This window comes from Cibotium barometz, chromosome 28, assembly GCF_041138505.1.
Source record: "Cibotium barometz isolate CiBa-2024 chromosome 28, ASM4113850v1, whole genome shotgun sequence".
NCBI classification, from domain to species: Eukaryota; Viridiplantae; Streptophyta; class Polypodiopsida; order Cyatheales; family Cibotiaceae; genus Cibotium; species Cibotium barometz.
In genome coordinates, this window is record NC_141073.1 from 15790947 (window position 1) to 15860367 (window position 69421).

Below are 69421 nucleotides of genomic sequence, written 5' to 3' on the forward strand. Positions count from 1 at the left end.
TATCTATGGTGGCAAGTACATGCCACCATGAGTGTCCTTTAACTAAAGTCCGGAGGTGGAAGTGATGCGTACATCTTGTTCTCTTCCTCTTTCCATGAGTGTCCTTTAACTAGTTGGCAGACTTGTAAGGATGTGGTTCGTTCAGTTGACTGAATCATTCCCAAAAAACTACCCTTCCATGGGGTGTGCCTTCCATGTGTGGAGATTGATCTTCAGAATTTGCGAATCCTTTTGAATGTACACTTGGTCTATTGCCCAATCATGCACCACCTTGGCTTCCCTCATGAAGGGTATGCCCGAGATAATGTCATATGAATTTGGCTAGCGCAGAAAGTCCATTATAACAAATGTATAATGGTAACGGAACGAAAAGACCTTAAGCCTAACATTTTTCAATAGCCCCATTGGTCTTGAGGATGTTCCATCTGCCATCTTGACAATTAGGTCTGCTCTTTCTAACTCCGATTTTCCCCAGTTTTCCCAACATCGTTTGGTGATAATGCTCACACCCACATCTCCATCTAGGATAGCAAGTCCTTAGTACGCGTTATGGTGGATTGGAATTGCAGTGTTTGTATCATCACTCTCATAATACCTTCCCGATTGGTTGACAGGTATTTGGATGAATCTGGGTGCTTTCCCTTTCTCAAGCACTAGGTTTTTCTTTGCCAAAGGTGACTGGCACTCCTCTGTAGTGGACATTGGGTTCATCTTCCTTCTACCCAGTCCTTGACATCTGCCCACAATGTCGGCGTGTTGCGTAGCAATGGTCCCAATGACATTTTGATAGTTGTAGATAGTATTGTTGAGAGACTGCCTATGTCTCTAGGCTCTCTAGCAAGTGAGGGCTCCTTTCACATGTTTGTCTCATATTTAATCCTAGGAAATGAATGGATTGAAAAATCTTGATCTACCTCCTCAAACATTCTTGTCATCAGATCACTATGAGTTCCTTCCTCAGACCCTTCTAGATTCGGAGTGGGCACATCCAACTTCCTTTCTTTTAACAACTCATTTCATGGGTACCTTGTATCCGTGGCCTTGTTAGCCCTCAATTTGGCTTCATGGTTGCGTTGACACTTCTTAACAAGGGCCTTAGCTTCTTTATTTCCTCTTCAGCATTTGGATATTCTCCAACACCCTTGGGGGTTGCTAGTCTCTCTTTTGCCCGCTCATCCGGTTTCGGCACTTGGTTGTCTCCTTCCTTTGATTGTGGGTGGATCCAATGTCAATAGTATCTTCCTCAGATCCATCTTGAGAATGATGACCACGATATCACCCTTGCCCACCTTTTTTACTCTTCTCCTTCTCCCAGTCTTAGAGGTTGTAATACCTCCTGGGTTCTTCCCTTTATCCACTTGTTTTGCTTGTGCACGTGTTAGGACATTCAGTGGTGCAATATTTCTAGGCTGCACACTTATAGTCCTGATGGTGGCATGGTTAGAAGTAGAAGCAAAACCATTGGTACGGTATGGGCAGTCCTTGACTAGATGATCAACACCACACTTAACACATGAAAGAGTTGGCATGGCATTAGTATATGCGCTGCTATCAAGGCTAAGTTTGGCCACTAGTCACATTTTTCAGAGAACACTCCGCTACTCGTCGATGAGGTCCATGTTGGAATTAGGGTTGCAGGAAAGCACACAAAGCTTGGAGAAGAAGAAGCAAGAATGCACACAACACACAGTGTATTAGATTGTGTCAATGTACAAAGATAAGTTAGCCCTAGAATAATGGGTGTATATACAAAGATAAGTTAGCCCTAGAATAATGGGTGTATATACAAGCCGGGGAAAAAAACCTCCTAAAGAGGGAAAAAGTGCCTCGGCGGTCCTAAGTGTGTTCACACACATCACTCCTTATATATATGGCAACAAATCCCCCCCTGGGAGTGATGGTGTGAACGAGAGCTAGCACTCATGTATAGGGAAGTGCCATGCCCGAAGTAGATCAGTCCACAAAGGGGAGCAAGCCCAAAGCTTTGTGGAAAGCTTCGCCTTTGTGAAAAGATCGGCAAGGTTGTCATGTGTTGGCACATAGGCCAAGCTGATCTCTCCTATTGAGAGTCTCTCCTTGACATAGTGATAATGCACCTCAATGTGCTTTGTGCAAGCATGAAAAATTGGGTTTCTCGCAACTGCCAATGCGCTCTGACTGTCACTGTAGATAGAGGTGGCAGACTCCTGTCCAACACCTAAGTCAGCCACCATAAGCCGTCTGAGCCACACACACTCAACCGTAGCTGTGAAAGCTGCCCTGTACTCAGCTTCACAACTAGAAGTGGCCACAGTAGGTTGCTTCTTGCTCAACCAAGATATGCATGAGCTACCGAGCATGAAACAAAAACCACTTGAGGACACTCTTGTGTCATAGCAACCAGCCCAATCTGAGTCCGCAAAAGCATGTAAATCTGGCGGCAACGATCCCCCCTTGGGATAAAACAACCCAAGATGTATGGTTCCACTCAAGTAGCGAAAGATGCGTTTAACTGCCTTCCAATGTTGAGACCCTGGGCTATGCATAAACCTGCTCACCTGTGAGACTGCAAACTGAATGTTCGGCCTCGTAATGCATACATAAATGAGGCAACCAATAGCTGTCTGATAGAGTGTGACATCAAAGTGATCTCCAGCATCATGAAGACTCAACTTCAAACCTATCTCCATTGGAGTAGCAATAGGCTTGCAGTCTTCAAGGCCAAATCTCCGCAACAATGTCTCAATATACTTTGTCTGACACAAAGCAATACCTCCATCACACTGCTTAAATTGTATCCCCAAATAATGATGCAAATGTCCCAAATCTGATATCTCAAAAGAGGCATTCAAACCAGCCTTAAAATCAACAATATGGCTCTCATTTGGTCCTATGAGCAGCATGTCATCGACATAGAGAGCAATGATTAGATGTACATCATCCACACGTTTAATATACAAAGTGCTTTCTGTTGGACTATTCTGAAAACCATGTGCAGTCAAATATGCATGTATCTTTTCATACCAAGCTCGTGGAGCTTGCTTTAAACCATATAAAGCCTTTTTCAACCTGCACACTTTGTTTTCTTGCCCTCTTTGAACAAAACCACGAGGCTGCGATACATACACCTCCTCATGCAAATCTCCATTCAAGAACGCAGTTTTTATGTCCAACTGATGTACATTCCAACTATTATGAGCTGCCAATGCACAAATGCTACGAATGGTAGTCATACGACAAGTGGGATCAAAGGTCTCATCAAAATCAATGCCCTTTTCTTGAGCATAACCCTTTGCAACAAGTCTAGCCTTATAGCGATCAACACTGCCATCTGGCTATCGTTTCAACTTAAAAACCCACTTACATCCAATGACCTTTTTACCAATAGGCAAATCACACAAAGACCATGTACCATTCTTCATTATAGCATCATATTCACTTTGCATTGCAGCCAACCAATCTATTGATTTTTGTGCCTCATCGAATGAAAGAGGTTCTTCCTCTTCACACATACTAGACACAGCCAAAGCATAACAATCTGATGCATAAGAGGCATGCTGAAAACCTGAACGAGTACGACTAGACATAGGTACATCAATTTTACTATCATGCAAGGTTTGCACCAGCCATTTAGGCATACCTCTAGCCTGCTCATTTTCAGCCCTATCTTCATAAATTACATCCTGTAAATCTGCATCAGAAATAGGCTGATTTATGATGTCGTTTGAAATCTGCATAGGCTGAATATTTACCTCATTAGGACTTACATTTGAATTTCCACCTGTAAAATCAGAGGCAACAACGTATCAAATATTAAGAGACTAAGGTTATGTAGAAGGGTGAGAGAAGGGTGTGAGTGTGAATGGACTTGAGGTCCACTTGTTCACCTATTTAAAGGTGAGGCCATGAGGCATTTTGTAGTGAGCAAAGCCTAGTTCTATTCATAAACAACTTAATAAGTAAGAGTTTGTTCTTGTACTTTTTGAGTCTCCTCTCTCCACACACTTGATCTAGCATGAGCACCACATTTTCTCAACATGGTATCTAGAGCTTAGGTGATTTAAACCACTTGTGGTGTAGAATAGGTCAAAAATATCCATTTTTTCTTATCTTTTCATGTGTGGAGCTCAACCCTCTTCCATTGGAGATCTCTCTGAGATTCCAACTAGGGAAGTGTAGAGGGCTCGTGGGCGTATCAATTCGTATGACCAATTGCTTGGATTGGTGCTTCTCCGCGACGCCATTGTCTCTACAGCAGCCCCGGGCTTGTTTCTGCTTCCTGCACTGGTCGTACAGCAATACTACGCGTGTGGGCCACAATAAGACAAGCCACCTTAGGGCTTTGATAGCCCATTGAGTGGACTACACACAGCTCTGATTTGAGCTCCAACCACATAGCAATGCGCCGGCAATCAGCAAAAGACCAGGCGCCCCTCCTTCTCCACTTTCAAGCTCTCCATTAAAGCTTCATTTTGGGGGTTTTTCTTGCTCAAATCATTCCCCATTTGCTCTAATCACTCATGAGAGTTTGTGAATTCTTGTAGCTGATCTTTCTCTTGATTTGAAGAGCTCCCATCCACATGAGGTAGCCATAAGCCTCATGCTCAACAAGCTTCAACATCAACATCAACTTTTAAGCTCTCAAAGTGATTCAAAGTGTGCTTTTAAGCACTAATTGTGTTGTTTAACACTGATTACTCTATTAATCCAGCAAAGGAAAAGTGTTCTTAAACAGGCTTATGAGCGAAAAGTTCGAAATTCCTGGCTCACACTTAATGGTCAACTGGAGCGTTTGACACATTCTGATTGATCTGGAACGTGTGCTTGTCCCACTTGACATTAGGAAGAAACTTGTGAAACCACTGAATGCCCAAAATTATGTCTGCTCCTACAAGAGGGGCAACCATAAAATCACGCACAAATTCGATGCCCTGAATAACTAACTTAGCACCTAGAGCTTCATACTTGACGCTCGTTGTCATGCATGTGCTAAAACCCTCAACTTGTTTGTCCACCGAAGTCAGGTCAAAACGGGCATGCCTAGCGGCCTGTTCCGTGACCACATCCTCCGTGCTACCGTTGTCAAACAAGACAACGAATCTCTGGCCACCTATGTAGCCAAGGGACTTGAGCAATTCGTTTCGCTCATACTCGTGTTCAGGGACGCCCTTGTTGAAATTAGAGCAATGTGATGAGCTATGGTGGATCAAATACTAGAATCAACATCATTAACAAAGTGATTAGCAAATAATTAAGATGTGATTAGTGAGTAATTAACAAATAGCTTAATGTAGGCATGGATAATCAAAAACCAGTAAATTCTCATTAGGCCAATGCCTCAATTTATAGAGTTTACATCCAAGCATCTAATCCCACTGATTTCTCCTTGATTCACTCCACCTCTTTTGCTTGATTCTCTCCACCTCTTCACTTTTCCCAGAATATCTCCACACTTCTTAAATCTTCTCATGCTACCCTTTATTCTCTCCCAGTAGATTCTTCTCACCTTTTCACAGGTTCTCTCACATTTACAGATTCGCTTTTACAACCTCTTGCCAAGGGCTTGTTCTCGCACACACCCTATTCACTTGTATATTTCAACACCTCCCCTCAAGTGAATACTCCTAGCACACCTGGACCCTATACCAAGTTTCCCTCTTACTTGATAGTCCGCGACCAGTGTCTAGCACACCTCCCCTCAAGTTATCTTAGCACACCTGGACCCCGTACCAAGTTTCTCTCTTACTTGATAGCCCGCGAGACCAGTGCCTCAAGTCCCTAAACTCATAGTCCTTGACACACTCTCTCTCTCTCTCTATGTGTCCAAGGCTACTACAAGTGCCCCGCGACCTTGACTAAAGTGCTCACACATACATCTATCTACCACGTGGCCTACATCATCGGTGGCTCAGAGGTGGTTTTACTTTGTTGGGGCAGGTTACATTGGGTTGTGGGGTCTCTCTCTCTCTCTCTCTCTCTCTCTCTCTCTCTCTCCCTCTCTCTCTCTCTCTCTCTCTCTCTCTCTCTCTCTCTCTCAGATTTTCACATGGCTTCTCACTCTTTGGAGCCTCACATCTTCTCTTGTCTTCAGTCTTCTTGTCGTGGCAGCTTCTCTTCACGTGTCCATGTCTTCCTTTTCTTTCAGTCTTCTTGTGGCAGCTTCTCTTCTCGTGTCCATGTCTTCCGTCAATGCTTCCTCTAGATCTTCTTCTCGATGTGGATCCTCTTCTTGGAAAGAGATGTTCTTCTTCTTTCATGGCTGGGGCCATGAGCTTGTCCGTCAGTTCTTCTTGCTCCATGTGAGCAACATGTTTAAATGTTTTGTTGACAGTTTTTTTGGGCTTTTGATGTTTATCTTCTGTCTTTATGCAATGCAAACCCAAATCTATGCGGGAGGTCTTACCTCTTGCCTTATTCTGGACAAGGGCAGTGTCTAATCCCATTTTTACACTGATGTAATGTGCCCAATACATAATGCATATAGCATTCATTCTTATGCACATTCCCAAATGCAACTCTGGCTGTGAATAATCTTGAATTTGAGTGTGATTTGCAGGTATTAACCAAGGGTTGAATACAAAATGATGATTACCATAAATTTATCAGCATAATTTTACATTAAATCAAGGGTAACCAATTTGTACAGAATGGTTGGAGTATCAAACCAACTCCAAATTGCAATCTGAAGTTATAAGGATCTGTATCCGATACCTAATGGATAATTTGAACCCTCAATTGCACCAAAATACAGTGATTAGTACTGATTAATCACTGATTAGCAAATTAATCCTCTATTTTGTGTGCAAAAAACAGAGTATGCGGGGAGCCCAGATCTGGGACCTTAGACTTTAAATGAGCTCAAATGCTTTCAAGGCCATCAATAGCAATTAGTCTAGCAGAGGATTAAGCCAAGAAACACAAGATTTGACCAAATATTGAATGCTTAATCTTTGTTTTACCAAAGTCACCTGCAGATTTGATGAAGAGCTTGGATCTCACTGTAGACTTGATCAAATTGAATTCTGACTTCACCAGCTTGTAGAGCATGCTTGAAAACCCCTGGAGCTATGAGGAATTAGACCAATTTGATTTGGAGCAGCTGGAATGTCAAATTTTCTCAGAAAAAAATGCGCCTGCAAATCGCTGCCGCCGCCGACGTTCTGCGCTAAATTGGCTCAAATCCCTTGGGCTGTGTGTAGCCCCTTGAGTCTACTATGAGTATCTAAAAGGGCTTGGGCAATGGTTGAGTGTGCAAGGAGATAGAGCTCCTCCACCAGCTGGGGGTACAGAGGCTAGTTGAAAAATAACTAAAAATTTGATTATTTTCTAATTATCTACTAATCCTAATTAACTAGATAATGGGCTCATAAACTTGATGGATTCTAGGCATGGCTCTGATACCATGTTGAAATTAGAGCAATGTGATAAGCTATGGTGGATCAAATACTAGAATCAACATCATTAACAAAGTGATTAGTAAATAATTAAGACGTGATTAGTGAGTAAATAACGAATAGATTAATTTAGGCATGCATAATCAAAAACCAGCAAATTCTCATTAGACCAATGCCTCAATTTATAGAGTTTACATCCAAGCATCAAATCCCACTGATTTCTCCTTGATTCACTCCACCTCTTTTGCTTGATTCTCTCCACCTCTTCACTTTTCCCAGAATATCTCCACACTTCCTAAATCTTCTCATGCTACCCTTTATTCTCTCCCAGTAGATTCTTCTCACCTTTTTACAGGTTCTCTCACATTTACAGATTCTTTTTTATAGCCTCTTGCCAAGGGCTTGTTCCCGCACACACCCTATTCACTTGTATATTTCAACAGCCCTTCTGCTTATCTTCGAGCTCCAGGCTAATAATTGCTCCAACTGAAGCTCCAGGGTTTAAAGAACTAGGGGTAGCCGCTGGGGTATGTGTGGGAGAGCTCACCACGGAAGCTGTGGAGGCAGCGACGGCGGGTTTTGGAGGCTTCTTATAGGACAATCCCGAGAAGTATATCCTTTTGTATGCCAAAAAAACATCTACCCTCCTTCTTTTACTGAGAAAGCTCCTCATCACTTAACTTGCCACCTGTCTTGCCTGCCTCCGCTTTCTGGTCTCTAGAGTAAGCTTAGACGCATTGTTCGAGTTCTTGGAGCCAGAGGCTCTTGGGCTCTGTCGTCCTGGGGAAGACCCCGTCTAGTTCTGGCCTTTTTCCCTCGAGGCGGTAGCACTGGGAGAAGCCGGCTGGGAAGTCTTGGGCTTGCCACCATTATGTTTCATTTCTGCACTCTGCGCAAGCGAGAGTGCGTCTTCAAAGGTGGCTGGCCTAAACATACGCACCTCCCATTGGATTTACGTGTCAACGCCATACAAAAACTGCCCTTTCTTGTCTGAATCAGATAAGCCTAATTGCAGACATAAAATCGAAATTCTATTGGCAAACTGAAGGACTGGTTGTGCGTTTTGACGCGCTCCCCTGAACTCGTCTTCGAGTCGCTCAAGGGAGTGGGGCGGTAGAAACCGCTGCTTAAGGTCGCGGACAAACTCGTCCCACACATAAGCTGCCATACCTAATCTGGTGTGGGCATGAGCCCACCGAGTCCACCAAGGAATGGCCTCACCTTCCAAGTACCAACTGGCTAAGATCACTCTGTCAATATCTGTTTTTCTAACTACGGCAAAGTAAGCTTCAAATTGATGCAACTATGAATAGAGAGTTGTGGGATCGAGTTTACCATTATACTTACTGAAATTCATTTTCTCACGAAAATGATTTGAGGGCGCCGCCAGTGTCAATCTGGCGTCCAACGCTGCTAGGTAACGCTCGTAATCCACGCGTCGCATGGCTTCGTCTCTTCACGTTGTCGGATCTCCAATGCACGCATCTGCAACTCGAGCAAAGAGCTCGGCTGCGTCTGTGACCCCGCAAAAGGGTCCCTGTGTCGAGGATCTGGAATCTGGGATACAGAAGGAGAGGGAGGAGGAGACGAAAAACGCAACGCTGGAGAACGGGTACGCTCTTCCAGAGCCAAGATCTGCGCCTTCTGCTCGTCCAACTTGGTTGTCTGGTCTGCGATTGCTCGCATCATCTGCTGGAACATATCTGTAACACTCAAGCCTGGTGCCCTAGCTTGGCTGCCTGGTGCACTTTGGTCCCATGGTTCTTGGTCTCTCTCGTCGTCGAAGCTCGCCATAACAGACAAATGCACTTCCTTTCCGGAACGCAATCTGACCATCCACTATCTGTGTGGGAGACGTCCGGAGGCTGAAAACCAAACGTCCTTCGAGGGACAGGAGTCACTCCAAAAAAGGTAGTCCACCGACGTCTGAAAACCAACCACACGAGCAAGAAAAAATTATGGTTTCTTTGTTGAATCCTTGCACTTGAAGTAGGCTCTCATACCACTGTAACATGCGAAAGCTTCGAAGAAGATCGGTAACTTCAAAGCTCAGAAATCAGCACTCTTTTCATGACGGAATTAACGCACAAACTGAATGAAGATGTGCAAAAGAGAGAGAGAGAGAGAGAGAGAGAGAGAGAGAGAGAAAGATATATTAACGTCTACGAGAGGCCAAAGTCAGCCTATGAGACAAAAAATAATACAACTGTGTTCTTCCGGTCATCGGAAGAAAAGAAACAAAAGAAAAAGTGTGCATGTGTCTGGATACAACTGTGAATCATCATGGATCGGTGGAGGCATATACAAACAATATAAGGGGGGTGGGGATGTGGATGGAGTGCTAAGGCAAGATGCATCTCTATATGCTGAAGGGGTAGTACAAGCATGCTATGCAGATCTATGTCTAACTCCATCCAGTGCCATAAGAGAGATATAAGATATCATACATCGCCGATGCTGAGGCTGTGAATGGCATGAACATGTACCCTGAGTCTGAATGAAAGCGAGCTAGCCTCTCCTGTGTCTCCATCTGGTGTCTCATTCGGATAGCTGCTATCTCTCGGTGACGGAGTCGGGGTGCTCTATGTCCAGTCTGTCTAGGTCTCCTCCTGGCTCTCAATTCCTCTGCTCTGTGCGGTCACCCCACGTGGTACATCAGTTGACACTGGCATAGCTCTCTGGAAGAAATCTGTGAGCTGGGAATGTCTCCCACCCCTAGTGGGAGTGGGTGTCTGGAGGAGTCTCTCTCGAGAACTATGAAGCTCTAGTAGTAGTCTGCCAAGCTGTCGCTGGTCCGAGGCCTCGATCAACTGATGTAGAGATGGAGAGGACACAATATTGGGTCCCAAATACCCTCTGTAGGGCCCCCACCACGGATGGTGTATTTGCTTTATTAGAATGATGTGAATCTAAAAGAAAACACAGAAATCCTTGACCTTTCTTGGCTGAGAAAATCCCTGTCCTTGACCTACAGTCCTTCACCCCTTTGCTTAGCACCTTCTTGGCTTGTCTAGCCCTTTTATGCTTGAGCTCTTGGTGAGAAATGAGATGAACTAATGGGATTGTGGGCTCACCCTTTTATACTACTCCAGTAATAGCAGTCGACCAGTTCTAAACCAGACGGCCAGCCACAAAATGTCCCACGACTGTAAATGCAACATTAAATGCTGAAAAAAATCCCATAAAATGCTACGCATCATTCCCTAGATGGTTGGGCATCATGCGCCTGATTCAAGATGGGCTGGATACTGTTTTGCAAACAGTGTAGGGGCTGGGCAGCCTGTATGGGCTGCCCCATACCTACCCTATAGCCATACAAAGACTGTATCTCCCGAGTGTTTGCCCTTAGCCTTCCCCTAGGGCTGTCCTACAGCCCCTCCATGGCTGGTGGGTTCAGCCAAGGCCTTCCTGGCCCTCATGGGGGTGGTTTCACACTATCCCCATGCCCACACAAAGACCCAGGGTAGCCCTATGGACTGGCCCCTTGTTCTAAAAGCAAACCCTAACTAACTACTCAATGATCTGGCATCTGGTACCATACCAGATACAGAGAATCACTGACATCATTCCAGAGGGAGAGACACAACGCGGACTGGCACTGTTTCATGTGCAGGACAGTGCACACCTGACCTTGGACTCATGTGTAGGACAATGCACACCTGACCTCGGACGACTGAGATGGATCCCTGGCTGACTCGTCCCGGACTGGGCTCACATGGGACCAGTTCACCATCCCAAGTCCTGCACCTTCTGTACAGATATGTCTACGTGGCATCCAAGTGCGGGATGCACGTGAGAAATGTGATCAACCCAACCAGCTGTGTGGTGTTCTCATCCCAATAATAGTGCCATCCTCCTCCATGATAGAACGCATAGTTGTGATGAAGTCCACCTCCTATGGTCCATATCTCCAATGTATGTCATCGATTCGCAACTCTCTCAGGTGGAGGGTTTAGATCTCTAGGGGCTGGGGTGTTTGGCTCTCACAACGAATTGGGATCTCTCTCAAGTGACTCCGAGGGTGCATGAGACCATAGAATCCCAAGCTCCTATTGTCGAGGGCCTACGTAACCCCCCTGTCCATGTGGGACATGAGTGGCACATGTGAGCCACCCATTTTCATTTATGGGACAAGGTGAGTCTCCATCAATCAAGTAGGAATTGAACTGGTTTCATATTAGCCTTGTAAACCTTTGGTGCTATAGCACTATGAAAGTAATTAAAGTACAAACGTATAGTAACTTCTTTTGGCTTGCCATGTGAAAAAAAAAGGTAAAATTATAGATTTATTAGAAATATACTCTTCTCGAAATCGATAGGCTTATTAGAAATTTTAGATTTATAGAAATTCATGCACATTAGAAGGCATTTGACATGTTTACCCATGCCCAACAACTGATATTTTTCATCTATACTAGAACTTCAGATGTCAAGCCTTAACAAAGTAGCATTCAATATTTCAATAATGCTGGTTCTTCAAAATTATTCTCTTTTTAACTATGGCGGCCAAAGATTCCTATCAAAGATAGACTTCAGCATGGCTCAGATTGCCCTTTATCTCCAAGAATTAACAGAAGAATAGCACAGTTGGTTGTGTATAAAATGTGAGTATGAATGTAATTATTTCTATGATCATGTCTAGGAAAGTAGATCTCTCCTCCAAAAAGCATGCACTTACTCTTGGGTGCTGTATAAATGATATGGCATGTGGTCTTCAGTCACAGTATAGCTTTTTGAGCAGATTCTCATGAAGTCGAGATTGTACTCCCTCCATGTCCTATTGCTAATACCTCAGTATGGTAAACTCACAACAGCAAGGACAAAAGGTAAAGGTCCTTAGATTGTGACAAGATGCAATGTGCAATCAATTATACGTGTAAGCCGCTTTAAAAAAACTAAGTGGTGATCGGCATTGAAAAATAGCTGAAAACTCCACCAAAAACAAGTCGATTTTCAAATAATGTGAAATTAAAAGAGCTACTACAAGGGGGGCTGGCCAGATTGAGATAAACCTTCAAAAATTTCAGGAAGAGACCTTGAGCCTCTAGAGAGGTTGATTGACTGCATTCAGCTTCATTGTACGTTGGCGGCAGGCTCCTGCCCATGTGGTTATCTCACCTAATTCACTATGACTTCAGACCCCATAACCTTTTTTGAGAGGGGGGGGATATTCATGTATACTACAAATGAGCTGCGATGCCTACTCTGGTTCGCGTTTCGGTCGTTTGCCCATCAAAATTGATACATCTTCCTTGCAAATAAACTGTGATGGTGCAGACAGGTGATGACGTTATGCCCTCTGCAGGCACCTGAGTTGCATGCATGATGCTCCTACCTAGCAAGGCATATGTATGGAGGGGGATGACTCTTGATACATCTTCCTTGCAAATAACAGTGATGATGCTAATGCCCTCTGCAAGCACCTGAGTTGCATGCATGATGCTTCTACCTAGCAAGGCATTATGAAGGGAGATGACTCTTGATACTCCACATACTGAAATACTTCACTTAAGCTTCAGCACAACATAGTTGTTCTATTCGTGCTTGGGATGATGGATTCTGATTGGAGCCCTTGCTCTCACCACCACCTGCTAATAGCAATCAAACATTAAAGGTATACGAGTCCACGAGATCAAATAACTGAAATCCCTATTGACAGGTAAGGACATTGGGGCACACGCCCACACATGCACAATACATGCCCATGCAGCACACGCCCGTGCACATACACTCTCATGCCCCCACACACACAACAGAAAAGCATTGTAGTAGCGTGATAAATTACCTGTGTCTTTTTGTTTTCCTGTGCTCAAATTCAATATTGCATATCCAAGATTCAAGAAGTTCATATACTCTGTGATTGCAGGAGCTTCAGAGTTGTCATGGACATACGATTGAAGACACTTCACATCAACATGCAGTTGACGACAGATTTGAGCAAATACAGATCCAGTCATAAATGCATCATAGCCAGCCTCGTGTAGTAATCTACTGTCAGTGTCTTGATACCTGCAATGTACCACCTTACCCTTAGCTACAAAAGATTAACCACTCCTGAGATTGTGAACACAGGAGACCTGTCATTAGAGAAAGGAAGCCGACCAACCTCTTGAACCCAGCCATGATGTCTATATGAGCTTTATGAGAAAGCTGATTGGCACTTCGGGCAAATCTTGCAGCCCCGACCTTAACATCCTTTGGTTTGCATATATGAGAGTAAACAGCATTCAACGAAGTATGCCTCCGTGTCCATGATGCTCGGAGGCTTGGCTCACACTTCATCAGATATTTGGTATCTACAATGGATGGGAAGTGAGCTAAAAGAGATGCTGAAAATTCTTCGGTAGAGGAAGGCAGTGGTGAGATAAACTTGCTATGTATGTGGGCTAAATCTGCACCCATTTGAAACCAAAATTAGATGAGAAGTCTTGAGACACCCTATTTACAGAAAAAACCAAAGGATAACGAGTATAAGGAGCATTACCAAGCGCACAATTATGCCCAACAAGAGGCTTTCGTGATGACACGATTGCATCCACGACATGGCGGAAACCAATCGCCTCATTGATCTTAGCCCATTCACATCCCTGTTCCAATTCGTTCTGCATAGACAGTGCAAAGCTCTTGAAGAAGAACCAGAAGAAAGCTTTAATCATAGCTATATGTAATGCCCCGCTACTTCTAGGGCTCCAAAACCACACACCTATAACAAAGCTCATCACAAAAACCTCTCATTACGCCTGAAAAAATACTAGCCACCACTGTTAGAAGTACTCGAGTCTCATGCATCACACCCTGTAGTAGAGGTGACGTTCATGCACTGACCTTTAATATATCCAAGTCATCTTTTGACTTCGTGAAGATGATCCTGATCTCGTGACTTTCACCAGACGCACAATCACTCCTTACAATGGGAACAAGGTCCTTGAAATGTGTGTCAACCACCTGCATAAGATTGTTCACTTAAGCAGTTACGCAACAGCACAAAATCAGGCTATCTTATTTGTGTTGTAAAAGCAGGCAGCCGTTACATGTCCTGTATTTTACAGGATTCAAGGGCTTGAGGCGAGCAATGTGAAGAGGAAATGCCTTGGGCATCCCCCTTAGCATTTCCTCTTCAAAGTTTCGCATCGCCCGCCTCAAGCACCCTTTAGGTTCCCTAATTACGCAGTGGCACTTAAAAGACTCCCATAAATAGTGGACATGTAACAGAAGAAATAAGCCAAGCCCATTAAACATGTAATTCAAGAACTAACCAACCTGTTTTTGTGAAAGTAAACACCAAGTTTGCGAGCATGTGCCAGGGTGACTTGAGGACATGTAGAGGGTAGACATAGGCATGCGCTAGGGTGACTTGAGGACATGTACAGGATAGACATAGGCAGAGAAGGGTAGAAAGACCATGAGACCATAGTGAGCCCTCAATTCTGGGGACAGGGTCACTAAGTGTTCGTAGGTTAGGTTAGGGTTAGCATGGGATAGACTAAGGGCACGCCAATAACAGGTCAAGAGGCACCCGCCTATGAGAATGAACATGCTGAGAATGACTGGCATCAGGCACTGACAAGGTCAAGCAGACTGTAGCACCCAGGTATGTGCACTTGGGGCTGGCAGGAACAACCCCTAATTCAGCTGTAAAGACAGCCTTTCAATCCAGCCCTGTGGGCTAAGGTCCCTTAAAATCAGACAATAAAGGTTGCAAATAAGCCAAGGACACCAGACGGCCTTTCATTCCACCCTGTGGGCTAAGGTCCCTTAAAATCAGACAATAAAGGTTGCAAATAAGCCAAGGAGGCTATATAAGAATATGTTCTAGCTGCAAATAAGCCAAGGAGGCTATATAAGAGTATGTTCTAAAGAATTAAAGTGATTGCTTGTGGATAGAAAATCACCCCTTGTGCAAGACAGACTTGAGGTTATATTAAAGTATGCTTTAAAGAATTGAATTGATTGCTTGTGGATAGGAAATCACCCCTTGTGCAAGACAAACTTGATGGTGATTCTCCAACTGAAGGGTGAAAGATGGACGTTTGCTGAATACACCACTACGTGGGACCATGAAATCTTTGATTTGACATCCTTTCACTGACTTATATGCCGAAATATCTGCCACTATATTTATCGAATCAAGGTTTTCATTGCCAAGAGAGCTCCAATCCACAATGCAGCTTTTTATCTTGTTATGCCACTTCTCCAAGTCAACACGCAGACGCTGAGAAAACACAACATCTGACGTGCTGGTTAAACTTCTACTACATCCACAGCTCTTCACTTTGAAAGGAGTGTGTTCATTGACCAGCCGTAGCCTTGCTTCAGCTTCCTGTGTCTTTGATAAATACGATAAACCTGCAAAGCATGGAAGAATTTTCAATGGTGTGCAAAAAGGGATGGAACGAATGAACACAATTTCTAAAAATAGACTATAATGAGTGATTAAAACACAAGAGAAGCCAAAATATAGCATAAAGCTTACCATCCTGTATGCACAAGTTGAAATCAAATCCATGAGATGCCAAGAACTCCAAAGCAGATGCCTCGCAAGAGAAAGTTGCAGTGGGTAGATCAAGAGAGAGTTCGTTTCGAGGGAACACATAGAAGTTGTACCTTTTGACACCCCAAAAAAAAAACTTTTCAGGAGAATATACATTTTTTTATATTTGCTAATGAGAGAGAGAGAGAGAGAGAGAGAGAGAGAGAGAGAGATTAACTTAAACAAAAAAAAGAAAACAGAAAAATCCAAGATTACGGTAAGAGATTGAAGAAACACTCCACATTTTGGAGCCTTAAACAAAAGAATCCACCTACTTGCTTGGCCTTCCAGTAAAGAAGAGAATGAAAGAGTGCACAGAGCGGAAGCAGAGTGGCACTAGAATGTGCTGAACAGAGAGTGCAAGAGAGAGAGAGATATGGAGCAAACTATGCTGAATATACTGAACCAAAACAGTCCCAAGCAAGAGACAGTGATAGTCTCATAAGTGAGGGAGCAAATAACTACAAGACTCTATGAAAAATGAGAGGCCAGCACCCACTATTTATAGTGGGGAAGAGCTGGCCGACTGGAGCATGGAAACAGGCCGACTGGAGCTGTTGGACATGGCTCCCTAGAAAAATGCCAGAAAGGCTGGGAAAAATCCCAGAAAAATACTAAAAAAGGGGTGGCCAGCCCACAAACAAGGGCCATGCAAAAGGGGACCAAATGGGCACCATACAGAGCAGAAACTGGGGATGAAAGTGCTAACACCCCCTCTCAGCACCAGATGCTGAACAAACTCCGAGAATCCGAAGATGAGGAGCCAAGGAAGCCTGAGAAACCGGCTTGGTGAACAAATCTGCAGCATTCTCCGCGGAAGGACAATACTCCAAACGCAAATCTCCAGCAAGAACCCGTTCACGAACATAGTGATACTGAATCTCAATGTGTTTCGTACGAGCATGAAACACAGGGTTCTTGGCGATGGCGATGCAACTCTGATTGTCACACCAAAGAAGAGTAGATCCGGTAGGAGGACAGCCAAGCTCCTCCAATAATCTCCGCAACCATATCGCCTCACATGCAGCATAGCAAACTGCACGGTACTCCGCCTCGGTAGAAGAAAGCGCCACAGTAGGCTGCTTTTTACTGCTCCAAGAAATGGCTCCAGACCCAAGTGAAAAAACACAACCAGTGGTCGAACGCCGTGTATCTGGATCTCCAGCCCAGTCTGAGTCAGACCATCCAACAAGAGTGCGTCCTTGGCCATAAAAGATGCCAAAATCCAGAGTGCCACGTAAGTACCGAAGAACTCTGAGAGCACACCGCCAATGCTGCTGACGGGGTTTGGATGAGAAGGAACTCAATAAACTGACTGCGAAGCATATGTCCAATCGGGAGTAGGTCAACCATACCAAACAACCGACGAGAACCCGATACTGTCCCTGATCAGTCCCTGGAGAAGCATCAAGTGAAGAAAGCTTCTCACCAATATCCAAAGGAGAAGATACTGGTTTGCACCCAGTCATCTGAAATCTGTCGAGAATCTCCCGAGTGTACTTCTGCTGAGAGAAGAAAATGCCCTTCGAGGTCTGCCAAATCTCAAAGCCAAGAAAATAGTGCAAGAGGCCCAGATCCGTCATCTCAAACTCTGTCTCCAAAGCATCCATAACAGAACGGATCCGCACAGAATAAGAACCTGTAAAGATGAGGTCATCAACATAGACCACAATGATAACAATCAACCCCCTCTCAAGGAGGATATAAAGGTTCGAATCTGCATGAGAGCGGCGCAGGCCGAGCTTCTGAAAGAACTCATCAATCCGCTGGTACCAAGCCCGCGGAGCCTGCTTTAGACCATATAAAGCCTTCTTCAGCCGGTACACATGATCCTGTTTGCCCGGAACAACAAATCCTGGCGGCTGATCAACATAAACCTCCTGTGTAAGCTCTCCATTCAAGAAAGCCGACTTGACGTCCATCTGGAAAACGGGCCATCTATGATGTCCTGCAAGTGCAAGAACGGTGCGAATGGTAGTCATTCGGGCCGTTGGAGCGAAAGTCTCATCGAAGTCGACACCGGGGCGCTGAGCATAACCCTTGGCAACCAACCTCGCCTTGTGCTTGTCCAAGCTGCCATCAGCTCGGAACTTTGATTTGAAAATCCAACGCACACCAATCACCTTACGCTGCAGAGGCCGAGGCACCAAAATCCAAGTGCCATTCCGTTCGATAGCATCCAGCTCTGTCTGCATAGCATGACGCCAAGACTCATGTGAAAGAGCCTCGTCTACAGAAGTGGGATCAGAAGGACCATTAATGATTGTAGACATAAGAGCATAATTAACAAACATGTTGCCCTCATGAATTTGTTTCCCTGTAACTCTGGAAGAACGCCGAAGAGAACCAGGCGGAGGAGCAGAAGGAAGCTCACGTAACCCAGAGTCACGAACTGTCTGATAATACCAACCAGGTACAGATCTGCTCGAACTCGCCGGAGGAGGAGCAGGGTCATCATCATCTGACTGAGAATCCTCAGCTGGAGGTGTGACAGTAACAGCGGGAGCAGGAGGATGAGTAGGAGGAGGAGAAGGAGGTGCAGGAAGAAGAAGCTCACCAAGCTCACCACCCCCCTCTGAAGATGTAGGAGTCTCGTCGAACACCACATCACGGCTCACAATAACTTTACCGGCTTGAGGATCATAAAGACGATATGCCTTGGACACAGTGCTGTATCCGAGAAAAGTCATGCGCTGAGACTTCGAGTCCAACTTGGAGCGGTGCTCCTTAGGCACATGAACATACGCGGTACATCCAAATATCCGGAAATGAACAACAGAGGGCTTCTCACCATGGAAAGCCTCATATGGAGTTTTGTCGGGAAGAGCAGCAGTAGGAGACCTATTCTGAATGTAGACAGCAGTGGAAGCCGCCTCAGCCCAGAAACGTCGAGGTAATGAAGAATGCTCAAGCATAGCACGGGCCATCTCCATAATGGTCCTATTCTTCCTCTCGGCAACTCCATTCTGAGATGGAGTATATGCTGTAGTAAGCTGTCTCCGAATGCCATGTGTCTTGCAATATTGCTTAAACTCCTGGGATGTAAACTCACCCCCTCCATCGGTCCTGAGAGCCTTGACCGAGTGACCGGTCTCTTTTTCCACCTCGGCTTTCCAATCACAGAAGTGATGAAAAGTCTCATCCTTGGTCTTCAGAAAGAAAACCCAAGTATATCTGGTAAAATCATCCACCATCACGAGCATGTACAACGCCTTACTCAAAGACGCGGTACTCATAGGACCACACAAGTCTGCATGAATGAGAGCAAGTGATGTCGAAGATCTGTGTGTCGCCTCCTTCGGAAAGGTGGCTCGGTGCTGCTTCCCCTGCAAACAAGAGGAACAAGGAGAAGACGGAGCCTTGATGGTTGGTAATCCATCAACCAACCCATCCTTCGAAGCTCGCTGCAGAAGCTGATAGCTCAAATGGCCAAACCGAGCATGCCAAAGAGCAGAAGAAGCACCAGAAGAAAGCAGAGCGGTCAGTTTGTAGAGACCACTATCTTGGACTCCCTGAGCCAAGATGCTACCAGTCGCTTTATCACGAATGGTAATCTCATAACGAGAAAAGATCACCTCCGCACCCTGAGCTGTAAGAGCACTCACTGACAAAAGGTTAAAAGCCAAATCTGGAATATACAGAACGTCAGAGAAGTACCTCTTGTCCTCTTCAGAACGGAAGATGGGGATAGTGCCATGACCATGCACTGGCACAGAAGAAGAATCACCCAGAGTGATCTCGCCTGATCTGGCAGTGAAGTCCTCGAACCAATCTCGATGGGGTGTCATATGAGCAGTAGCACCGCTATCAACAATCCAAGACCGTGACTGAGAAGTCACAAGAGCAAGTATACGCCGAGTACCTGCTAAGAGAAGTATTCCATCATCCTTCTTGGGTTGAGACACCGCCGTTGAGGAAGAGTTCTTTGCTGCTTCATCACGCTTCTTCTTGTGACATTGGGGTGACTTGTGGCCCTTCTTGCCGCAATAGTGACATTCAATGTCTTTATTCTTTGAAGATTTGTTGTCTTTATCCTTATCGGAATCCTTGGAGTTCTTGTCAGAACCCCCTTTACCTTTCTTTTGTTGAGACTTCCCTTTATCTCGTGCTGCCAAAGCTCCATCAGGGCCACCGGAGGTGCCAGTCCGCTCCTCAAAGCGAGACTCTATCTGCATAATGGAGGGGAGAACATCCTCCCAAGTAACTGGAACAGGACGAGGAGAAGAAACCAGAGACTGAAAGTATGCATCAAACCTCTCTGGAAGTTTGGAGAGCAGCCGAATAGCCATATCCTCTGTGGAGATGTCCTTGCCACAAACAGCAAGCTCGTCCCGGAGATCTTTCATCTTCGAGATGAAAGCAGATAAAGATGGAAACGCAGAAACTGATAAGTTCATAAGTTGCTTTTCCAATGCCAAAATCCGACCCGGAGACTTAATCTCATAGAGATCTGCAAAAGCCTTCCAAACTTCATGTGCAGCATCAGCTGTACGCACATGAGAGAGAACAGCATCCTGACAGTTCAACATCAGAAAGGAAAAAAACACGTCGATCATTCGACTGCCAAATATCAATATGTGCCTGAGTCACACCACCGGAAGCAAGGGTGGGAGGGGTGGCATTGGCTGGTGTAACAAGCCAATCCCAGAGATCCACGCCACGCAAGGCCGATTTCACCTTCACCTTCCATAGGGTGTAGTTGGAACCATCCAACTTGGCAGACTCTGCAAACATATGAAGAGAAGTGGGAGCAGCCATCACAAGAGCTTGGGCTCAATCTCAAGAAATGCACAATCTCTGAAAAAAAGTGTCCTCCACAGGTACCAAGTGTGCCACCAAAGCCTGCAACACCACAAGCCCCCTCTGCAAAGGGAAAGAACCACTGGAGAGGAAAAACGCAGCAATGAAGAAGTGCTGTCCTGTAGAAAACAGGCCGCCTGCAGTCCAATCTCCAAGTGGGCAATGAAACACTGATCTCCAAGAGCCAGACGGCTGAATCGGTGAAGCCAATCTGAAGAGGAACCGACCAGCAGAGTGCTGTCCAGAAAACGCAGCAGCAAAAAGCTATGGATCTGGAAGAAAACGCAGAGGAGAAGTGCTGAAAACAGGGCTGAACTGGGGCAGCAGAAAGGTTGCTAACCTAGAGCGATGATACCATGAAAGAGTGCACAGAGCGGAAGCAGAGTGGCACTAGAATGTGCTGAACAGAGAGTGCAAGAGAGAGAGAGATATGGAGCAAACTATGCTGAATATACTGAACCAAAACAGTCCCAAGCAAGAGACAGTGATAGTCTCATAAGTGAGGGAGCAAATAACTACAAGACTCTATGAAAAATGAGAGGCCAGCACCCACTATTTATAGTGGGGAAGAGCTGGCCGACTGGAGCATGGAAACAGGCCGACTGGAGCTGTTGGACATGGCTCCCTAGAAAAATGCCAGAAAGGCTGGGAAAAATCCCAGAAAAATACTAAAAAAGGGGTGGCCAGCCCACAAACAAGGGCCATGCAAAAGGGGACCAAATGGGCACCATACAGAGCAGAAACTGGGGATGAAAGTGCTAACAGAGAATACAAACGGATGGATGTGGCTTTCTACTACACTAGTGCACCCAAAGTTTATGTGAACTTGTTAAGTCCCTAGATCTCCTAAACACTAGACAAATATGACTACTTCCAAGTTAGGGGTCATGCAGGCTCGCTCACCACCCAAATGTAGGTCTACATCAACAAACCCCCGAGCACAAGGGCTAAGGCTCAAAGTGGACTGTGTCCCACGCCTAGGCACAAGCCTCTGTCATCCTACGGCAATCAATAGGCTCACCCCATTTATATAGGCACTATTGACCTATAAATAGCTATAGCTTATGGGTAACTTTAATTTACACCCTAGCCCAAGCAATCAGCCTGCTACGCTAATCTTCACAGTCCCCCAACCCAAGATTAGGTTGACTAACCTTGCGGTTAGCATCAGGTATGTAACATACTCCCCCCCTCAAACATTTCGATTCTTGGAAATGAATGGGGGAAAGTCTAATTGGACAACTCACTCCAATGTCACATTTACACGTCTAACACAACTATCTCTGTTGAACAAAAGACAAAATCACAACCAATCAAGGTCATGAGGAACACAAGCAACTCCTCAATCCAATTCGTAGGAATCGGACAACCTGAAATCCCGAGGACAATTGTCGTGGTTAGTCACATCAATCAGCATCAGGATTGGACAATTCATCGTACTACCTTGGGGATTCAGAAAATACTTCTAGTGTCAAACAATCGTAGAACTAAGCACTCTTATCATGGATAACCTCGGATAATGCACATCTCAAAACCAAGTTCAAACGAGAACACCATGTTGGAATATATATCATCTACAGAGGGTCTACATACACCTTTTCATGCTTGTACTGGTCATTTTATGAGACCCTGCATTTGCATATTTTAGTAGATATTATTTGGGACTTTTCTACCATTTTTAGGCATTTTATAGCATTTTTATGCTACAGGACAACTGGCCGACCAGCTCTCACGAGGGATATATAAGGGTGCTTACCCTTCCCCTCAGTTTTTATCTCATTCTTGCATATCTGCTAGAGGTCATTGGCTGTAGCAACAGTCTTGTAACATGCGGAAGCTTCGGGGGAGATCGGTAACTTCAATGCTCAGAAATCAGCACACTTTTCGCGAAAATTAATGCACAAAACTGAATGAAGATGTGCAGAAAATAGAGAGAGAGAGAGAGAGAGGGAGAGAGGAGAGGACACAGTATTGGGTCCCGAATACCCTCTGTAGGGCCCCCACCACGAATGGTGTATTTGCTTTATTAGAATGATGTAAATCTGAAAAGAAAATACAGGAAAACTTGACCTTTCTTGGCTGAGATAACTCTGCCCTTGACCTACAGTCCTTCACCCCTTTGCGTTAGCAAGTCCTTGGCTGTCCTGGCCCTTGATTGCCTTAGCTCTTGGTGAATTATGAGATAACACAAATGGTTTATAGCTCTCCTATTTATACTACTTCTAATAAGCAATCGGCCAGCATTATATCTAGGCAGCCAGCTATATTTTGTCCCACGACTGGATATTCAGCATTAAATGCTGAATTAATTCAAGTAAAATCTGCGCTTTTCTTCCCTTGAGGGCTGGACACTAGGCGCCTGAAAACAGAGGACTGGGCACTGTTTCGCATGCAATTTGGGGGCTGGGCAGCCTGTATGGGCTGCCCCATACTTGCCCTACAGCCATCAGAATACTTGACGTGCAGTCGGCTGCCCCTGGCATGCCTCTAGAGCTGTCCAACAGCCCCTCCATGGCTGGTGGGTTGAGCCAGGGCCTTCTTGGCCCTCATGGGGGTGGTTTCACACTATCCCCATGCCCACACAAAGATCGGGGTAGACCTATGGGCTGACCCCTTTTTCTAAAAGTAAACCCTAACTATCTACACAATGATCTGGCATCCAGTACCATACCAGATACACAGAATCACTGTCATCATTCCAGAGGGAGACTCACAGCGCGGACTGGCACTATTTCATGTGCAGGACAGTGCACACATGACCTTGGACTCCTGTGCAGGACAATGCACACCTGACCTCGGACGACTGGGATGGATCCCTAGCTGACTCGTCCCGGACTGGGCTCACATGGGACCAGTTTACCATCCCATGTCCTGCACCTTCTGTACAGATATGTCTACGTGGCATCCAAGTGCTGGATGCACGTGACAAGTCTCTTATGCTTGTAAGCACCTACGGGCTTCCCTCTTTCTCATTTTCAGCAATAATCAACTGTTTCCAACCTTCTATAGTTTGTGCTTTGGGCCTACAACCTGTGATGCTCTTTCTTGTAAGACATCATCCCCTACTTGCTAGCTTCCTATTTTAGCCTCTAGGGCTGACCATGTTAGTCTGAGGGGCTGGTCACCCCTCACATATATTTTCCCATATTTTTACCCATTTTATGGAGTCCTGGGTATTTTCCCAGTCGTGTAGGTATTTTAGCTCCAGTCGGCTGCCTTCATGTAGAGGTATATATAGCCGGCATGCCTCCCTCATATTTCACTGCTTAGCATTGCTTGTCTAGATTGTCTAGCTGCAGTCCCTCACTTACGAGGTTCTCCCCTCTTGCTCGGGACATGTATTCCTTTTGGTGATGATATTGAGAGCAGGTTCTCACCTATGTTTCCTCTTCATCTTTCTCTCTCACTCTCTCTCCTGTGTTTCCACTTTCCCTTCTTCCGCTGCACATTCTATCATGGTATCAGAGCGCCGGCGATTTTCAGCGTTGGACGCTCCCTCCTCTACCACTTCAGTTCTGCGTTTTTCTGCCCATGTGCAGATCTGCGTTTTTTCTCCAGTTGAAGCTTGCGTTTCAGATTTTCAAGGGCTGGATCATCACCACTTCAGTGGGCTACAGTTCCTCTCTTCAGGGTGTCAGTTTGCAGCTTCTAGGCAGCCTGACAGGGGCATTTTTCTGGACAGCATACCTGCCCTTCTTGGTGGCACCTTCCAGGGGTTCTCAGGTGTTTTTTTTCAGGACTGGACAGCAACATAGCTGTCCCAAACAGGCTGCGTTTTTGGCCTGTTTGAGCTTGCTTTCCCAGCCCTGATCTTGGAGCTCTTTGGGCTCCCTTTTGCCTTGACCTTCTGGTTATCTTGTGCCATCCCTCCCCCCCACCCTGATTGTTCTCTGCAGCAGTTCTTGATCTGAGGCTTCAGCGTTTCCATATTCAGCCTATTCTACAGCCCCTTATACCTCTACGTTTTCAGATTTGCAGCCATGGTTGCTGCGTTTTTCTGAACCGATCTTGTTGGTAGCTCTACCTTCACCTGGGCTTCATCTATTGGACCCGAAGGTACCATCTCTTCAGCACTTTTCATCATAGGAGGAGTGGACACTAAGTGACCTGAATTTTCAGGTTTGTAGCCCTTGTTTGGCTGCGTTTTCTTCTCCAGTGGATACAGATCACTTGCAAAGGGGGTTTCTTGTTTGGATTGTGGCTTTGGACTCTGCAGGCAGTTTGGTACTTGAGGAAGATTCTGAATTTCAGATTTCAGTCAGCTTTTTGCTGATTTTGGAGCATCTATATCTGTGTTTTGTTCCTGGCCTACACGGTTTCCCGGTTTCTACATGTTCCTTGCCTTCTGTTGGCAATGGAGTGCTATTTTTTTTGCTGGATAGCAGTGTTTTGGCTGCGTTTTGCTTCCCACACGAGTTTTCTACACTCAGAGGGGGCCTTTCTCCAGCTACTTCACTTGAGGATCTGCTGCTTTGTTTCTGTGGAGACTTTCTTTTGTGACAGGAGTTAACAGTTTCTGGAGGAGAGCAGTGATCTTTTCAGAGATCCTGAGCAGAGTTTATTTTGTCCGAGCTTGTGTTCTTTGCAGTATTTGCAGAACAAGGAGGGTGTTTTGCCCTTTGCGGTGTGATCCTTTCACATGGATCCTTTATTTGTTGCTGATTCTTGGGATCTTGTTCTTCCTCTGGAACAATCTTCTGCTATCTGTGATGCTTTTGAGGACTTTGTTATCACTGCACATAGTCACATGAAAACGCGTTTCTGAAGTGAGAAACCCCGAAACGCAAGAAACGTTTCGAAACATTTCAGGAACTCCTAATTTTTTTGGTTTCTCAAAAAAAAAAGTTTCTCAAAATGTTAAAAGTTCCTATTGTTTGGAACTTTAGCAATGCAAAATTATATAGAAAAAAAAACCGAAACCTTGGCGTTTCTTAGCCGAAGGCCGAAACGTTTTGCCCCGAAACCCCAAAAACCCCGAAACGTCAAAAACCCCGAGACGTTTCTGGTGACTATGTCACTGCAATTTATATTCCTGCTTTCCTTCCTCATTGTGAGGAGTCCTCCTCTGCCTCTCTTTGTGATGCTTCTGAGGATGCCCCTCCCCCTGCCAGTTCTGCTGGCTTGTTGTTTTGGAGGATGGTTTTTTGGACCCAGTGGGATGCTTTGGATCTGTGGTTGCTAACCGTGCCTGCGGCACAGTGGTACTTCCAGAGTTTTTTGGATTTGGATCAGAATCAGGTTGGGCTTATATCAATCCGACAATATCTTTTTTTAGAGGGAGATGTGGAGTCCTTTCATCTTGCGATGCCCACCTCAGTGGCGTGTACTTATGTACAGCATTGGGCAACTCATGTTATAGAGTTTGGGCAGATGGACCCCATCTTTTCTACAGAGTCTTTACATCTTGCGATGCCGACCTTTTCAGAGGATGCTTTTGTACAACATTTGGCTACTCTTTGTACAGAGTTGGAGCAGATTGACTCTATTTCTTTTGAGGGTTCCAGTGAGGAGCAATTTGCTTCTCCCAGGATTGATTATATATAGGATCTGATCTTGGTTGGTTTTGAGGTTTTTCATACCTTCTCCAGGCTAGATACACGACATTCGACTTCGGGGAGTGTTCTTACACTTGGGTTTGGAACCATTATTTGGAGCAGCACGTCGCAGCCTATATGGTTGTTTTCTTCCAGAGGAGCGGTGTACCTGGCAGCTTGTTCTATTGCTTTTGTAGCTGAGTTACTGAGGAGATTGCTTGTGGAGCTTTCTTGGTACCTGTTTCTGCAGTCTTTCATCTTTGATCGAGGATGACGTCTCTGGCTTCTTGGAGTTTGCTCAGCATCCGGTACTGAGAGGGAGTGTTAGACATCATCCCTTACTTGCTGGCTTCCTATTTGGTGTCCTATTTTAGTCTGAGAGGCTGACCATGTTAGTCTGAGGGGCTGGTCACCCCTCACATAGATTTTCCCATATTTTTTCCCATTTTATGGAGTCTTGGGTATTTTCCCAGTCGTGTAGGTATTTTAGCTCCAGTCGGCTGCCTTCATGTAGAGGTATATATAGCCGGCATGCCTCCCTCATATTTCACTGCTTAGCATTGCTTGTCTAGCTGCAGTCCCTCACTTATGAGGTTCTCCCCTCTTGCTCGGGACATGTATTCCTTTTGGTGATGATATTGAGAGCAGGTTCTCACCTGTGTTTCCTCTCCATCTTTCTCTCTCACTCTCTCTCCCGTGTTTCCACTTTCCCTTCTTCCGTTGCACATTCTATCATTTCTTTCATGGTATCAGAGCCAAACGCTGATCTACAAGTAAGGAATTGTTGCGTTTTTCTGATTGGAGCAGGGGCTTCATCATTGTTGTATTTTTTTCTGCATTTGTACTGTTGGACTGCTGCGTTTTTGCTGTTGGAGGCTGAAGCTCTCTTCTAGGTGCTGAGGACAGGGTTCCTGAGAGATTTGCTTTCTCTATTTGTCTTTTCCCACCCTCCCTCTTGTCAGAGGACATGCCTTTAGGAGATTTCTCTACTGTTGCTCCTTCTCCCATTGATACTCCAGCTCCTTCATTGCCTGGATCCCCTACTCCCGCTCCCCAGGTGGTTCCTCTTCCCAATCTTTCTTCTTTGAGTTTCTCTCATCCAGGTCTTGCTCCCACCCCTACCCGTATACCATCCTACAATCCTCCCCTAGTCAGTGACTCTATGAAGCTTACAACCAACTATCATACATGGTCTTTCTACACTCAATTATTGCTAGGTGGATGACCATCTCCACACCTCACTTGGTGGACCCTGCTTTGAGAAGCATATTGGATGCTCGGGCTTGTCTTATCATCATCCATTGCATGACTCCATCTACACAAGGCCCAGGCACAATTTGTCTCTACCCAGAGTAATGCTCATCAGATGTGGACGGAGAAACACAAGAGGTATGGGAGAGTTTCGACAGTGAAGATTGCCAAATTGGAGTCAGATCTGGAGAAGCTTACAATCAATGAGTCAGATAACTTGATTGAGAAGATTGGAGAGTTCACCCATATCAAGCTGCAGCTTGAGGAGTATGGGAGCACCATCAACAATCCCATCCATAAACTTCTTGGTATATTGCCTGCTTCCTTAGATTCTTTTAAAGATAATATTTATTTCCGTGATCCTCCCCCCCTTTTGAGGAAGTCGTGAGTTATCTCCACAACAAGTGCATGCTTCACAGAAAAGGCAAGTTGGAGTCTTCTTTTGTTGCCTCTGACAAGGGCAAAGGCAAAGGCGGAAAAGGGACCTCCAACAACAACAACAACAAAAACAAAGGCAAAGGCAAGGGTAAATAGGATTCAAAGGAGTCCAAGGACAAAAGCAATGAATGTGATTACTGTGGCAAGACGGGTCATACTGAGGTTCGTTGCTTTGCTCGTCATGATGACTCTCGAGCAACCAAAGCCAAGTATAAAGCCCAGGATGCTTCCAAAGCATTTGACAAGGACAACACTAAAGACAAGGGCAAGGACAAAGTTTCAGAGGAGGGATCTACCAAAGTTGCATACATGGCAATCACAGATTCATGTACTTCTTCACAGGATTCACTCCTTGTGATCACAGCGATGACTTCTCCAGAAGAGGTCAATAACACACCTGAAGCGGTGGAATGGGTTGGTGATAGTGGTGCTTCTGCCCACATGACCAATCAAGCCTATATCTTGGAGGGCTAGCAGACTCTCGCTTCTTCAGCTCGTATCGGAAACAACTCTTCACTTCCTATCACCGGTGTTGGTAATGTTTCTTTGGGTTCTTCTGCCACCTTACATGATGTTTTATATGTACCACGGATTTCCAAAAATCTGTTTTCAGTGTACAAAGCTTCTCAGAAGGGATTTAGTGTGTACTTTGATGATGAGGTCATTGAAGTGATTGACAAGAAGACTCTCTCAGTTGTTGCCAATGGAGTCCATGATGGGGGTCTCTACAAGATCACCAACTTTTCTTCCCACAACTCACATGTTCATCAGCTTTTGTTCCCCTTGATGGCTTTGGTTTTTGAGGCAGATACTTCTGTATGGCATTCACGCTTCCATAGTAGTTAGGGGGTTGTTGAAACGGGTTTCCTAAAAGTTTCAAACGGGTTTCGTAAAATCAGCCCAAAGTTTCCTACAAGTTTTCTACCTATAGGTTTTTGCATGTACAAAATTTCAAATATATAATGTATAAAATATGTCAAAATAACACTAAATGCATAGAATACATGGAAACATTAATTTGAAGCCTAGAGTCTATAGTCTTTGAATCACAAATAACAAAAACCATATAATCATCCATCATCAATGTCAAACCATACATGACACTACATAGATTAAAACTTATAAGTTTTAAGTGCTGATTCTGGGGTTCTTTAGATTGGTCAGTTCCTCACAAAATCATGGGATAAAGATATTCATATAGAACTCATTATTGAATAACAATTCATTCAGAACATCTCATTCATACCTTTAACACAATAATGGTCCATTAGACCGAAATTTCCATCTGAACAGTCCTCCATGAGGATTTCAATTATACAGATTTTTTTTTTTTTGTCATCCCTTAACTTGATCCACTGGGTCAAGTGTTAACAGTAGCAATTTGTCAACACAATCCACAAATCTCATAGTGATTTGTTGAAGTCATTATCGTCATTCCAGTTATGAACATCATCATAGGGACATTCATCCTCATTGTGGTTTTGTTCAGCTTATTACATTTCAACCAAAATTCAGGAATCATCATTTTTCAATCAGAATCCAAATCAATTCATCAGTTCTCAACCAGAATTTTAAAATCATATCAACCGCATTCGAATTCATCATCTGGATAGCATTTTTGCTTATAATTTCAAGATCTTAGATTTACTCGTATATACTGCCAGTAAAGAGCTGCAGTTATACTCTCGGTATATACGGATAGTCACGGTCCTTGGAATTATAAGGTAAATACCATCATGTCTAGGCCTCAAGCAAGTCAGGGATTCCATATAATTGCGGTACTTCCATCTGAAGATCCAATTCATCATACATGAATCATGATGAATCAATAGTCATGGCCCAATGCCCATAAACAATACATAATAATCATGATAAGCCACATGGCTCATGGACAATGGCTCAGGCTCTCAACTCTCAGCCTAGCTAGTAGCTAGTCTTGCAAGTCCTCAATCTCCTCGTCCTCATCATCGTCAGACTCAGACTCACTGTGAGAATCTGAATCGGATGTGGAGGAAGGCTTAGCTGCTGCACTCGCCTCACTTGCTGCACTAGAACTAGCACCTATTGCTGTAGATGAATGTGCAAAACTAACACGTGCAGGTGGTGTGATCTCCTCATATAGCATGGCATAAATGTCACGCTCCTCTTGAGGAATCTCTGGGACTTCTTTCACTTTCTCAATGTCGATTTTATCAACATTGACTTGGCGAGGCTCAATGGGATTGCCTACCTGCTCAATTAGGCGGAGGTTGCAATGACAAGATACCAACCGCTCTAATTGAACAGTGGACAACTGATTCCTCTTCTTTGTATGGAAGAGGGCCCAAGTGCTCCAATTCCTCTCGCAAGGACCCGAGCTACAATCCTATGATAGGACTCGAATGGCAAGGGATTTCTGTCATAATTCATGCAACAAAAGAAGTTGAAGCCCTTGTTGGTAAGAACTTGTAAGTACATGTATTCCTTTGGACGATGATATTGCAAGCACCTAGGTTCTCACCTGTGTTTCCTCTCCATTTCTCTCTCTCACTCTCTCCTGTGTTTCCACTTTCCCTTCTTCCGCTGCACATTCTATCATGGTATCAGAGCGCCAGTGATCTTCAGTGTTGGATGCTCCCTCCTCTCCCTCCTGCGTTTTTGCATTTTCGCGTTTTCAGCAAGGTGGACAAATCTTGCGTTTATTTCTCAGAGTTGAAGTTACTGCTGGTCACCTGCCTCTTCCAAGCATCTTCTCCATTGCAGCTACTGGTCATCCTTTACAAGTTTTGATCCCTGAGATTCACCTCTTTTTTGCTCTGTTTTCAGGGCAGCAGCACCTAGAGTGCTGCGTTTTTCTACTAGTGGTTGTCTACAGCAGTTTCGCAGCAAGTCTTCAGTATTCAACAGCATCTACCCCCCTTGTAGTGCCCGCCTATTCTGTACAGGACAGCAGCAGCCTACATGCTACGTTTTTTCTCCTACAGGTTTTTTGATGCTGATTTGCTGATTTGAGGCTTGGGTGTACCTATTTCTTTTGCGTTTCTAGATTCAGCCCTGTTCTACAACCCCTTTTATTTCTTCTGCATTTCCAGATTCAGCCCTGTTCTACAACCCCTTTTACCTCTGCGTTTTCAGCCCTTGTTGCTGCGTTTTTTTCTGAACAGATCTTGCTGGTAGCTCTACCTTCATCTAGGCTTCATCTGTTGGACCCGAAGGTACCTTCTCTTCAGCATTTTTCCTCATAGGAGGTGTGGACACTAGTTGACCTGAATTTTCAGGTTTGTAGCCCTTGTTTGGCTGCGTTTTCTTCTCCAGTGGACACAGATCACTTGCAGAGGGTGTTTTGTTCGGATTGTGGCTTTGGAAGCAATTTGGTACTTGAGGATACTGAATATCTTATTTCAGTCAACGTTTTGCTGCTTTTGGAGCATCTCTACCTGTGTTCTGTTCTTGGCCTACACAATTTCCTAGTTTCTTCATGTTCCTTGCCTTTTGTTGGCGGTGGAGTGCTGTTTTTTGCTGGACCGCAGTGTTTGGCTGTGTTTTGCTTCCCAAAGGAGTTATCTAGACTCAGAGGGGGCCCTTCTCCAGCTACTTCACTTGAGGATCAGTTTCGGGAGCTGTTTTGTTTCTGTGGAGACTTTCTTTTGAGACAGGAGTTTATAGATTTTGGAGGAAAGCAGTGATCTTTTCTGAACAGAGTTTATTTTGTCTGAGCCTGTGTTCTTTGCAGTGTTTGCAGAACAAGGAGGGTGTTTTGCCTGTGAGGTGTGATCCTTTCACATGGATCACTTATTTGTTGTTGATTCTTGGGATTTGATTCTACTTATGGAACAATCTCCTGCTCTCAGTGATGCTCTTGAGGACTTTGTTACCACTGCAGTTTATATTCCTACTTCCCTTCCTCATTGTGAGGAGTCTACCTCTGCCTCTCTTTGTGATGCTTCTGAGGATGCCCCTCCCCCTGCCAGTTCAGCAAGTTTGTTGTTTTGGAGGATGGAATTTTGGACCCGATGGGATGCTTTGGATCCGTGGTTGCTAATCGTGCCTGGGGCACAGTGGTACTTCCAGAGTTTTTTGGATTTGGATCAGAATCCGGTTGGGCTTGTACCAGTCTGACGACATCTTTTTTCAAAGGGGGATGTGGAGTTCTTTCATCTTGCGATGCCCACCTCAGTGTACTTATGTACAGCATTGGGCAACTCATGGTACGGAGTTTGAACAGATGGACCCCATCTTTTCTACAGAGTCTTTACATCTTGCGATGCCGATCTTTTCAGAGGATGCTTTTGTACAGCATTTGGCTACTCTTGGTACAAAGTTGGAGCAGATTGACTCTATTTCTTTTGAGGGTTCCAATGAGGAGCAGCTTGCTTCTCCCAGGATTGATTATACACAGGATCTGATCTTGGTTGGTTATGAGGTTTTTCATACCTTCTCCAAGCTGGATACACAACATTCGACTTTGGGGAGTGTTCTTACACTTGGGTTTGGAACCATTATTTGGAGCAGCACGTCGCAGCCTACATGGTTGTTTTCTTCCATAGAAGCAGTGTACCTAGAAGCTTGTTCTATTGCTTTTGTAGCTGAGTTGCTCAGGAGATTGCTTGTGGAGCTTTCTTGGTACCTGTTTCTGCAGTCTTTCATCTTTGATCGAGGTGTCCTATTTTAGCCTCTAGGGCTGACCATGTTAGCTAGAGGGGGCTGGTCACCCCTCACATATGTTTTCCCATATTATTCCCTATTTTATGGTGCCTTGGATATTCATCCTAGTCGTGGACATTTACCCAGTCGTGTGGAAGCTAGGTGGCTGCCTTCATATGGGCATTATATATAGCAGCTAGCTTGCCTCCCTCATTCTTCACTGCTTGCTTAGCATTGTTTGCTGCAGTCCCTCACATACGAGGTTTTCTCCCCTCTTGCTCAGGACATGTATTCCTTTGGATGATGATATTGAGAGCAGGTTCTCACTTGTGTTTCCTCTCCATCTCTCTCTCTCACTCTCTCGTGTTTCCACTTTCCCTTCTTCCACTGCACATTCTATCACATCCATCCTCAAGCTCCTCATTATTGTATTGCTCCTCATTTCTCCAAAGAGGATGCAATATGTGAGCAACTGCATGGATTGGTCTATGAATCCAATCCCATCGTGTGTTCCACACGGCTCAGATGTCCTGAACCCAAAAAAGCAGCCATGAAATGTATCCAGTATAATGTCATAAACCTGATATTATACAAGATTGAAGAATCAAAGAGACTAAGAGTGCATGCATAATGCAACATACCTCTCTAATGATAAGACAGTGCAGCGGTTCAAAGCTTCACCAATTCTATCCATCAACTCGTACAGGAGTCCCAGAGTGCTGCCCTCCATGTCCGTGATGCCAAGGACACCATAAATAGGCTGAATGGCCTTTATGAGAGCTTCAACCTCTTGTCACCAAGCGTCTCTCATGACAACACGTACAAATGCAACGGCCTTGGGACTATCACGATCATGCCAAGCCATCCACTCCCTGGAAACCACTATGCGTAGGAGTCCATGGCGGACTCTCACCAACCTCTCAACCACAATGAATGTGTATGCAAATCTAGTGGTAGAAGGTTTGAGAAGCTCTAAGTCATTGTGTGCCCGATGCATAGCAAGCACCTTTGGCCTCTTTGTCACAAACTTTACCATCATGAGAGAGGTCTCAAAGATGTCTGACACCCAACCTATCTTTGCCACATCCTCCATGAGGAGGTCCAAGCTATGAGCAGCACATGGAGTCCAAAGAATGGCAGGAAACTCCTCCTCAAGCATCCTTCCCATGGAGACACAGTTTGAGCCATTATCAATGATCACCTGCCCTATATTATGTGGCCCAATCTCAATGACAGCCTCTCGAATGTGTCGCCAAATGTACTCACCTGTCACCACTGTGCTTGCCATGGATACATCTATGGCACGAAAGAACATTGTGCCCTTGCATGATGAGACGAGGATGTTATAAACATTCCTCTTTCTAACATCCGACCATCTATCACAGAAGAGTGCATCCATATTTTTTCCATGTTTTCTTGAGAGGCTCTACCTCCATCTCCACAGCTTGTCTCTCCCTTCTGAGCTCCCGTGTGCGCAAGGCCGCATAAGAGGGCCCCTCCCACTCGCATCCTATGCGGCTGATTGCCCTCCCACTCACATCCTATGCGAGCTGATTGCCCTCATGGCCTTTTTCCATCGTGCGGTGCACACAATATTGAAAGACAAAGCACATTGTATGAAGAGCTTTGTCAGCTCTCGCGTGGCCTCTTACTTTGCCTGCATCTGTAGACTGGCTTTGATGCCCCCGCTTTGCAAGGCCTTTGCAATGGGGATGGGAGTCCTTTGAGCCCGTGGTGCAAAGCTACCTTCTGAAACCTTTTGTTTCTTGGATACACTTGTACTACCTGTAGCTGACACATCCACATCTTCCGCCTCATCTTCATTCCTCTCCTTTTCTGTTGGTAACTTCATTTGGCCTAATAATTTGGCTCTCTTCCACTCTTGTAATGATGCCTTGATAGCATCCGGCACGAGTGGACAAGAGCTAACTCCCTTCTGCCGCTAAACTTGTGAAATAGGCCTTCACCCGGTCTATGCTGCCACCGGACTGCAAACCACAATACTTGCACTACCATTTGGAAGCACCTCCACCCTTGTAGGAGGCCGATTCGATTACATGGGTCCACATATCATCTCTTGTGCGAGGCATTTTGTTGAAGGAGTGTGCCTGCAGAGAAACCCCCAATTTTCAAACCACTTCAATTGACAAAAATCAGCCATGTAATGGCCGCTTAAGACCCTTGGGCAGAATCTAAGGCAAATGTTGGAGGCTTAATGGGGTCTCTGTGAAGAAAATCCCCATTTTGCAGCATCTCCATCTTGCCCCAAATTGGCTAAAATTAGCAAGCAGGTTTGATTTTTAAAAAAAAAACACACCTGGCGTAGACACGTGACCCGAGGGAGGAAACGTACAGGTTTGGGGCACGCCGGACAGCGCAGTCTTCAATGTTGACGATGAGGGGAAAGCGGCGCATGGAAACCAGAGAACAAATTATAGAAAGAGTCGCCTGATGTTGCTGTGAGATTTTCGGGGGGAAAAAATGCTATAAAACTTGTGTGAAAAAAACGCGTTTCCTACAAGGAAACGTTTCCACGGTTCTTTCCTTGTAGGAAACGCGTTTCCTAACTACTATGCACGCTTCGATCGCTGCCTTACAGAAGTTCCATTCTTAGCAGGTTGTCAGCGGACTACCTCAACTCAGGTCTCTTTCACACATATGCTCATCCTACATAATAGGCAAGCATCATGGAGATGCATTTCCAGAGGAGGCCACTCATCGAGCAACCCAAAGACTAGAGCTCATACATGCAAATCTTGCTGGACCCATGGAGGTTGAGTCTCTTGGAGGGGCTCGATATTTTCTTCTTCTTGTGGATGATTTCACTCACAATGTCTGGGTATGTTTTCTGGCTTGCAAGTCAAATGCTTTTGCCAATTTCAGGACTTGGATCGCAATCGTGGAAGATCAATCTAGGGGTACACTCTCTTTTCTGTGGATTGATAATGGTGGCGAGTTTATACCGTTTGATAACTTCCTTGCGTCAAAGGGCATTCACCGACAGAACTCTGTTCCTTACACTCAGCTGAATGGAGTTGTGGAACGGAAGAACCGGACCGTAAAAGAGATGGCTCGTTCTTTGTTGCATCATGCAGGTCTCCCTCCTACTTTCTGGGGTGAAGCTGTGGCTATCTCAGTTTATCTCATTAACCACTCTCTCACAAAAGCGGTTGAGGGGACGACTCCGGAGGAGGCTTTTACAAGACACATGCCTTCTGTTTCTCATCTACGTGTTTTCGGTTGTGTTGCTTATGTGCATGTCCCAGATTAGAAGAGGACCACACTCGCACCGAAGTCAAAGAAGACGATCTTCAGAGGCTATAGTCTGATATCCAAAGGGTACCGCTTCTGGGATCCGGAGATTGATGACATCATCATTTCCCGAGATGCTCGGTTTGATGAGAGCTTATTTGGTATCGACTCCTTTCCACTTGATGCATCTATAGATTTTTTGGATGATCCATTCCCGGCAGATGTTACTGAGCTTATACCTCTTCCACATCTCCTCCTCCTGCTGCAACTTCGGTGCCAACTACTACTTTATAGCCACCAGTTCCTGTTGCACCACCTGCAGCAACTCCCAGTCCCTCTACGAGTCATGCTTTGACTCCCAGATTACCCCCACCAGTGCTTACTTCATCACCTCTCCCAACAGCATCAAATGAGTCCTCTATTGCAACTGGATCTTCTTCTTCTTCACGCTTTGAGAGGAAGGCTAGCCTACCTCAGTGGGTTCAGCAACTCTAGAGAGATTCTGGTCTCACTGATGCACGGCTCCATAACCAGATCTCTACCACCACCCCTGGACCTCGCCGTTCATCTCGGGCTTCCACATCTCATCACACAGTGAATTATGCTCTCATGAGTTCTCTCCAGGAGATTGTAGAGCCTGAGAGCCCAGAGGAGGCTCTTTCACAGCCGCAGTGGCAGCAAGCCATGGAAGCAGAGGTGTCCTCTATTGAGAGGAATCACACTTGGTCTTTGGTGCCACGGCCTTTACATCGTCGTGTGATTGGTGTGAAATGGATTTTCAGAGTCAAGTTTCATGCAAATGGTACTTTGGATAAGTACAAAGCCCGCCTTGTTGCTCGAGGATATGCTCAGAAGGCAGATGAAGACTTTGATGAGACATTTGCTCCTACAGCCAAGTATACCACCATTAGGATTGTTTTGGCTCTGGCTACACACTTCAGATGGCCCGTGTTCCAGATGGATGTCAAATCCGCTTTTCTGAATGAAGATTTAGAGGAGGAAGTTTATGTTGAACAGCCTCCTGGTTTTGTGATTCGTAGACAAGACACCCATGTGTATCTTCTGCAAAAGGCTCTTTATGGTCTCAAACAGGTACCCCGTGCTTGGTATCAGAAGATTGATGCCTTCTTGTTATCTCTTGGCTTTGAGAGGGCATACGCTGACAGCAATCTCTATGTGCTTCTTTCTGATGGGGATATTTGTGTCATTGTTTTGTATGTTGATGACCTTATCCTTTTTGGCTCAGATACTGAGTTGGTCACACAGGTTCAATCCAAGCTTTCGGAGGCATTTGAGATGACTTATCTTGGCCTTCTTCATTATTTTCTTGGGCTGGAGGTTTGGCAGAAAGATGACTCTATCTTCATTTCTCAACAGAAGTATGTGAAGAAGTTGCTTTCACTTTATGGGTTGTCAGATTGTACACCTCTCTTGTCCCATGGATCAAAATGCCAAGTTATCCAAGGAGGATGATACACCCTTGGTGGATTCCACAGAGTACCGGCAGATTGTTGGCTCATTGCTTTACCTTGGAAACACCTGTCCAGATATCTCCTATGCTATGAGTGTTCTCAGCCAGTTCTCATCAGCCACTCGAAGGTCTCATTGGCAGGCAGCCTTGAGAGTTCTTCGATATCTTCGAGGTACTTCAAATTATGGCATCACCTATTCCAGTGGTGCTGATTTGGTTGGTTTCACAAATTCTAATTGGGCAGGCTGCATTGATACTCGGAGGTCTACATCTGGATATTGCTTCATGCTTGGTACTAGATTGGTTTCTTGGAAGTCTCAAAAGCAAAGGACTATTTCCGCTTCTTCCACTGAGGCTGAGTACAAATCCTACCTTCTCTCCTCCACTAAGGCACTTTGGATTCATCAGATTCTGCAGCATTTGTGCTGTGCCGACACTTGCCCAGTTACCATCTTCTCGGATTCTCAAAGTGCTATTGTTCTAGCTCAAAATCCTGTGATACGAGGATGATCCAAGCATATTGAGGTGCATTATCATTTTGTACGTGACTCGATCGAGTTGGGACTTCTTCGGCTAGCCTACTGTTCTACCAAGGACAATGTGGCTGATCTCTTCACCAAACCACTTACGAGAGCTACTTTGAAGGTGCTACTTCAGCGTGCTGGTATTGGACCGCCCCTCTGGCACTGAAGAGGAGGTGTTGGAATATCCAGAGGGTCTACATACACCTTTTCATGCTTGTACTGGTCATTTTATGAGACCCTGCATTTGCATATTTTAGCAAATATTATTTGGGATTTTTCTACCATTTTTAAGGCATTTTTATGCTACAGCCTACAGGACAGCTGGCTGACCAGCTCTCAGGAGGGATATATAAGGGTGCTTACCCTTCCCCTTGGTTTTCATCTCATTCTTGCATATCTACTAGAGGTCATTGGCTGTAGCAACAAGTCTCTTATGCTTGTCAGCACCTACGGGCTTCCCTCATGCTCATTTTCAGCAATAATCCACTGTTTCCAGCCTTCTACAGTTTGAACTTTGTGCTTTGGGCCTACAACCTATGATGCTCTTTCTCTCAAGGCTACTTGCACCTAGATCTACCTTCAAGCTCTAAAGTCTCGAGGAAAACAGGGCTGATACGTATACTAAAGTCTAAACATAACCTAGCTATCGCTGTTACGTTCAGGAGAGGTGCACACTAGCGTGGGGTCAAGCTGGAGGGTGGACATGGGACACCTCGTGGGGAGATATCTCTAATGTGGGAAGAGGCTTATAAGTGGAGACATAGTTATAAGTAATTATAAGATTAAAAGCTTATAAAAGCATCGGGGCTAATGTAAGGTCTCCTTAGACATAGCCTTGGAGCTATTTGACAAAGAAACCCCCTAGCTGGAGGCCATAGCTACATCCTTGGCGAAACTCCTTGTGGTAAGACCTGGCGTCCCATACCACCAAGCCACACCCTACAGGTGTCATCGCGGTGAACATCCTCGATGGGCCATGCTCATGAATAGGAACCACCATATCGGAATCACCTAATCGTGCTTTCAATCTACTGGCATGAAAGACACGATGAACCGTAATCTCTCGATGAAGTTCTAGGTAGTACACAACACTTATCTTCCTTTCTATCCTGAACAAACCGCAGAACCTAGAAGATAACTTGTAATGTTTCCTCGTACGCATAGTACTGGAATCTTCAGGTATCCTTTGGTACACCCAAGTACCAATGTCAAAGACCTTGGGAGATCTTTTTGGTTAGTGTAAGTCTGCGCTCGATCCTGAGCTATCATTATACTCTCCCTAAGTGTCGTTGAATCCATGATGAGCTAGAACCGAGGATTAATAAGAGGCGAGGGTTTTGCAACCCCTTACACTATGCAAGGGTGGGTGGGACACGGAGGGGTAGCTACACCAGAAACACCAAAAAGAACCCAAATAGTGACTTCCCCCAACCCCAACCTGTGCACTCCCGGAGACTAGGCCTCTAGCAACCAATGCACGCAAGTGAACAAGGGAAAAAAAAAGGGAGCAATTCCCCGACTATAGAGCACTCATGCCTATGTGCTAGGGTTTTAAGAGTTAGAAAGAAGAGCAATGGAATCAAACACATAGAGCACACACAAGAATCCTAAACTACTGATTATGTAGAAGAAAGTGTTACACTGAATCTTTAGTACAAAAGATGACAAAGAATGAAGACATCAGTTCTCAGCCCACACTGCTATAGATCTCCTTGACCAGCTTGTACTAAGAGACGCTCTGTAGGCTAAAGTTACATGGAATTCAAGCAAGTTAAATAAGCATTGAATCTCTTTAAAAAATATGGAAAGAGGCACCGCAACACCTACAGATACACCTCCCACATCGGCCACCAATGCAATCCAAGTTCCAGCTCTTGCCCGCCTTAAACGTCATACCCACGATGGTATTTGATGATAAGCAAGAGGGCGAGGTTGAAGAGCAAAAGAAAGCCCTCATTCGTGCTTATGGCACAGCAAAGGGACAACAGTTCATTGTTCTCTTTGATATGGGCAGCTCTAAGGATGCCATTTCTCCTCAGTTGGCTAAAAAGATGAGTTGTACTCTTGTATCCCATCATCTGGACGTTGACAGGTTCACACCTGGTCTTCGCACACACATCTCTCATAAGGCTCAACAATACTCGTTCATGGTTCAAAAGGCCACATTTCGGCGAGACTTCATTGTCTCACCTCTTTTGGGGTGTGATATGATTCTCGGTATTCAATGGTTTAGGGAGTATGCACCCATTCCTGATTGGAGGCACGACACTTTAACGATTGTTGATGGTGTTCCTGAGTCTGTCCTAATTCACGGGGATAGGAGCATTCCAGGTATTCTCCTAATCTCACACATCCAGGCCCAACGAGCTATCAGAAAAGGAGTTGAGTGTGCATTGATATATGTTCGTAGCCAACAATCTGTTGTTCAGTCAGCAACCCATTAAAGCTAAAGTTGGTTGGTCTCCTAGCACACTTTCAGGACATCATGCTAAAGGATGATCTTCCACCACAGCTCCCACCCAGTCGTCCCGAGGATCATCACATCAAGTTAGTCCCCAAGACAGAACCACTCAATAAGTTCCCCTATCACCTTTCTAAGGCACTAGAGAGCGAACTAGAGCAATAGCTTTCCCAACTACTCCGCGCTGGATTTATCCGGCTATCATCCTCGCCCTTTGCTCCACCTATTTTGTTTGTGCAGAAGAAAGACAAGTCCGCACGATTATGCGTGGACTGCAAGGCTCTTAACAAGCTCACAATGAAGAATAGGTTCCCAATGCCCAGGATTGAATATATCCTTGAGTGACTCAACGGTGCAAAGTTCTCTTCAACGATAGATCTCAAAAGTGGCTATCATCAGGTTCGGATCTTTACGGCTGACATTCCAAAAATAGCCTTCAGGACTGAACGTGGCCATTACGAGTTTGTGGTGATGCCATTCGGTCTCACCAATGCACTTGCGACGTTTAACAAGATGATGTCTCGAGTATTTGTGGAGCTCATAGGAAAGTGTGTTCATCTTTTTAGATGATATACTCATTTTTTTTGCAATTGCAAAGCAGCATGTGCAAGATGTTGAAAAGGTCTTGCAACTTTTGCAAGACAATGCGCTCTACATTAATGCAAAGAAGACCAAATTTGGAGTAGAAGAAATCCATTATCTGGGATATGTTATCAGTTCAAACGGGATTAGCCTCGACCCTGAAAAGATAAGGGTAATTCTTGAATGGGATGTTCCCAAGAGTGCGCAAGAGATCCGCTCTTTTGTGGGTCTCTGCCAAGCATGCAGTACCAGTACCCGTATGGAAAAATTTTCCGACCTTGTATCCATATAATTGTCTGTGAGCTATGGGGGCTTCTATATCACAGCCATGGTGATGGTGATGGTGATGGTGATGAAGAGAGAGAGAGAGAGAGAGAGAGAAAGAGAGAGAGAGAGAGAGAGAGAGAGAGAGAGAGAGAGAGAGAGAGACCGAAAGCGAGAGAGAGAAGCAAACTTTGCATGACAAGGATAATGATTAAGATTTGATTTATTGATTTGTAAAAGGAAGTACAAGGCCTTTGCATATTTAGCCCTTTCAATATGCCAAACACTTTGAACCTTATTAAATGCGAGCTCATCCACCTATAATAGGTGGTTCACACACGAATGCTCTAAAGCACACTTACAACCATTAAAGGGGTTGTTCACACACATACAAGCTCCAATATATCCCAACAATCCCCCCTTTGGAGTGAAGGTGGTGAGACCCGAAAGCAAAAGAAGTTGCTACCACCTACCCCATCCACCCTACCTCACCATCTGCACCTCTCGTGACAAGCAAGGTAAGACCGAGGTAGTGAGGCTAGTACTTAGTCACCCCCCTCGTTCCTAACTAGGATAGAGAGAAAAAAAGAAGCCTTTTATAACTAAAGGAAAAGGGTAAGACCAAGGTAACGAGGCTAGCACTTAGTCACCCCCTCGATCCTAACTGGGATAGAGAGAAAAAAGAAGCCTTTTATAACTGAAGGCAAACACACATAGATACAATCAGATTTTAGGGGGACTACCCAAGGTAGAGAACCCTTATTTGACACACACATTGATAAAGGCAGCTAGAATGCCCACTCATCGTCTATCTCATCGAGGGAGACTTGGGCCGTTGCTGCAAATATGTTCTCCTCTTTAACAAGTTCCTCTTCATCTTCAACAACAAGATTGTGTGGTGTTTCTCTTGCTCTTTCTCCAGTTTTTTGAGGCAGCTGGCCTCCTTATGTCCCATTCTCTTGCAGTACCTACACTGAATCTTCTTGTTGGTCCTCCACTTCTGTTCTCCCACAAAAGCTTTGTCAAGTTTACACTGCTGCTTGGTTGACTTTATGTCACGTGCACCCTGCACTGGGGTACACAGTGACACACTCATCATTTGTTCAGAAGTAGAACCTTTTCTAGGATTATTTGTCTTACGCCGTGACCCCATTGTGAGCCCTCAGTCCAGGGATAGTCAGGCACGAGCTACGTAGGTCAGTCTCTCAGCTTTAGAGGTCAATCAGTTGTTAGTCCTCTTAACCCACTTGGAGAAAGCATCATTCAGGAGCATGTATGTGTCAACCTTAGGATTAAACGCATGTAAAGCATTGTAAGTGCATTCACATAGAAGGGGGCCACCCCTAAGGCCAACCCCAAGGCAGCCCATACTTGCACTAGGCCTTGCAAAAGCATCCAAGGGCTCTACCTATAGCCGACCAACATCTAATGGTCAGCCGATTGGATGTGCAGTACCCGACCAATATTTAATGCTGGCCGACTGGCATTTAGCAATCGTGAGGGTATTTTCTACAGGCAAATGGCATTTCTCAGCCATGGGACTTCTTGCATCAACCGACAGCCTCCTGGGGGTAGCCGACTGCTGATTGAGGAGGTATAAAAGGCATGGCATCATTCCCACAATTATTATTCAGGTATTCAACAGTGAACAACAACAGTTCAACAGTCCTGCTCATCTCCAAGCAACAAGGAAGATACTCTTCTGTCTCAGCCAGTATAGGTGCAGTCCTACAGTCATGTGGATTTGCATTAGTGGCCAAGGAGAGTCTTCAGCGGAGCCTCGGGGTAGCTGGATACTCAGCCGACGTCTGGGCCTCCTCGTCTCTTGCATTGGGCATTCATATCATTTGTACTCAGCATTGTACAGCATTTCTCCAAAGAATAATATAAGCAAATACTCCTGCTTGCAGGGGGGGGGGGGGGGGGGGGGGGGGGGGGGGGGGGGGGGCCTTTCAGTGGGTATTGGGACCCAATACTGTGTCGTCTTCTACATTCTACATTCTCTTCTCTCTCCCTGCTCTCTAAAGTTGATGCTACAAATTCTCACCACATAAAGGTATAAAGAAGGCCCTGTTGTGCGTTATCACGATCTACCTCGATACAGGTAACATTGGTATCAAAGCATTCAGGCTCAACCCACTAAGCTATGTCCCAAGGAAGGTGCACAATTCCAACAAGAAGGATGTAGCGGGGTGGCAGATGGAGTGGTCTGCAACAAGCGAAGCTAGAGGATGTAGTCCTTAAGGGTAGGTAGGCAGACCCAGTACCTCAGTAAGCTCTCAGATCATTTCCAAAGGCCTAGCAACAAGCATGATCAGTTCCAGCAGGTGACCCACCGTCGTGTCAAGGTTAAGGGAAAGCAAGCATGGGGACAGCAGTGAACAGATGCTCAGTTCTTCATCGAAGACTTGGAAGTGGAGATCAGGAGTGAAGGTGTTCAGACCAAAAAAAATATCAGTCAGTAGAAGTCAATAAGTAGTAGAAGTCAAAGTCAGAAAGCAATAGCAGTTTAAAGGTCAAGTCCTGGGAGGAAGGATGACAAGGTTCTACCCCGTCATCAAGTTTTGCAAAAGGGAATGTCACGTGCACGCCCGTGCCATGGCATAAACCTTAGCATGAATTGTCTTAATCCCTAATCAGTCAGTATCTAAAGCAGATTCATCAATCATCAGTGTAGCAGCATTAGCATCATCAACAGGACCAGCTTCATTAGAAGCATCAATAGCCTCACATCAGTTTCATCATCATCCTTACCATCATCATCATCATCAAAGTCATCAACATCAATAGCCTTAGCATCACATCAGCAAGACAGCCAAAGGAAGAGGTTATGGGGCCTGTCGGCTAGCAGCAAGGGCCTCATACCTGCAGTTGGCTAAGGGGCAAGCATGTGTGGACAGCAACAGTACAAAGCGCAGCATTAAAGATATTATGTTTAAAATATTTTGTCCAACAAGACTGGCCGACTGCATATAATGCTGGTCAACTGCATCTTTGGCATCATTTAAAAGCATCAAATCAGTTCCAGCATAAAACAAGTCATTTTAGCAAAAGTTCATCATCTAGCTTTCAGTAGGACTCATGTAGAAGGGGCCAGGTCACCCCTACGGGGCTGACCATTGGCCTAAGTCATGTACAAGCAAATCAGTAACCTTTTTGTACCATAGTAATACAAGAAAAGCTGAACACTAATCTCTCTCTTCTTCTCTCTCCTCTCTATCTTAATCTATGTTAATTAGCATCAATGTTCTAATTATGTTGAGGGTTGTGGATCAGTACAGCAAGGTTTCCCCGCATGTAACACTTTCCTTGTTTCTTCTGTCTTTTTCAAGCAGCAAAGCTACCATATCTTCAAATGATGTTTAAGCTATGTGCATGACTTCGATGGTTTGTTGAAACCGGGTAACATCTTGCATACTTTTGGTGAGCACTGCCATGTTGTCCTCATCAGTGAGTAGAACTTGGCAAGGTGATCACTTAATTCTTCATTATCTAGGATTTTCAAATCATAGAACTTCAACTTCAAGAAAACCTTAGAACTAGTGATTTTGCTACCAAAAGAGTCTCCAACTTGTCCCACATTTGCTTGGCAGTTTGCATAAAGTCTACGTGAAGAACAAGAGTGTCTGCCAAACTGAGGTCGATTAGTGCAATAGCTTTGTCGTTGCGTTGTCGCCATAGCTTCTACTTTTTTGACTCGTCGTCTCCTCGGTATTCGTCATCTGTAGAGATTATGCTCTAGACGCCCTCCCTCATCAAGAGAAGCTGCACCTTGGTCAGCCAAGTAGGATACCCAGCACCAGAGAACTTGTTGATTGCAGTGGTTGATAGAGACATAATGCTAACAACCATAATGTTGTTGCAGGGGCTTTAATAATGATGCTGAGGGCTGATTTTTACAAAAAAACCCTAATTTTTCCGGCTATCACACACTTCATTTAGGTCAAGTTCTCTGATTTTTAGAGAAACCCCCAATTTTTATAAAGTACAGGAGCTTCAATTTTTACCAATTTTGCTACATAGAGTGAAAACCAAGAAAGCCCCAAATTTATGTGTGTGCAGGGACTTCAATTAGGCCAATTTATGCCGATTTTTTGCAAAGGCCCTAAATATTGTTTATGCAAAAACTTTAATTAGGTATTTTCTCACCATATTTTTGAAAATCCCCAAATCTATGACAGTCAATGAGGAGTTGCTCGTGGCTCGCAGCTCACGAAGCACGATCTGGAATATGATGACGATACGATGATGATGCTTCAACCTGATGAGGTGACCCAAGGCTCACAAAGGTACGCGCCTACATCAGCTGCGCCACTAGCATACAGCTTCACATGGCTTTAATAAGCTGACTGGAGCTTACGTCTTTAATAAAATCACACGCAGCAGGCTGCACAACAAAGAGAAGAAAAAAAAAACGACGATGATGCACAGAAGGCTATTCAAAGGCGCTATGTCAGAGGCGGGCTGAGATGCATAGGGCTACTACAGGCCAGCATGTAGTAGCTTCAGTTGATAGCACCAAACCCTAAAATAAGCTTGCTCTGATACCAATTGTGAGCTATGGGGGCTTCTGTATCACAACCATGGTCATGGTGATGGAGAGAGAGAGAGAGAGAGAGAGAGAGAGAGAGAGAGATAAACCGAAAGATAGAGAGGGAACCAAACTTAGCACGACAAGGATAATGATTAAAATTTAATTGATTGATTTGTAAAATGAAGTACAAGGCCTTTGCATATACAGCCCTTTCGATATGCCAAACCCTTTGACCTTTATTAAATGCGAGCTCATCCACCTATAAGAGGTGGTTCACACGCAAATACTCTAGAGCACAGTTACAGCCATTGAAGGGGCTGTTCACATACGTGCAGGCTCCGATATATCCCAACATTATCTAGCTCTCTCAATAGCCAGTTGCTTATGAGTGACACGCCCTTGGCCCATGGGACATCAACCCATGCCCATGCCAGGGATGTAACATCTGGCACGCTCCCATCGCCAGTACAAATAGCCGCAAGCTCATTGTTCACAATCTAGCTGTGATTTTAGGTGAATATCGTCATCCATTTGAAGATCTTTGCCTAGTACTCGGGCTACATGCAAGTTGCACTCCATGTGGTAGCTAGAAAAAATAGAGCTACAAAGAAGATGGGCTTCCAGGCCCTAAGTTAGGTTAGTTGGGATTCATACTAGGACATCTCATATAGTTTCTCCTAATTCAGGGCCATAAAATTGTCCACGAGAACTACGTGGAGTACCACATCCAAATCGGGCTAATTTGCAAGAGTTGCCTTTATTTTGTTTGTCAAATATATCAGACTGCATGTAATAAGTTTCAGTGAGTACCTGCAAAGCTTTGTAATTAATTTACCCTTTCGGAATAAAGAAACCAAAAGAGAGACTCACCAATCTTCCATCCTTTGTGTGGAGTAAAGAGCATGCATCGCACTTACACACAGAATCTGTATTTGCATCCAAGCTCCTTTTCCATTGTGTGTATTTCCTTCATTAAGTGAAATATTAAGATCTCTTGGGCCAACCATGTTACATCCTCACTAGTTATGACACATGCATCCTTGTTTGGGGATGATACATCTGACAGTTATGATATATATATATATACCTAGATGAATCCAGGAACATGCCAAATTCACCTTTTAAGAACGTGCATGTTATATACTCATGGTAGTCAACCCTCAAGACTATATAACTATAACTCCATTATGCATAGTATGGACTAGATACCACGACATCTCCACTGACGTCATCAGTGCCCAATAGTGGGTGTAGAAATGATATACCAAAGGTGCTCCCATTCACATATACACTAATACAAGTAGGATATAAGAGCTTGAGAATCTAAGCTCAAGCACAACCAAGTGCACAACATTCACTAAATTCTTTTGCATGAGGTACAACCATGCAAGCTAAACTTTACGTCTCTAAACATTCAAAACAAAAGTTGCAAACTTCGTTCAAAAGCTTGATGCAATTGCTTAATACCATTGTGCACTATATTTGCCGATAGAATGTACATCGGATATCACAAGAAGGGAGAGAACAAGCATATGAATGAGAACTCTAAATTGCTCAATGCACAGTGAAACGCCTGAACATCTAGGGAGAGAAACCAATATCCTCACCCATGGCTATGGATAACCATGATCACTATAAACCCATGATTAAAAACGAAGGGAAGGCCCCTTCCTTGCCCAACAGGCCACTGCGGCATTCATGTGCGAGCACATGAAAGTAATGGTTGGCATGGCATTCATGTATGAACAAATTAAGGTAATGGGCAAGCATTGTTAATGATAGGCACAGCATTCATGCAATTGAAAGTAACAAGAATCTATTGTTGATCGTGGGCACGGCATTGATGTACAAGCAATTGAATATAATGGCTGGCATGGAATTCATGTACAAGCAATCAAAAGTGATAAATTGATCAAGGTGGGAATGGCATTCATGTACAAGCATTGGAAGTAAAAAGCATCTATTGCTGATGGTGGGCATTGGGCATGGTGTACATGTACAAGCAAATGAAAGTCATGTGCATCTATGGGGAGAAAACTTAGGCAATTGAATAGCATGGCATTTGTGGACAAGCAATTGAAAATGATAGTTGGCAAGTAAGCAATGGAAAGCACAAGCATCTATAGCTGATGGTTTTATGTACAGAAAATGGCAGCACACATGAGCAGTGTAGATGCATAAAGCCCCTAACACTGGGCCTCTGCCTAATGTATGTACAGAGACCATAAGTACGCGTGTGTAAAATAAACAGGTGGGTGGGTGTGGTAACTGTACAGACAAGTGTGTGTGTGTGTGTGTGTGTGTGTGTGTGTGTGTGTGGGCGGGGGTGGGGGGAAATGCACACGAAACTGTATGTGTGTATGTGCGGAAACTGTACGGCAGACAGATGGGTGAAGCAACATACGGGTGAGCAAGGAATCTGTCGCAGCTTTGGTCCAGCTGGAAGAGAGCGACTCCGACTTGAAGGACTGCAAACTTCTCCGCCAGGTGTTTGATCCTTCTATAGGAGCGGTCCAAAGGGGTGGGGTAGGCTGCGAAGTGGTCCGAGGGGGGGACGCTGTGGATCCCACTGAGCTCCAGGTCGATGGCCACAAAATCTGCAGAGTGCAGGTGGGTCTTGAAGCTGTCAAGCGAGCGCCAGAAATTCTGCCTTGTGATGTTGCCCTGCTGCTGCTGCTGCTGCTGCTGCTGCTGCTCGAGCTGAGTGCAGAAAGGGCGCCTGCCAAGAGTCCTCCTCAACACACCCAAAGTCATGTTCAAGTAAGAAGCATCCATCCCTCATGCTAGCCTCTATAAGCCAGTTAACAAATTAAATCTATTTTGAAACCTGATTATCATATAAAACAGCTTACACAAGCTAGCATAAAAATCTAAGGAAAATTTCTATGGAATTGAATTTGACATTAGATCAATGATCTTAGGATGAGTGAAAGAGAAAGAAGAGGTGGGTGGGTATGTGTGTGTGTGTGTGTGTGTGTAAGAGACAGATATGGAGAGAGACTAAATGTTTCAGGGATGGAAGCTTCTATTTGTTTGAGAGAGAGAGAGAGAGAGAGAAAGAAAGAGAGAGAGAGAGAGAGAGAGAGAGATCAACTCTCCTATCTATCAGACCCTTTCCTAACGAGAGAGAGAGAGAGAGAGAGAGAGAGAGAGAGATCAACTCTCCTATCTATCAAACCCTTTCCTAACCAGCAAGGGGTAGAGAGAGAGAGAGAGAGAGAGAGAGAGAGATCAACTATCCTATCTATCAGACCCTTTCCTAACCAGCAAGGGGTAGATGCATCACAGAACGAGAGAGAGATCATCTATGTTGATAGACAATGCTGTGGACAATCGAAGAGAGAGTGAAAAGAGTTTTATTTTCCTATATATGTTTTCAAGGAGAGAGTGAGAGATTTGATTGGCACGGAAGCAAAATTGATTCTGAGAGATCCATTAAAGACCTTTGCATAATAAAAATTAAAGTCCAAAACCTTGTACAAGGGTAAGGCTTTTTCTATCCAAATCAATTAATGCCAAATATAATTAAGCTATAAATAGAATTGTGTCTTTGTTTATAAAACTTCTAAAGTTAAAACCTCCTTTGTTAAGATCCACATTTAACAAAGCAAGGTTCAAAGAAAAAGGATCGAATTAATACACTTTCTTTGTTTGGTTCTTTTTTTTTTTTGGCTAGACCCACATTGCAGTACCATGCGCATGACCATTTATAAATTTTTAGAACTGAGAGATTTGCAAATCATTCATCACCGATGCATTGGCCACATTTCATTTACTTACAATTTTTTTACGATTTTTCTATTATGGCTTGCACTTGTCATGTACATTCTATAATAGTTTCATGGTTTGAGAAACATACCAAGATTTCATGGGGCTCTTTGCTCACCAAAAGGAGGACGAGTCTAAGATTCAACCTAGAGGGAGTCAAGGAAACCATTGTTATTAATCAAGCATGCAACAACATGCAGTAAAATTGTGTGATCTGGGTATGAACGTATGTTTGACCTTCATTTGCATGTGCTCTCCCAAGTTTGTGACAATTTTAATTCATATCCTTGTACTTTGACAACAAGGTGAACTTGATTAGCTCCAAGAAACACTCAACAAGCTTATTCATGGGATCTTGGGTTGTCTAATAGCTACAAAGACAATGATAAGACTAGTTAAAATTGCATGCTCTAATAGCTATCAAGACAATGACAAGTCTTGTTAAAATTGCATGGTCGTATTTATGTTTCAATGGCTTGAGCTCTATTATGTTTTTTCATACTAGCCATATGAAAGAACATGTTTCCGTTAAATCTACTCCCCCCTTAATATTGCATTCCTCTAAAATGGACAAGTATTTGTGATGTGGCTCATTTTTTACATTACCAATTTTATTATAGATTCTTTGTAAAGTATATTTGTTTAGCCTCATAAAAGACTTACCTTAATGCCGATAGCTATTTGTGCTCCTATATCTATACTGCAAATAATGATACCATTCAAGGTGCCCACATCCCCTTTCAAAGTATATACTACTCAAGGCGTTGGGATAAAATCCACAAGGGTTCTTAAGTTTCCCATCTACAATTATGGAAGACATGCATGTTTTTTCATACTAGCCATATGAAAGAACATGTTTCCATTAGATATAATCCCCCCTTGATATCACCTCCTCTAAAGTGGTAAAGTATTTGTGATGTGGTTCATTTTTTTGAATGGCTAGTTTTATTATAAATTCTTCATAAAGTACATTTGTTTTGCCTTGTTAACAGACTTGCCTCAATGCCGATTATTCAAACACCTAATGGTGGAAGTTATTCGTGCTCATATATTTACTCCATTGTCGAACTATCATCGTGGTTCTCAATCTATACAGTAAAAAGAGCAGTGCGTGGAGGATAGGCTATGTAGGTGTTACCCTTTGCACACCACTATTATTCTCACACACTCTCATAAAGAAGAGTAGAGGAAACACTCTACCATATAAGCATGCAAGCAATCTCTCTCTCCATCATGCAAGCAATCACACTTAACACATCATGGTAGCATCACACACACACAAGAGAGCAAGAGGATACACTCAAGTTTTGATAATGAGATAGTGTCCTTTCTCATCATGTGTCCTTTCTCTCATGCGGTCACCTAAGACTATGTGTCTAAGGTGCTTGTGGTCTAAAACTACTACTTATAAGGTGATTACAGCTCATAGATGTATGCTTTAGAGCTCATAAATGTATGCTTTAGAGCTCATAGATATCCATTATCTTTTAGACATTACACACTTACTATGAAAAAATACATAAGTAGGTATGCCACTACACTTACAAAAAATATAAGGTCATACAACCAAAGAATCGATCATGTTAACCATGGCATTAAACATATGCCACTTCCTAACTTGGATTTGATCACACTGGGGCTAAAGTTGCCGTAGCAAATGCAAAGTGTTATAATAGAAGGTTGCGAGCTCACATTCTCATTATCCTCTATTGGAAATGTGGTGCGATCATGTTGTCATGTCAATTTATGTGTAGGGAGTGTATGTACCTTAGGAGAATGATGGAGCAAAGGTTAGAATGTCGTGTGAAATGTAAATGGTGAAGAAGAGTAGATTCCATGATGATGTGTAAAGTTGCCTCTTGGAGTTATGAAAGGATAAATGACCCTTGGATATGGGGAAAGGTCAAAATGTATGTGGTCACATTGGTTGCAAGCTATTTAAGAGCCAAGAACCTAATGGAATGTGAGAGCTATTTGCAATAAAGTTTGTGTCTCATAATCTTGCTTATCTCTTAATTCAAGTGTTAATTTCTCATTAGTCTTCATCATGATTTACATCACTTGCTATGAGCTGCCCTTATTCTTAACATGGTATCAGAGCCAACTCGGGATGGCTATAGCAAGTGATTAGGGTTTTCTCTCTTCCTTGACTTCCTCGAGTTACCTGATTAGGAACTTCTCTTACTGTCCTCTTTATTGCTTCCTAGAAAAAGAGAGATGTAGAAGTGGGAGATATAAGGCACAATAGAGGTGGATGTTGTAAAAACAAAGACATGGAAAGGTTGAAGCAGTTGCTTTTAAGACATCAGAAGCAAATGAGGAAGGTACAGGCAATGAAAGCACTATGTGATAGGATGGAGGGAGATGTGGGAGAGGTTCTAAAGATGGCTAAGTCTATCAACGCAAAGTACGCTATTTTGAAGCAACCTATTCTGAAGAAGTATACATATTTGTAAAGCACACTATTTTAAGCCCCAAAAGCTATCCCAAGAAATATATTTAAGTACACCAAGACGAAGCGTGGGCTCACTCTTGTGTGGGGGAAAATTGGACCTAATATTGTGTCTTGAGTATTTCTTTGTTCTATTTGTTCTCAATATTTTATTTATTGTAAACACTAAACCAAAATACAAAACCTAGAGGAGTACTGCTTCCCCTTTCAAAAGGAAGACATACTTTCTACATAAGAGTCATTAGAGACAGATTACACGAATCATGCGATGAGGAATTCTATAGAAGAGTCATTAGAGATAGATTAGAGACAGATTACACGAATCATGCGGTTGAGAAAGCACATGAGGAATTTGATAAATTCCTTTTATGAAATTAAAGTAGTCTCTCAAAATCTCATTTGGAGGAATGCTCTTCTCTGATGTGGTGAAGCCATCATAGCATCAATACTTGCACCTTTAAAGGCTAAACATGAGTTATACCAAGATATAAAGAGCTCCATAGAACAGGACTGTGAGGATTCACAAGTTTCCAAACATACCTTATTTAGAATTGTCAGAGGACTGAGTGTGCCATTGTACACATTGAGTACTCTTGAAAAAGCTGAGAGCCAAAAAGAGGATGAAAGTGAATGGGAATATGAAACAAAAACGGGATCTGAAGCTAAAACATCCATGGTTCCTCTTGAAGATTCTATCATCATGGTATGGTTAGATTTCCCTATAGGCAATGATGTTAAGCACAAACGCGCGTTGATTAGCCCTCAAGCTAGTCATAACATTATGACAATAGACACTTGGGTGTCATTGGGACAACCTAACTCATGCCTATAGACAATGATCTTGCAAGAGGAGCCAATGGACAAAACATTGAAGTGCCCAGTTACTTTAGCTATGCTACTCAAACAATCGGTGGAGATGTGGAATTTACATTCCATGTTACCTGATGATGGAGTCTACACTTGTGTTGTTGGCTGTGAGGGTCGCTTCTGCTCTCGCCTCTCGAATGATCTCATCAACCTCATCATCACTAAGCTTTTCATCTAGGTTTGTCATGACATGGCAGAGCTCTGTGGTGATAGAAATGAATCCGTTTTGATCCTTGTCAAAGTACTCATGGGCATGGCTCATATGATGCTCGATGTCGTTTAGCTACTCCCCCTAAGCTTCTTTGAGCTTTACCTTGAGAGAGTTTGTCATAGTCATTCAAGATTTGTCAGTTGGACTCCCTAATTCACATCTAGGATGCTTGCAATTCACATCTAGGATGCTTGCAATTAATATGTATACTTCTTCAAGAATAGCTTGCTTCTTCAAAAGTAGCTTGCTTTAAAAATAGCTTGCTTCTTCAAAAGTAGCTTGCTTTAAAAATAGCTTTCTTGAGCGTGCAAGCTAGACTTCTTTAAAAATAGCTTTCTTGAGCATGCAAGCTAGCCTTCTTTAAAAATAGATATGAGCCTTGAATCTTATAAAAGTGTACATATCTTGAAAAATCAAATATGCACAAGGGATATTTCGCATGTTCCAAATAATATATACACAATCCTAATAAATAAAAATGGCACCCAAGATAAATTAATGGTGCTTATTGTCACAAAATTGAATATTATTCATCGACATTCAAAATTGGTCATCTGAATATTATTCATCGACATTCAAAATTGGTCATCTGAAGGTATTCCTGACCAACACCAACTCACCTCCATTATCTGGTCCAATGATCTACACTTGTATCAACTAAGACAATTAATTAATAAATTAATTAAATAAAAATAAACAACCATACGGAACTTCATATCAATAAGACGATGCAACCAATACTCCCTTGCATGTATGGATTTACCCACATACACATAAAGTAAGTTGCAATTGCTCGGATTTAGAAAGGTGTCCCAATCTAAACCCATCTAGGAGAATTCATAAAAGTGGAAAATGTGGGAATATGGGAATATATATTCCATGGATTAACTCCAATCCATAAATAATAGAAAACATGAGAGTATATATTCCATGAATTAACTCCTCATAAACATGCCCGAGGTGACAAGCAATTGTCCTCAGTTATCACAAAATCATCAATAATCATCATGGTCTAGTATCCCTGTAAGATGCAATCAAGGATGGATAGGCAGCAATGGCATGATCAAATAGCCATTAGAAATCTTCAATGGAGTGTCCTTTATATATATCGATGGTAAACATTGCCTTTTCTTGTCGCTATTTGCTCACGGTCTAAATAATTTCCAATTCTATGATTTCAAAATCTTCATCTAATATTGGAGGGTCATCATATACTAGATAGGCAGAAAGAGTGCATCTAAATGGTTTTAGTAGACTAATGTGAAAAGAGTTATGAATATGCCAATGTGATGGAATTTTGAGATGATAGGCATTATCATTGATTTTGATTAGAACCTTGAATGCGCTGTAAAATCTAGGGACTAATTTAATTGTTGGGGTGTCTGTCTACACTTTTGAGCCTTCTTTTTTCGGCACGAAGCCAAACGTGATCACCTTGTTCGAAAGAAATCGGCTTGTGTTTCTTATTTTCTTAAGTAGTATATTTTGTTTGGTATTTAAAGTCAAGAAGCAGGTGTCGGTAATTTCTTACCATATATGACTTCAAAAGGAACTTTTCTTGTAAAAACTGTTACGTCATGGTAGTCGTCGCCATAGCCAAGGAGGGCTCCAAGCTCTGGTCTCACCACCCAACCATAGAGGAATAAGTGTCCACACTGCCAGGCTTATATAGTGGCATGCCTGCCAACACTAGCCTGGCTGTCCATGGTCCTCCAACTCGGGTGCCTCACCCCTGAATCCCGGACACACTCGCCACACACGTCTAGCATGTGGACTCCGCATTCGGTCGAGCTTTTCCCCACTATGAGCAACTCATGCATGTTGTTATAGGCTATGTGACATTACCCCCCCCCTCCCCCCCCTTTTAAAGAGTTTTTATCCACACGAAAACAAACTAGGGAAGGTTATTAGTAAGTGTATTTAGTTGTTCTCACTTGAGATGTTTTCTATTTTATCATTTCGCTTAACAAGTGTCTATTAATACACAGTAAACCTTGTGTTCCAATCTCTTAACCAGAACTTCAAGGCAAACTACATGCCTTGGTTTTTACATGCCACTAGCACAAAAGTTAGATGTACTTGAGATCTCTCCAAGAACTCAAGTTTGTAGACTACACTACCAACCATTTGTAGACTACGCTATTAAATATTTGTAGACTACACTACCATGTTATGCTACCAACTTGTTGAATCTTTTCCTTGCATAGCTCTATGGCCATAGGAGATCTAAACTAGATTCCATAAAACAATGTAAATGGAGAAAATCTAGTCATGAACAACAAAAAATAGATTTCAAAGTTGAGAGGTACTCCTTTCCACTAGATTATTCATCTATGCACAAGCATATGCTCTAGAACCTCGTTGGGTTTCTAGTTTGACCACCATTAATCTATAGATGGTTAACCTCACTCTTACTTAGAGTGATATTTAACCTTTTAAGATTTTCCTTCAAAGATAACTCTCAAACTTTCTCTCTCTACCCAACACTATATAGATCTACGGGGGTAGGCCATATAATTTATAGACATGTTTGATAAAGAGTCTTTCAAACTTAGATTTTTTCACATCTTATTAGTTGGTCAAATGTTGACCTTTTTACTTTTCCCTTCAAGATCATCTAGGCCTATAACTTCCCTAAGTACTATGACAAGGAAAGCAAGACACAAAACACATATTTTCCTTAAGTACTACAACCAAGGAAACATGCAACGCTCGTGTTTCATATGGAACACCAAACCACAGTTGCCACTTACAACAAGAAAGATGTCAATAAAACACAAATTGCTACTAAGGCATCGAATAACATCATGCCTTTAGTATACACCAAAAGTTCTCAAATCCTCAATAATCTTGTAATGAATGTGCTCCAACATTCAAGGAATTCCTTTACATGTTCTACGACATCAAAGATGTTTTTCTCGTGGTTAGAAACCACATGAAATTTAATTCAACAAATTTGCGTAATTGTTACAAGTCTTTAGCAAATTGTTCTAAAATGTGGTAAAGTTCAATTGACCTTACACATAGTTTAAGGAAAGCTACACTTTCCTCTCTCCAAAATTTCTTGCATTTTTCCAAGAACAGTTTATACATCTTGCAACAAAGATGATTTCCACATAGAGAGTGTCTATGTGATATACAATGTCTACACACTACTAGAAAATAAAGAGTAACGTGCACCAATAAGAGTACCACTCCCAGCCCACGAGTAGATACATGCCTATCCCCATGTCTACTCATACAACCACTTTGGTTGCTTGGCAATACATATCTATGTCTCTATGGCCAATCGTGGCTCTATGGACATGTTTATGGGCTATCTATGATAACATCCAAAAGCGAATAGCACCATCCAGACACACCTCTACAAGTGTGGTCTCACTAGACACCTCTACTAGGTGAAACAATATTATAAACCATTTTAATTTTGGGAAATTGTTTACTATAAAGCAGTAAACAAGAAATTATTTATTGCTTACCTAGTCTATATATACATATACTATGATATGTGGATTAGGTACCAACACACCTTACATTGATAGATAAACAAAATCAATCTCTGTACTTTAAGATTGTTTTGACATGAATAACACAACATCCAATTTGTGTTCAATACCAATATGAAGTCAGGCGCATAACAAATCTTCGTTGCCTCCCCGTGGTGGTGACAGTGGTTGGCAATGCATTACCTACCCATAGTAGGTGGCAATATACTCCCCAATTGTAAAACCGATAACAAAAAATAACTGCTCTTGTACGCACTTCATAAACATATTACAAAACACAAATTTGTACGTAGTGAATCCTCTTATGTCTTTTGGTAACGTTGAACTTTGCCACTCATCCTATCTATCTTAAATACAAAATTATTTCTCAATTTGGCTAAGTAACTCCGTACTCTTTACAAGTAACTCCATACTCGGCGGATACACCCTTCCTGGGTTGGCACAGAGTCATCTTTAACAAGATGCTCGAGCCACTTACTGCAAAGTACTCATCTAGATTGACTCAAAACCTTTGGCACTACGGCACAAAGTATGGGGCATTCTAGCACCCAATTGTTGTTGATTCAAAGACATTCACTCAATAACTATGTCAATCTCTAAACTCTATGGTTAGCATCTAACCATGAGTCCTACTAGGCCATGATAGTAGCCTTAGACTTCAATTTTCAATGTGAATAGAATCAACAAAGTCCCTAAAGAATGGTACCGCCTCATGGCCATCTACCATGCCTCGGCATAGCATGAAAACAATTTCACGCATTCTCAAACTACACACTAAACTAATTTGGTTTAGCATTAAATTGACAAGGTTAGGGCTTTATCTAGAATAACAAGCACCTAAGGTTTGTGACTTTCCATAAAATTTGAGCTCGTTAGAAGTTAACACCGATATCGGTTGAATGAATCTATCACTTTCTTTCGATAAATTTATCACCTCCACCTCCATTTGACACACGATTAAGCGGGCATGAAGGGTTCACCCTTGAGTGCTTCGTCTCAATACATAACCCAAGAGATTCATCTGATTGTTCTGGCTCAGTATTCACTTTTCTTCTCGTAGAAACCTCAACTAATCACTCCAGATTAGCATACCTTTCTAACGAGGAATGCGATGATTGGCTGGAAAGTGCATGCACATACAACAATACCATGCCAAAGTATAAAAAATGATCAAGATAATTGCTAGGCATTCCGTATTAGCATCAAGATCAAGATTTGTGTAATCACTTTAGATTAATGCCAAATCTAGTGTGGTTTGCCTCTAATCTCTTCATATTAGCTTCAAACCTTGAGTTTACTTTTGAACCACCATGTTTAGTCCTAAACTCGCTAGACATGTTAGAATACTCCACTAAGCTCTCCGGCTTAGAATTCTTTCTAACAAACACAGTCATGGTTTATAAAACTATGTTGGATCCAATGACAATAAATAACCATGCTCATTTGGAGTGAAGTGATTCTCACTTTAACCAAGTAGTAACCCCATCACATACTGGTAATGATCCACTCATTTCCCAGTGCCTTGCAACAACAATCGGTAGGTTCTACAAGGACATGAACTTTGCAACACTAAATAGCCCAAGCAAACTAAGAATTTACTTTTTTAAAATTTATGGAAATCATTCCATACTTCCATAATTTGTATGGTAACAGCCAAATATGTGCTAAAAAATGAACACCAGTGTTGGATATAGGCGAGATTACGCTCCTTGAATGTTATAGGGCGTCCCCCACATATAAGAATCATTCAACAATACTAGTCTCCCTGCTCACAAATGGTTCTATAGCACTCTCAAAGTAGAAACCAATCTGTTAGCACTATTATAAGATCATGGCTATGCTACCCATAGCTTCTCCGAACTCTTTCATTAGATTTCTTCCCAAACAAAAGGCTATCAAGCGAATCTCAAAGCTCAATCTGTCTAAACGCTTGATCACAACGGAACAAGCATACACACACTTGATCACTATGAAATAAGTATACAACTAACCAAAGGGTCAACCTCTGTATACAAGCCTTGGTATCACATACCACCAAGAGCACAATGAGCTTTATGAGCACTTGATGTTTCATATCATCAAGTGAGCATGAAGCTCATCGTCGTGACACACAAGCAGACTCTTTTCCTCTCCTTGAGAAATAGCTACGAAATCTCAAGCATATGGATGACTACACATCCAAACCAAGGGTATTTGCAACTAGACCAACTATGCAACATTGTATATGGTGCATAAGTTTTTCAAAGTCTAACATGGCTATAATGTAAGGAGCTATAACAAGTTCCATAGCCTCCAATACTCAATTTAGAGTATTTGTCAAAGTAATATGGTAAGATCTCAATGGGCCACTACCTAAACTGGTAATTAAGCCAAGCTCTTAAGATATTAAAGATTAGCCAGACAAGCTAGCTTTAGAACAAGACCTCTTTCAAGCAAAAGGAGCAATGACATGCTCCATAGGTAGGTTAAGTAGTTGCGTACTTTCTAGAAGTCATGTTGAACCTCAATTCAAGTCGTTAACACCTAGGTTTCTCTACGTTCGATAAACTCCAAACTCAAGGATCACTATGGACCTCACTCTAAAAGTAGCACAACACTGTGGTTGTTTAGTATGTCCTCATCCAAGATTGTCTCATGAATCTAGGACCATACAAGCACTGTCAGACTCTCCGGCTTGACTTTGTTAAGTGCAGACTAGGCTACAACATCATGGCCCAAAAATGCAAGACAAAAAATGGGCAATGGATCGATATGTATTATCCCAACAATGGAAGCTAACGTCCATGTGTGCCTAGCTTTGTGAGTGACTCGACACACACAAATTAGAAAATGTCAAAGCTTTCTTGTGTGACTGCGCACACCTAGTGTAAAAAAAAAGTCAAGTTACACTTGCTCCAATCATCTAGAATTCTTGGGACATGGGGACAGTGTGTGTGTGTTGTGGGAACCTCCCCCAAAACATTTTTAAAAAAATGAAAAAATAAATAAATTTTATTAAGGCTGTAAGACCTTATCACCATGGTGGGGCACACTCATTCTACAAGCTAACACCCGAGTCCGTGCTCTTGGGCACCGTTTGGTCTACACAGTGCTTACAACACCAGCACACAAAGCCGTGCTGTTGGTCATTGCTTGGTCTACGTAGTTGCCATCGTTCACCCTGCCATATGAACGTTTCGCACTAGAGCTCCATCCTTATCTCTGTGTGTTCAAAATTCACACACCCAAAAAAAAAATCGCTTCTTCTCCTCTTCTTTGATTTACAAATGTGCCCTTGCTTACCTGTGTGGGCTCCAACACACACAAATACACATTTCCTTCCCAATCACAATATTCTACACACAAAACTCACTTTTGTTGCGCCAAAATAGTGAAATAGGAAAAGAGAGAACAATTAAACAAATTGGATAAGACTTATCTATTTCGAAGCTTGTTCGTGCCTGGAGAAGCGAGAGATAGACTGCACGAGAGAGAGGAACGATTCTTAGCTCTGATACCAATGTTACATTGCGATAGTCGCTGCCATAGCCAAGGAGGGCTCTCAGCTCTGGTCACCACACCTAACAATAGAGGAATGTGGATAAGTGTCCACACTATTGAGCTTATATAGTGGCCTGCCTACCCACACTAGCCCGACTGCCCAATGATCCTTCGACTCGGGCGCCTCACCCTTGAACCCCATACAAACTTGCCACACACGCTCCGGCGTGTGGACTCCACATCCGGTTGAGCTTTGCCGCCACTAAGTGACTCACACATGCCGTTATAGGCTATGTGACAATAACTGAGTGTGGTGTATTGTTGTAAGCAAATTATTAGTAAATGAAGATGTTGGTCTCAATTAGCTGGTGTGGAGATTGTGTAAGACCTTAATAAATTTAAGATGGTACTATTAGTTGCTTCGATCTGGCCATTGCTTTTGGGATCGAAAGCACATGTGCTTTCAAGATGGAAAGTAGATGTGAAATCAATTTTAGATCCTATATTTAAAAATAAAGTAATAAAAAATTATTACAAAACCTAGAGTCATGAGTGGATACTAGACTATGGTGTGTGAAGACATGTTTAATGAGAAAAGATGTGCAGCTTGTGAAGCAATTAATACCTTTTTGCATACAATGAAATATGCTTGCTTACTAATCTATCAACAATAATACAAAGCATATCATTTCGTGCAGAAATAACAAGTAAACCAATCATGAAATCCATAAATATTTCTTGCCAAGGACCTTCAGGAATAGGAAAAGGCATTAGTAAGCTATGATGTTTTCCATGATGTCGCTTGACTCGTTGGTAAATAAGACATTCAGAAACAAAGTTGGAAATGTCATTCTTTACATTCAACCACAATAAAAATCATCTAGTACAGCTTTGAAAGTAGTAATGATTCCTCTATGACCAATGTAAGGGGGATTATGCAATTCTTCTAGAAGCAATTGTCTAAATGGAAGAGTTATGCATAAACACTTTTCAAAGAAAAGAAATCCATTATGATATGAATAATTATGAATAGGCGAATAATTGTTAGAGTGTAGTTTTGACCATATCCATTTATTGTGATGATCAAATATGAACGGTTGGGTAAGTGTCGTATACTCTGTTGGTCTATTTTAATGAGGAATTCAAAACCCATTAAATAATGTTTCCACATACGAAGTGGGTGAACAGCATGCAGCAAGAAGTTCTTTGTTGTAAGTGCTATATTTAGTTTCGGATGGTTTAAGTTTATGACTTTAATATGCAAGAGGATAACTATCCTGCATGAGGACTGCACCAATACCGAATCCACTGGTATCAGTGACAATAAGAAAGGTCTTAAAAGTTCAGGTAATTGAAGTAGGGCAACATTATCTTTGGTAGGACAATACTCACGCTGAATGCGACCTTCAGAAATCCAATCACGAACAAAATAAAAATGAACATCAATGTGTTTGGATCGTCCTCGAATAACTGGATTTTTGGCTAAAGCAATAGCACTCTGTGAATCTGAGTAGATGAGTGTCGGAGTAGATGAATATCCAAGGTGATTCAAAATTTGCTGAAGCCAAAGTGCTTCAGAATTGGCATCAAGATATGACTTGTACTCTGCTTCGGTCGATGAAGAAGAAGTAATTCGCTGCTTTTGACATTTCCAAGAAACAAGTCCTTTACCACGCATAAAACAGTAGCCTGACATGGAATGCCTAGTATCAATACACCACCCTGCCCAATCAGAATCTGAGTAACCAATAAGTGTATCTCCACCTGCATAAGAAATGCCATACTCAAGAGTTCCATGAAGATATCGAAGAACCCTCAAAGTTGCCTACCAATGAGATCGACGAGGCTGTGAAGAGAATTGGCTGAGAATACTCATAGCATAGGAGAGATCTGGCCGAGTGTTAACCAAATAAAGTAGAGAACCAATAAGTTGGCGATACTCTGTAGAATCAACCTCAGGAGAATCATCATCTTTGGATAATTTAGAATTAGGATCCATGGGACAAGTGAGTGATGCACAATCATGAATGCCATATTTCTCAAGCAACCTTAAAGTATACTTCTTTTGACAAAGAAAGATGCCAGAAGCAAATTGCCACACTTCTAAACCAAGAAAATAGTGGAGTAGTCCAAGATCAGTCATGGCAAATGATGTTGTGAGTTGAGTTTGAGCCCATTTAAGTAGATCCAAATTAGAGCCAGTGTGAGTATCAAATCATCCACATAAAGCACAAGAATGCATATATCATCATCCACAATAAGCACATAAAGATTAGGATCTTCATGAGTCCTCTCAAAATGTAGAGAAAGGAGAAAACTGTCAATCTTCTGATACCAAGCTCGAGGAGCTTGCTTAAGACCATAAAGAGCTTTCTGTATTAAATACACATCATGTTCATGACCCTGTGCAATGAAACCTTCAGGTTGTTCCACATAAACTTCCTCTTCTAAATCTCCATTCAAGAAGGCAGATTTAACATCCATTTGATATATAGGCCAGGCATAGTGAGAAGCAAGAGCAAAAACAACATGACTAGTAGAATATCTCGCAGTAGGAGCAAAAGTTTCATCAAAGTCTTCACCTTCTTTTTTAGCATAACCTTTAGCAACAAGGCGTGCCTTGTACTTATCAAGAGTACCATCAGAATGAAACTTGACTTTGAAAATCCACTAAACACCAATGACCTTTTTATGTGAAGGTTGTGGAACTAACTACCATGTGTTATTAGATTCAATAGAAGAAATCTCTGCTTGCATTGCTTCACACCAATGTGGTAAGGAAAGAGCTTCCTTAACCGTTTCAGGCTCAAACACATCACCAATATGAGACATCAAGGCAATATTTACTGAAGGGCGTGTACGTAAGACACGTGTAGTAGATTGTTGAGCATCTGAAAGTGATATACCTGAATCCTGAAGTAGAGAGCGAACCCATTTTGGAGGACCAGAAGTCCGTGTAGAATCCAATGAAGTAGTAGGTGTCACAATCGAAATGGATGAAGGGGATAAAGTAGGAACTGATGGTGTAGATGAGGAGGAGACTGTAGGGAATGAGAGAGGCCCAAGCTCAAGAGATGGAAATGGATCTGAGAGAGATGTAGAAGGTGGTAACTCATTAAGACCAAAAACATGCTCATCAAAGATGGCATCACGTGAAAGAACAATATCCTCACGAGAAGGATCCCAAAAACGGAACCCTTTGGAGCGAGAAGCATATCCTGTGAATATCATAGGTTTGGACTTAGCATCAAGAGTCCTCCTCTTAGAAGAAGGCACATGCACATGAGCAACACAACCAAAGACATGAAAATGAGAAACAGTAGGCTTGTGGCCTGTGAAAGCCTCCTCTGGAGTCATGCCATCCACTGCTTTCGTAAGAGAGCGATTGAGAAGATAAACTGAAGTAGCTATAGCCTCACCCCAAAAGGAGGAAGGTAGCTTCGCATGATGTAAGAGGGAGCGGGCCATTTCCTTCACCGTTCTATTCTTTCTTTCAACCACACCATTCTGCTGAGGAGTGTAGGGTATGGTGGTTTGTCGTTGTATGCCTTTTGAAGCTAGAAAATCCTCAAATGCTATAAACTCACCTCCATTGTCAGTCCTGAGAAAAGATACCTTTTGACTTGCTTGATTCTCCATTTGGGCAAGCCAAACCTTAAAATGAGAAAGAGCATCAGACTTCTTAGGTAAGAAATAAACCCATGATTTGCGAGAGAAGTCATCCACAAGAAGCATATAATACTTGGATCCACCAAGCGATTATACTTCCATAGGTCCTGCAAGAACAGCATGAATAAGCTCAAGTATGCGTGTGGCCCTATGAGTAGCCTCCTCTGGAAAAGAAGCCCGATGTTGCTTTCCTTGAGCATAAGAAGAACAAATATGATGGCGAGGTTTCTGAAGCTTTGGTAGACCTGTAACTATGTCATGTGAGACAAGATGTTGCAAAGTAGCAAGAGGAACATGGCCAAAGCCGAAATGCCATAGATCACTATCTTCATTAGAAACAAGTGCTTTAGGAGAAGCAAATAATTGATGAAGATGAGACTCATGTGGTGGCAACTGTGCTGTAAAAGAGCTTATATGATAAAGCCCAGCATTTTGATAACAATGTGCCACACAAGAAAGTGACTGTCTATCAATGATTTCAATCACTTCATCATCAAAGTAAACCCCAAGACCTTTAGAAGTAGCCTTAGAGATAGAAAATAAGTTGGCAGACATCTTAGGCACATGCAAAACATCATGTAAGATAGAATCTCCAAAAGAAACATCACCAATACCAATCACAGGGAGAGACGAAGCATCACCAATGTGTACTGATGAAGAGATAGACTTATAGTTTTCCAATAAGGAAGAACTATTCGTCATGTGAGAGGTAGCACCACTGTCGGCAATCCACTCATCCGCAGTATGCGTATCAAGATCTTTGATTACCACAAGTGATGTGTCACATGAAGAAGTAGAAGACATAGCAACATATGCAATCTTGGCATTACCGTCTTCCGTCTTATCTTTGTTTTTGTCGTGAGAAGATGTTGATGTAGAAGAACCCTTAGATTTGGATTCAAGTTCAACTTTTACCTTCTTGGATGCCGCCTTCTTAGCAAAACAACGATCCTCCATATGGCCACTACGACCACAGAAAATGCACTCCTTGGAAGAATCCTTTAATTTGTCCTTGTCGCCTTTGGTTGAAGAATCTTTAGCATTGGAATTAGAGCCTTTGCATTGATCATTCCCCTTACCTTTGCCTTTGTCCTTGCCTTGGCTTACAAAAGCCGAGTCCTTTTTGTTTTGCTTACGAGTAAGCCACTTATCATGAAGAAGACCCATAGTCTCTTCAAAGGAAGGGAAAGGAACTCGAAGAAAGATGTTATCTTTGAACGATTCAAAAGAAGAAGGCAATTTACCAAGTAGCTTGTGGACCGGATTGCTTACCAATGTACCAAACTCTTCAAGTTGCCACTTGATGTGATTGAATTCTCCAAGCTTCTCCACTATGTTGTCGGATTCGGAGATAGAAAGCTTATCCAAATCTTCTTCCAACTTAGCCATCTTAACCGTTGAAAGTCTTCCATATTGCATTTGTATAGCGTGCCATAATTGTTGAGCTGTACTCCTTGTAGAGAGAAATTGAGACACAACCGATGTATACATGCCATGCACAAGTAAAGCTTTGGCCCGTGCATCCATATAGGTTTGATATTGAGAAGGCACCATATGAGGAGAAGTGATTATAGACCACACCCCGGCGCTTTCCAAAAGAAGTTGCATAAACAAGGACCAAGTGTGGTAGTTGTTTGGGGTAAGCTTTTGTGAATCGGAAAGACTTGGAAGGCTCAAAGATTGAGTGAATGGGTTAAAGGGCTGATATGATTGAGTGGGGAGAGGAGTAGTAGTGGAAGTAGTAGAAGGAGGAATCATAGTAGATGAAGTTGCCATAAAAGGCATAGATGATGTAGGGGGATATACCATAGAGGGCATATAAGTATGTGGATAGGAAGGCATAAAGGACAAAGAAGAAAGAGAGAAAGGATCCGTAGAAGGTAATGGATATGACGGAAAAGAGAAAGTAGAAGCACCTACCGAAGAAGGAATTGCACCAACTTCCGTTGTAGTAGTTGCCGGTCCCAACCGTCGTAGGAGATGTAGGATCCATAGTATCTTCAAGTTTGCCTTTGTCTTTTGGAGTAGAGGACTTCCAAGATCCCATAGGGAGAGGAGGGTGGGAAAACACAAGGGAAGAAGTGTCGTATCTCCAAAAACGCAGCTAATAGATGGGCTGTCCACCAAAGAAGTATCTCCAAAATATGCACAAAGATAGTGCAAAAACGCAGCCACAAAACGCAACCGATATATGAACCAATAGACTCCGTAGAAACCACCAAAAGAGGGCTGAGAATGTAGCCTTAGGTAGAAGGAGTATGGAGGAGTTGATTGTCCACAAAAACGCAAACACAAAGTGTGTAGTAAAGTGGAATTTTCAACCAGTAGAAAGGTGTAAAAAAGAGGATGAATATGTACCTCAAAACACCATGAAGAGGGCTGAAGTTGATGATGAAAACGCAGCCAAGAAATCTCTCCACAAGAAGCCTCCAAAAAAACGCTACCGCATGTAGGGAAAACTAGTTGGTAATGTTTTCACCGCAAGTAGAGTTGTAGGACTCGGATTGAAGTGCTTTAAAAACACACTTGTAGGGGATGGTAAGGGATTGGTTTGAAGCCTCTTGCATCATTGAATGAGTGCAAGGATGATGAGTAAGGGCTTCTGCAAAAAACGCAAGCAGAAATTCTGCATGCAGGCAGTCTGCGAAGAAAAACTCAAAAACAGTGAGGAATTTGCGAAAACTTTCTTCTGCAAGGTTGTAGACCACAATGATTCCAGTAGGTTGTGCGGGCACAATTCCTCAAAAACGCATTCATTTAGCAGAAAATCAAAGAATGAAAAAACGCAATTGAAAGCGGGGTTGTTGAGGAGGACTAGAGGTAGAGAGGAAGAAGGATAAGGAGGCTCTATGTACGCCACCACCTTGCTCTGATACCATGTGAGAAAGAAGAGATGAGAGAAGAGACAATGTACTCAAGAACTCATCAATGAACCACTAGCCAACTTCATTAAAAATGAACTACAATGCCTCATATATACAGGAAAGTTCCTCCACCCAAAAATGCGTGTAAATAGGAAAAAATGGAAATGAATGCTATAAATCCCAAAAATGCCTAGAGGCTAAAGAGTGTGCCACTAGCGTGACACCATCTGGAGATGACACCTATCCAACAGGTATGTGTCAAAATATGTTTGAGAGTGTCGAAGGATTTTTGTTAGGGTTCTCCCCAATGAAAAACACTTTGCTTACGAAGAAGTATAGTCAAAGGCAATGCAATCAAAGAGAAATTGCAAACAAATTTTATGTAATAACTGCATAAGCCTAGAAAAGAAGAACCTCAGTAACATTCTTTGGAGTAGGCCAAGTCTTAACAGTGTGGACCTTTTTGGAAGCTACTCCAATTCCTTCAGAGCTGAGACAATCTGACCTAAATATTTAATTTCCTTTTGAAAGAAATAGATTTTCTTTGGATTAGCATATAATTGATTTTCTTTGGAAAGTTGAAGACAAAGGCAAGATATTGTTTATGCTCTTCTTCATTTTGACTAAAAACAAGAATGTCGTCAAAGAAAACAATAACAAAGTGTTGATGTTTTAAGAAAATATGATTCATCATTCAACTGAATGTCGTAGGTGCATTAGTAAGACCAAAAGGCATAACAAGAAATTTATAATGTTCGGATAGAGTATGAAAAATAGTCTTATATATGTTAGATATGTTAGATGTATGCATATGAACTTGATGATATCCAGATTTCAAATCTATCTTACTAAATACAGATGCACCACAAAGTTTATCTAGTAGCAGGTTTCGTCCAAGCTTTGTAAAAAAAGGAATTGATGAATCCCATCCACCCGAATAAGGAACCGTTACAAATGATGGAACATGAGGAATAGGATATATATTTTTAACAGTTATCTTATTCAAAACTCTATAGTTAATGCACATGCAGTAGGTTTTGTTCTTTTTCTGAACTAAGAGTACTGAGGCACCAAAAGGAGAACTACTAGGTCATATAATTCCACGATCTAAAAGTTCTTCTATTTGTCATTGAATCTCTTTTTGTTGAATTTGATTTTGTATATAAGGAGCCTTATGAGGTGATTGACTACCAAGAATAATCTCAATTGTGTGGTCTTTTGGATGAGATGTAGGTAGTCGTGGGGGTAGGTCATCGACAAAGGAGTCTTTGAATTGATCTAGAAAAAGTTGACTAGGTGATAAACTATGGTCAGTCGCTTCAATTTCATTTACATATATCATGTAAGCTTTGTCTCGTTTGTGTAAAGCACGTTTAGCTTGTTTGTGTGATAGTAGTGGAAAAAGTTCATGTGTGGCATTATTGTGAAGAGTAAAATTTTCATTTTGGTGCATGATTCACATTGTGTATGTGTCATAAATCAATTGGAGGATTGAATTGATGATAAAAGGGCATACCTAGATGATATCACAGGTATGTAGTGGTGTAATTAAGAAGTCTCTTTTCTCTTTATAAGGACCAATAACAATCTCTAGTTGCCTTGGAATGTAGATTTAACCTAATAAAGTGATGGGTGTGTTTCTATAAGGACCAATAACAATCTCTAGTTGCCTAATCTCCTTAGTACCATTGTAACATGTTCCTTGGAATGTAGATTTAACCTTATAAACACCGATGGGCGTGTTTCTAATTACAACAACTTAAAAACACATTCTGAAATAAAATCATGTGTAGTACCATTATCAGGTAACACAGTAATATCATGACCAATGATTTTACCCTTCATTTTAATCAAAGAATAAAATAAAATAGGATTACCTGGCATATCGCTTTGTTTGGGGTTATCATCATCATGTAGCATGTCTTCAAACCAATTTAGAGCATAATCACCATCCATGAATTAACTCCTCATAACATTATCATGGGCGTCAATGTTATCGGACTCCTCATCAACAAAAAGAGTATAACCCTTGTAAGCCGCCAATATGAGCAAGCATATGTGATTAACTCATCCTGATGCTCCAAAAGGATAACTCTTCCAAATGTAATGATGTCTATGTTATGTCAGCTTGGGGCTTAGGCAACCCTTGGTGAAGATGTGCCTATATGTGGATGTAATGATGTCTAATTCCATATCCATGTTATGTTCATGTTTATATATCATGTAATCACCTCTAGCCACCGATAATGTAGGCTAAGTGATATATGTGATTTCATTAAGGTGGGCGTGCAAATGTCATGTCATGTATATCACATTTCCTTCTTGGTATGAGACCCATTTGGGCACCAAGGGGGGGTGTTGAAAATGTGGTGCCGATCATGTTGGCATGTCAATTTATGTGTGTAAGTACCTTAGGAGAACGATGGAGCAAAGGTTAGAATGGATGTGATTTTTTCTCAAAATTTGTTGCGAGCTTTTAACAAGAAATCACGAGCTTTTAGATTTCTAAAATTTTTAAATAATTTGGAGAGATTCTAATTCTCTCTCCTTTCTTGTTTATCTTCTCTCGCCTCTCTCAAACCTAATCTCTCTCCTCTCTCATACCTAACCTAATCTCTACTCCCTCATACCTAATCTCTCTCTCTCTCTCTCTCTCTCTCTCTCTCTCTCTCTCTCACACACACACACACACACACACACACACACACACACATGCACGCATGCACGCACTACAACACACATATATACACAAGTCACCATTATATTATAAAAATTATCTATTGCAAAATTTCATGATTCAAACTTAAAAATTAGGCTTAGAAGGCCTAAATATGGTAAAAACGATTATAAACACAAGTATCAAGAGCACTTAGCCAAAAAAAACCAGCAGTAGTAGCGGTTGCTTTTGAGGGCTTCACATACCTTTTCTTAAGACACATATGCACATTTCAACATCATTATATTACA

General features: G+C 42.9%; 1 protein-coding gene across 2 annotated transcripts; it reads right to left on the reverse strand.

Moving 5' to 3' along the window:
• Positions 1-12304: 12304 nt before the first annotated feature.
• LOC147622582 (poly(A)-specific ribonuclease PARN-like) lies at positions 12305-48450 on the reverse strand. 2 transcript variants are annotated; one of them, XM_086822107.1, is made up of 8 exons: positions 48042-48450; positions 15847-15977; positions 15346-15719; positions 14199-14318; positions 13858-13975; positions 13480-13765; positions 13159-13382; positions 12305-12961 (listed from the first exon to the last, which is right to left on the reverse strand). In XM_086822107.1, the coding sequence occupies exons 1-8, from the start codon at positions 48410-48412 to the stop codon at positions 12882-12884; spliced, it is 1704 nt and encodes a 567-aa protein (XP_086678233.1). In that variant the 5' UTR covers positions 48413-48450; the 3' UTR covers positions 12305-12881. The 2 variants fall into 2 exon arrangements, with proteins under 2 accessions (XP_086678233.1, XP_086678232.1); XM_086822106.1 differs by having other exon boundaries at positions 13858-13996.
• Between the last annotated feature and the right edge of the window lie 20971 nt (positions 48451-69421).

Coding starts and splice junctions, on each gene's coding strand:
- LOC147622582 (XM_086822106.1), bottom strand. CDS start 48,412: ATGGATGCTTCTTACTTGAACATGACTTTGGGTGTGTTGAGGAGGACT. Junction 13,997..14,198: donor ATGACTTGGATATATTAAAG/GTCAGTGCATGA, acceptor TTCTTCTTCAAG/AGCTTTGCACTGTCTATGCA. Junction 13,383..13,479: donor ATCATGGCTGGGTTCAAGAG/GTTGGTCGGCTT, acceptor GGTACATTGCAG/GTATCAAGACACTGACAGTA.